General features: G+C 56.7%; 1 protein-coding gene across 5 annotated transcripts; it reads left to right on the forward strand.

The window, feature by feature from the left end:
- Positions 1-23,486: 23,486 nt before the first annotated feature.
- On the forward strand, positions 23,487-60,210 carry LOC139239412 (histone acetyltransferase KAT5). 5 transcript variants are annotated; one of them, XM_070868111.1, is made up of 14 exons: positions 23,487-23,632; positions 25,034-25,102; positions 29,245-29,381; positions 33,325-33,390; positions 38,743-38,847; positions 40,927-41,022; positions 42,905-42,982; positions 45,616-45,864; positions 48,602-48,691; positions 49,629-49,769; positions 51,077-51,170; positions 55,371-55,530; positions 57,150-57,231; positions 59,676-60,210. In XM_070868111.1, the coding sequence occupies exons 1-14, from the start codon at positions 23,566-23,568 to the stop codon at positions 59,808-59,810; spliced, it is 1,569 nt and encodes a 522-aa protein (XP_070724212.1). In that variant the 5' UTR covers positions 23,487-23,565; the 3' UTR covers positions 59,811-60,210. The 5 variants fall into 5 exon arrangements, with proteins under 5 accessions (XP_070724212.1, XP_070724213.1, XP_070724216.1 ...); XM_070868112.1 differs by having other exon boundaries at positions 33,328-33,390; XM_070868115.1 differs by lacking the exon at positions 45,616-45,864.
- The last annotated feature ends 1,122 nt before the right edge of the window (positions 60,211-61,332 follow it).

Consider the following 61,332-nt stretch of genomic DNA (forward strand, 5'->3'; position numbering starts at 1 on the left):
CCCAGTGAGAGTCGGTGTGTGTGAGACTGTACACCAGTGAGAGTCAGTGTGTGTGGGACTGTACCCCAGTGAGAGTCGGTGTGTGTGAGACTGTACACGAGTGAGAGTCAGTGTGTGTGGGACAGTGTCCCAATGAGAGTCAGTGTGTGTGGGACGCGTACCCCGGTGAGAGTCAGTGTGTGTGGGACCCATACCCCAGTGAGAGTCAGTGTGTGTGGGACTGTACTCCAGTGAGAGTCAGTGTGTGTGGGACTGTACCCCAGTGAGAGTCAGTGTGTGTGGGACACATACCCCAGTGAGAGTCAGTGTGTGTGGGACCCGTACCCCAGTGAGGGTCCGTGTGTGTGGAACCGTACCCCAGTGAGAGTCGGTGTGTGAGACTCGTACCCCAGTGAGAGTCAGTGTGTGTGGGACCCGTACCCCAGTGAGAGTCAGTGTGTGTGGGACTGTACACCAGTGAGAGTCAGTGTGTGGGGGACTGTACCCCAGTAAGAGTCAGTGTGTGTGGGACCCATATCCCAGTGAGTGTCAGTGTGTGTGGGACCCGTACCCCAGTTAAAGTCAGTGTGTGTGGGATCCGTACCCCAGTGAGAGTCAGTGTGTGTGGGACCCGTAGCCCAGTGAGAGTCAGTGTGTGTGGGAACCGTACCCCAGTGAGAGTCAGTGTGTGTGGGACCCGTACCCCAGTGAGAGTCAGTGTGTGTGGGACCCGTACCCCAGTGAGAGTCAGTGTGTGTGGGACTGTACCCCAGTGAGAGTCAGTGTGTGTGGGACCCGTACCCCAGTGTGAGTCAGTGTGTGTGGGACTGTACCCCAGTGAGAGTCAGTGTGTGTGGGACTGTACCCCAGTGAGAGTCAGTGTGTGTGGGACCCGTACCCCAGTGAGAGTCAGTGTGTGTGGGACTGTACCCCAGTGAGAGTCAGTGTGTGTGGGACTGTACCCCAGTGACAGTCAGTGTGTGTGGGAATGTACCCCATTGAGAGTCAGTGTGTGTGGGACTGTACCCCAGTGAGAGTCAGTGTGTTTGGGACCCGTACCCCAGTGAGAGTCAGTGTGTGTTGGACTGTACCCCAGTAAGAGTCAGTGTGTGTGGGACCCATATCCCAGTGAGAGTCAGTGTGTGTGGGACCCGTACCCCAGTTAAAGTCAGTGTGTGTGGGATCCGTACCCCAGTGAGAGTCAGTGTGTGTGGGACTGCATCCCAGTGAGAGTCAATGTGTGTGGGACTCGTACCCCAGTGAGAGTCAGTGTGCGTGAGACTGTACCCCAGTGAGAATCAGTGTGCGTGGGACCCGTACCCCAGTGAGAGTCAGTGTGTGTGGGACCCGTACCCCAGTGAGAGTCATTGTGTGTGGGACGGAACCCCAGTGAGAGTCAGTATGTGTGGAATCCGTACCCCAGTGAGAGTCGGTATGTGTGGGACCCGTAGCCCAGTGAGAGTCAGTGTGTGTGGGAACCGTACCCCAGTGAGAGTCAGTGTGTGTGGGACCCGTACCCCAGTGAGAGTCAGTGTGTGTGGGACCCGTACCCCAGTGAGAGTCAGTGTGTGTGGGACTGTACACCAGTGAGAGTCAGTGTGTGTGGGACCCGTACCCCAGTGAGAGTCAGTGTGTGTGGGACTGTACACCAGTGAGAGTCAGTGTGTGTGGGACCCGTACCCCAGTGAGAGTCAGTGTGTGTGGGACCCGTACCCCAGTGAGAGTCAGTGTGTGTGGGACCCGTACCCCAGTGAGAGTCAGTGTGTGTGGGACTGTACCCCAGTGAGAGTCAGTGTGTGTGGGACCCGTACCCCAGTGAGAGTCAGTGTGTGCGGGACCCGTACCCCAGTGAGAGTCAGTGTGTGTGGGACCCGTACCCCAGTGAGAGTCAGTGTGTGTGGGACAGTGTCCCAATGAGAGTCAGTGTATGTGGGACCCATACCCCAGTGAGAGTCAGTGTGTGTGGGACCCGTACCCCAGTGAGAGTCAATATGTGTGGGACCCGTACCCCAGTGAGGGTCCGTGTGTGTGGGACCCGTACCCCAGTGAGGGTCCGTGTGTGTGGGACCCGTACCCCAGTGAGAGTCAATATGTGTGGGACCCGTACCCCAGTGAGGGTCCGTGTGTGTGGGACCCATACCCCAGTGAGAGTCAGTGTGTGTGGGACCCATACCCCAGTGAGAGTCAGTGTGTGTGGGACTGTACTCCAGTGAGAGTCAGTGTGTGTGGGACTGTACCCCAGTGAGAGTCAGTGTGTGTGAGACTGTACCCCGCTGAGAGTCACTGTGTGTGGGACACGTACCCCAGTGAGAGTCAGTGTGTGTGGGACACATACCCCAGTGAGAGTCAGTGTGTGTGGGACCCGTACCCCAGTGAGGGTCCGTGTGTGTGGAACCGTACCCCAGTGAGAGTCGGTGTGTGGGACTGTACCCCAGTGAGAGTCAGTGTGTGTGGGATCCGTACCCCAGTGAGAGTCAGTGTGTGCGGGACTCGTACCCCAGTGAGAGTCAGTGTGTGTGGGACCCGTACCCCAGTGAGAGTCAGTGTGTGTGGGACCCGTACCCCAGTGAGAGTCAGTGTGTGTGGGACTGTACCCCAGTGAGAGTCAATGTGTGTGGGACTGTACCCCAGTGAGAGTCAGTGTGTGTGGGACTCGTACCCCAGTGAGAGTCAGTGTGTGTGGGACTGTACCCCAGTGAGAGTCAATGTGTGTGGGACTGTACCCCAGTGAGAGTCAATGTGTGTGGGACTGTACCCCAGTGAGAGTCAGTGTGTGTGGGACTCGTACCCCAGTGAGAGTCGGTGTGTGTGGGACTGTACCCCAGTGAGAGTCAGTGTGTGTGGGACTGTACCCCAGTGAGAGTGGTGTGTGTGAGACCAGTACCCCAGTGAGAGTCAGTGTGTGTGGGACTGTACACCAGTGAGAGTCAGTGTGTGTGAGACCAGTACCCCAGTGAGAGTCGGTGTGTGTGAGACCAGTACCCCAGTGAGAGTCAGTGTGTGTGGGACTGTACCCCAGTGAGAGTCAATGTGTGTGGGACCCGTACCCGAGTGAGAGTCAGTGTGTGTGGGACAGTGTCCCAATGAGAGTCAGTGTGTGTGGGACGCGTACCCCGGTGAGAGTCAGTGTGTGTGGGACCCATACCCCAGTGAGAGTCAGTGTGTGTGGGACAGTGTCCCAATGAGAGTCAGTGTGTGTGGGACTGTACTCCAGTGAGAGTCAGTGTGTGTGGGACTGTACCCCGCTGAGAGTCACTGTGTGTGGGACACGTACCCCCAGCGACAGTCAGTGTGTGCGGGACCCGTACCCCAGTGAGAGTCAGTGTGTGTGGGACACATACCCCAGTGAGAGTCAGTGTGTGTGGGACCCGTACCCCAGTGAGAGTCAGTGTGTGTGGGACTGTACACCAGTGAGAGTCAATGTGTGTGGGAGCCGTACCCGAGTGAGAGTCATTGTGTGGGGGACTGTACCCCAGTGAGAGTCAGTGTGTGTGGGACAGTGTCCCAATGAGAGTCAGTGTGTGTGGGACGCGTACCCCGGTGAGAGTCAGTGTGTGTGGGACCCGTACCCCAGTGAGAGTCATTGTGTGGGGGACTGTACCCCAGTGAGAGTCAGTGTGTGTGGGACCCGTACCCCAGTTAAAGTCAGTGTGTGTGGGATCCGTACCCCAGTGAGAGTCATTGTGTGGGGGACTGTACCCCAGTGAGAGTCAGTGTGTGTGGGACCCGTACCCCAGTGAGGGTCCGTGTGTGTGGAACCGTACCCCAGTGAGAGTCGGTGTGTGAGACTCGTACCCCAGTGAGAGTCAGTGTGTGTGGGACGCGTACCCCGGTGAGAGTCAGTGTGTGTGGGACCCGAACCCCAGTGTGAGTCGGTGTGTGTCAGACCCGCACCCCAGTGAGAGTCAGTGTGTGTGGGACCCGTACCCCAGTGAGAGTCAGTGTGTGTGGGACTGTACCCCAGTGAGAGTCAATGTGTGTGGGACCCGTACCCGAGTGAGAGTCAGTGTGTGTGGGACCCGTACCCCAGTGAGAGTCAGTGTGTGTGGGACCCGTACCCCAGTGAGAGTCAGTGTGTGTGGGACTGTACACCAGTGAGAGTCAATGTGTGTGGGAGCCGTACCCGAGTGAGAGTCAGTGTGTGTGGGACAGTGTCCCAATGAGAGTCAGTGTGTGTGGGACGCGTACCCCGGTGAGAGTCAGTGTGTGTGGGACCCGTACCCCAGTGAGAGTCATTGTGTGGGGGACTGTACCCCAGTGAGAGTCAGTGTGTGTGGGACCCGTACCCCAGTTAAAGTCAGTGTGTGTGGGACCCGTACCCCAGTGAGAGTCAGTGTGTGTGGGACTGCATCCCAGTGAGAGTCAATGTGTGTGGGACTCGTACCCCAGTGAGAGTCAGTGTGCGTGAGACTGTACCCCAGTGAGAATCAGTGTGTGTGGGACCCGTACCCCAGTGAGAATCAGTGCATGTGGGACCCGTACCCAGTGAGAGTCAGTGTGTGTGGGACTGTACCCCAGTGAGAGTCAGTGTGTGTGGGACCCGTACCCCAGTGAGAGTCATTGTGTGTGGGACGGAACCCCAGTGAGAGTCAGTGTGTGTGGAATCCGTACCCCAGTGAGAGTCAGTGTGTGTGGGACCCGTACCCCAGTGAGAGTCGGTATGTGTGGGACCCGTAGCCCAGTGAGAGTCAGTGTGTGTGGGAACCGTACCCCAGTGAGAGTCAGTGTGTGTGGGACTGTACACCAGTGAGAGTCAGTGTGTGTGGGACCCGTACCCCAGTGAGAGTCAGTGTGTGTGGGACCCGTACCCCAGTGAGAGTCAGTGTGTGTGGGACCCGTACCCCAGTGAGAGTCAGTGTGTGTGGGACTGTACCCCAGTGAGAGTCAGTGTGTGTGGGACCCGTACCCCAGTGTGAGTCAGTGTGTGTGGGACTGTACCCCAGTGAGAGTCAGTGTGTGTGGGACTGTACCCCAGTGAGAGTCAGTGTGTGTGGGACCCGTACCCCAGTGAGAGTCAGTGTGTGTGGGACTGTACCCCAGTGAGAGTCAGTGTGTGTGGGACTGTACCCCAGTGACAGTCAGTGTGTGTGGGACTGTACCCCATTGAGAGTCAGTGTGTGTGGGACTGTACCCCAGTGAGAGTCAGTGTGTTTGGGACCCGTACCCCAGTGAGAGTCAGTGTGTGGGGGACTGTACCCCAGTAAGAGTCAGTGTGTGTGGGACCCATATCCCAGTGAGAGTCAGTGTGTGTGGGACCCGTACCCCAGTTAAAGTCAGTGTGTGTGGGATCCGTACCCCAGTGAGAGTCAGTGTGTGTGGGACTGCATCCCAGTGAGAGTCAATGTGTGTGGGACTCGTACCCCAGTGAGAGTCAGTGTGCGTGAGACTGTACCCCAGTGAGAATCAGTGTGTGTGGGACCCGTACCCCAGTGAGAATCAGTGCATGTGGGACCCGTACCCAGTGGGAGTCAGTGTGTGTGGGACTGTACCCCAGTGAGAGTCAGTGTGTGTGGGACCCGTACCCCAGTGAGAGTCATTGTGTGTGGGACGGAACCCCAGTGAGAGTCAGTGTGTGTGGGACAGTGTCCCAATGAGAGTCAGTGTGTGTGGGACCCGTACCCCAGTGAGAGTCAGTGTGTGTGGGACAGTGTCCCAATGAGAGTCAGTGTGTGTGGGACCCATACCCCAGTGAGAGTCAGTGTTTGTGGGACCCGTACCCCAGTGAGAGTCGGTGTGCGTGAGACCCATACCCCAGTGAGAGTCAATATGTGTGGGACCCGTACCCCAGTGAGTGTCCGTGTGTGTGGGACCCGTACCCCAGTGAGAGTCAATATGTGTGGGACCCGTACCCCAGTGAGGGTCCGTGTGTGTGGGACCCATACCCCAGTGAGAGTCAGTGTGTGTGGGACCCATACCCCAGTGAGAGTCAGTGTGTGTGGGACTGTACTCCAGTGAGAGTCAGTGTGTGTGGGACTGTACCCCAGTGAGAGTCAGTGTGTGTGAGACTGTACCCCGCTGAGAGTCACTGTGTGTGGGACACGTACCCCCAGCGACAGTCAGTGTGTGCGGGACCCATACCCCAGTGAGAGTCAGTGTGTGCGGGACCCGTACCCCAGTGAGAGTCAGTGTGTGTGGGACACATACCCCAGTGAGAGTCAGTGTGTGTGGGACCCGTACCCCAGTGAGGGTCCGTGTGTGTGGAACCGTACCCCAGTGAGAGTCGGTGTGTGAGACTGTACCCCAGTGAGAGTCAGTGTGTGTGGGATCCGTACCCCAGTGAGAGTCAGTGTGTGTGGGACTGTACCCCAGTGAGAGTCAGTGTGTGTGGGACCTGTACCCCAGTGAGAGTCAGTGTGTGTGGGACTGTACCCCAGTGAGAGTCAGTGTGTGTGGGACTGTACCCCAGTGAGAGTCAGTGTGTGTGGGACTGTACCCCAGTGAGAGTCAGTGTGTGTGGGACCCGTACCCCAGTGAGAGTCGGTGTGTGTGAGACCAGTACCCCAGTGAGAGTCAGTGTGTGTGGGACCCGTACACGAGTGAGAGTCAGTGTGTGTGGGACAGTGTCCCAATGAGAGTCAGTGTGTGTGGGACGCGTACCCCGGTGAGAGTCAGTGTGTGTGGGACCCATACCCCAGTGAGAGTCAGTGTGTGTGGGACTGTACTCCAGTGAGAGTCAGTGTGTGTGGGACTGTACCCCAGTGAGAGTCAGTGTGTGTGGGACACATACCCCAGTGAGAGTCAGTGTGTGTGGGACCCGAACCCCAGTGTGAGTCGGTGTGTGTCAGACCCGCACCCCAGTGAGAGTCAGTGTGTGTGGGACCCGTACCCCAGTGAGAGTCAGTGTGTGTGTGGGACTGTACCCCAGTGAGAGTCAGTGTGTGTGGGACTGTACCCCAGTGAGAGTCAATGTGTGTGGGACCCGTACCCGAGTGAGAGTCAGTGTGTGTGGGACCCGTACCCCAGTGAGAGTCAGTGTGTGTGGGACACATACCCCAGTGAGAGTCAGTGTGTGTGGGACCCGTACCCCAGTGAGAGTCAGTGTGTGTGGGACTGTACACCAGTGAGAGTCAATGTGTGTGGGACCCGTACCCGAGTGAGAGTCAGTGTGTGTGGTACTGTACACCAGTGAGAGTCGGTGTGTGTGAGACCAGTACCCCAGTGAGAGTCAGTGTGTGTGGGACAGTGTCCCAATGAGAGTCAGTGTGTGTGGGACCCGTACCCCAGTGAGATTCAGCGTGTGTGGGACCCATACCCCAGTGAGAGTCAGTGTGTGTGGGACCCGTACCCCAGTGAGAGTCAGTGTGTGTGGGACTGTACCCCAGTGAGATTCAGCGTGTGTGGGACCCATACCCCAGTGAGAGTCAGTGTGTGTGGGACCCATACCCCAGTGAGAGTCAGTGTGTGTGGGACCCGTACCCCAGTGAGAGTCGGTGTGTGTGGGACCCGTACCCCAGTGAGAGTCAGTGTGTGTGGGACCCATACCCCAGTGAGAGTCAGTGTGTGTGGGACTGTACCCCAGTGAGGGTCCGTGTGTGTGGAACCGTACCCCAGTGAGAGTCAGTGTGTGTGGGACGCGTACCCCGGTGAGAGTCAGTGTGTGTGGGACCCGAACCCCAGTGTGAGTCGGTGTGTGTCAGACCCGTACCCCAGTGAGAGTCAGTGTGTGTGGGACGCGTACCCCAGTGAGAGTCAGTGTGTGTGGGACCCGTACCCCAGTGAGAGTCAGTGTGTGTGGGACCCGTACCCCAGTGAGAGTCAGTGTGTGTGGGACTGTACCCCAGTGAGAGTCAGTGTGTGTGGGAGCCGTACCCCAATGAGAGTCAGTGTGTGTGGGACCCGTACCCCAGTGAGAGTCAGTGTGTGTGGGACCCGTACCCCAGTGACAGTCAGTGTGTGTGGGACCCGTACCCCAGTGAGAGTCAGTGTGTGTCAGACCCGTACCCCAGTGAGAATCAGTGTGTGTGGGACTGTACCCCAGTGAGAGTCAGTGTGTGTGGGACCCGTACCCCAGTGAGAGTCAGTGTGTGTGGGACCCGTACCCCAGTGAGAGTCAGTGTGTGTGGGACCCGTACCCCAGTGAGAGTCGGTGTGTGTGGGACCCGTACCCCAGTGAGAGTCAGTGTGTGTGGGACCCGTACCCCAGTGAGAGTCAGTGTGTGTGGGACCCGTACCCCAGTGAGAGTCAGTGTGTGTGGGGCACGTACCCCAGTAAGAGTCAGTGTGTGTGGGACCCATATCCCAGTGAGAGTCAGTGTGTGTGGGACCCGTACCCCAGTGAGAGTCAGTGTGTGTGGGACCCGTACCCCAGTGAGAGTCAGTTTGTGTGGGACCCGTACCCCAGTGAGAGTCAGTGTGTGTCAGACCCGTACCCCAGTGAGAGTCGGTGTGTGTGGGACCCGTACCCCAGTGAGAGTCAGTGTGTGTGGGACCAGTACTCCAGTGAGAGTCAGTGTGTGTGGGACCCGTACCCCAGTGAGAGTCAGTGTGCGTGAGACTGTACCCCAGTGTGAGTCAGTGTGTGTGGGACCCGTACCCCAGTGAGAGTCAGTGTGTGTGGGACTGTACCCCAGTGAGAGTCAGTGTGTGTGGGACTGTACCCCAGTGAGAGTCAGTGTGTGTGGGACTGTACCCCAGTGAGAGTCAGTGTGTGTGGGACCCGTACCCCAGTGAGAGTCAGTGTGTGTGGGACTGTACCCCAGTGAGAGTCAGTGTGTGTGGGACTGTACCCCAGTGACAGTCAGTGTGTGTGGGACTGTACCCCATTGAGAGTCAGTGTGTGTGGGACTGTACCCCAGTGAGAGTCAGTGTGTTTGGGACCCGTACCCCAGTGAGAGTCAGTGTGTGGGGGACTGTACCCCAGTAAGAGTCAGTGTGTGTGGGACCCATATCCCAGTGAGAGTCAGTGTGTGTGGGACCCGTACCCCAGTTAAAGTCAGTGTGTGTGGGATCCGTACCCCAGTGATAGTCAGTGTGTGTGGGACTGCATCCCAGTGAGAGTCAATGTGTGTGGGACTCGTACCCCAGTGAGAGTCAGTGTGCGTGAGACTGTACCCCAGTGAGAATCAGTGTGTGTGGGACCCGTACCCCAGTGAGAGTCAGTGTGTGTGGGACCCGTAGCCCAGTGAGAGTCAGTGTGTGTGGGACCCGTACCCCAGTGAGAGTCAGTGTGTGTGGGACGGAACCCCAGTGAGAGTCAGTGTGTGTGGGACCCGTAGCCCAGTGAGAGTCAGTGTGTGTGGGACCCGTACCCCAGTGAGAGTCAGTGTGTGTGGGAGCCGTACCCCAGTGAGAGTCAGTGTGTGTGGGACCCGTACCCCAGTGAGAGTCAGTGTGTGTGGGACCCGTACCCCAGTGACAGTCAGTGTGTGTGGGACCCGTACCCCAGTGAGAGTCAGTGTGTGTGGGACTGTACCCCAGTGAGAGTCGGTGTGTGTGGGACTGTACCCCAGTGAGAGTCAGTGTGTGTGGGACCCGTACCCCAGTGAGAGTCAGTGTGTGTGGGACCCGTACCCCAGTGAGAGTCAGTGTGTGTGGGACCCGTACCCCAGTGAGAGTCAGTGTGTGTGGTACCCGTACCCCAGTGAGAGTCAGTGTGTGTGTGACTGTACCCCAGTGAGAGTCGGTGTGTGTGGGACCCGTACCCCAATGAGAGTCAGTGTGTGTGGGACTGTGTCCCAATGAGAGTCAGTGTGTGTGGGACCCGTACACCAATGAGAGTCAGTGTGTGTGGGACTGTACTCCAGTGAGAGTCAGTGTGTGTGGGACTGTACCCCAGTGAGAGTCAGTGTGTGTGGGACCCGTACACCAATGAGAGTCAGTGTGTGTGGGACTGTACTCCAGTGAGAGTCAATTTGTGTGGGACCTGTAGCCAAGTGAGAGACAGTGTGCGTGGGACCCGTACCCCAGTGAGAGTCAGTGTGCGTGGGACCCGTACCCCAGTGAGAGTCAGTGTGTGTGGGACCCGTACCCCAGTGAGAGTCAGTGTGTGTGGGACCCGTACCCCAGTGAGAGTCAGTGTGTGTGGAACGTGAACGCCAGTGAGAGTCAGTGTTTGTGAGACCCGTACCCCAGTGAGAGTCGGTGTATGTGGGACCCGCACCCCAGTGAGAGTCGGTGTATGTGGGACCCTTACCCCAGTGAGAGTCGGTGTATGTGGGACCCGTACCCCAGTGAGAGTCGGTGTATGTGGGACCCGCACCCCAGTGAGAGTCAGTGTGTGTGGGACCCGTTCCCCAGTGAGAGTCAGTGTGTGTGGGACCCGTACCCCAGTGAGAGTCAGTGTGTGTGGGACCCGTACCCCAGTGAGAGTCAGTGTGTGTGGGACCCGTACCCCAGTGAGAGTTAGTGTGTGTGGGACCCGTACCCCAGTGAGAGTCAGTGTGTGTGGGACTGTACCCCAGTGAGAGTCAGTGTGTGTGGGACAGTGTCCCAATGAGAGTCAGTGTGTGTGGGACCCATACCCCAATGAGAGTCAGTGTGTTCTGGACCCGTACCCCAGTGAGAGTCAGTGTGTGTTGGAACCGTAGCCCAGTGAGAGTCAGTGTGTTCTGGACCCGTACCCAGTGAGAGTCGGTGTGTGTGGGACCCGTACCCCAGTGAGAGTCAATGTGTGTGGGACCCGTACCCCAGTGAGAATCAGTGTGTGTGGGACCCGTACCCCAGTGAGAGTCAGTTTGTGTGGGACTGTACCCCAGTGAGAGTCAGTGTGTGTGGGAAACGTACCCCCAGTGAGAGTCAGTGTGTGTGGGACCCGTACCCCAGTGAGAATCAGTGTGTGTGGGACTGTACCCCAGTGACAGTCAGTGTGTGTGGGACAGTGTCCCAATGAGAGTCAGTGTGTGTGGGACTGTGCTCCAGTGAGAGTCAATTTGTGTGGGACCTGTAGCCTAGTGAGAGACAGTGTGTGTGGGACCCGTAACCCAGTGAGGGTCAGTGTGTGTGGGACCCGTACCCCAATGAGAGTCAGTGTGTGTGGGACTGTACCCCAGTGAGAGTCAGTGTGCGTGGGACCCGTACCCCAGTGAGAGTCAGTGTGTGTGGGACCCGTACCCCAGTGAGAGTCAGCGTGTGTGGGACCCGTACCCCAGTGAGAGTCAGTGTGTGTGAGACTATACCCCAGTGTGAGTCAGTGTGTGTGGGACTGTACCCCAGTGAGAGTCAGTGTGTGTGAGACTATACCCCAGTGTGAGTCAGTGTGTGTGGGACTGTACCCCAGTGAGAGTCAGTGTGTGTGGGACCCGTACCCCAGTGAGAGTCAGTGTGTGTGGGGAGAGGAGCGAGGACAAGGAAGGTGATTGTAACGGTTCAAATCAAACTTGAAAACAAACAGAAATGGCTGAACTGCTGCCATTTCCGTCTGCCCAACCCCTACTTATTGCCGCTCCAATGTAACGTGTCACTCTGCGATCCGTTAATGAATCATTATCTCAGACTGCGGTATTGCACTAACGGTTCACTTTGCCGAGCTGATTACAGTGGAACAAAGGTCGATTTTTATTATACTGTAGTTCAAGGAAAAAAAGTGCCGTTTTCATCGCCTTGGCAACCACAGTAACCCTTTCACAACCAGGAGTTCCTCCAATGTTACTGAGGCCAAGTGGGTCCCAACATACAGCAAAATAGAGTCGCATTTATATAGCACCTTTCCCCACCTCAGGACGTCTCAAAGCACTTCACAGCCAATGAAGTACTATCGGAGTGCGCTCACTGTTGTAATGTGGGAAACGCCAATTAGCGCACAGCAAGCTCCCACACACAGCGATGTGATAATGACCCAGATCATCTGTTTTAGTGATGTTGGTCGAGGGATAAATATTAGCCCCAGGACACCGGGGAGAACTCCCCTGCTCTTCTTCCAATAGTGGCCTCGGGATCTTTTACATCCACCCGAGAGGGCAGACGGGGCCTCGGTTTAACGTCTCATCCGAAAGGCGGCACCTCCGACAGTGCGGCACTCCCTCAGTACTGCCCCTCCGACAGTGCGGCGCTCCCTCAGTCCTGCCCCTCCGACAGTGCGGCGCTCCCTCAGTCCTGCCCCTCCGACAGTGCGGCGCTCCCTCAGTACTACCCCTCCGACAGTACGGTGCTCCCTCAGTACTGCCCCTCCGACAGTGCGGCGCTCCCTCAGTCCTGCCCCTCCGACAGTGCGGTGCTCCCTCTGTCCCGCCCCTCCGACAGCGCGGTGCTCCCTCAGTACCGCCCCTCCGACAGTGCGGCACTCCCTCAGTACTGCCCCTCCGACAGTGCGGTGCTCCCTCTGTCCCGCCCCTCCGACAGCGCGGTGCTCCCTCAGTACCGCCCCTCCGGCAGTGTGGTGCTCCCTCAGTACTGCCCCTCCCTTTCTCTGTAACCTCCTCCAGCCCCTACACCCCTCCCTATCTCTGTAACCTCCGACAACCCCTACACCCCTCCCTATCTCTGTAACCTCCTCCAGCCCCTACACCCCTCCCTATCTCTGTAACCTCCTCCAGCCCCTACACCCCTCCCTATCCCTGTAACCTCCTCTAGCCCCTACACCCCTCCCTATCTCTGTAACCTCCTCCAGCCCCTACACCCCTCCCTATCTCTGTAACCTCCTCTAGCCCCTACACCCCTCCCTATCTCTGTAACCTTCTCCAGTCCCTACACCCCTCCCTATCTCTGTAACCCCCTCCAGCCCCTATACCCCTCCCTATCCCTGTAACCTCCTCTAGCCCCTACACCCCTCCCTATCTCTGTAACCTCCTCCAGCCCTTACACCCCTCCCTATCTCTGTAACCTCCTCCAGCCCCTACACCCCTCCCTATCTCTGTAACCTCCTCTAGCCCCTACACCCCTCCCTATCTCTGTAACCTTCTCCAGTCCCTACACCCCTCCCTATCTCTGTAACCCCCTCCAGCCCCTATACCCCTCCCTATCCCTGTAACCTCCTCTAGCCCCTACACCCCTCCCTATCTCTGTAACCTCCTCCAGCCCCTACACCCTTCCCTATCTCTGTAACCTCCGACAACCCCTACACCCCTCCCTATCTCTGTAACCTCCTCCAGCCCCTACACCCCTCCCTATCTCTGTAACCTCCTCCAGCCCCTACACCCCTCCCTATCCCTGTAACCTCCTCTAGCCCCTACACCCCTCCCTATCTCTGTAACCTCCTCCAGCCCCTACACCCCTCCCTATCTCTGTAACCTCCTCTAGCCCCTACACCCCTCCCTATCTCTGTAAGCTTCTCCAGTCCCTACACCCCTCCCTATCTCTGTAACCCCCTCCAGCCCCTATACCCCTCCCTATCTCTGTAACCTCCTCTAGCCCCTACACCCCTCCCTATCTCTGTAACCTCCTCCAGCCCCTACACCCCTCCCTATCTCTGTAACCTCCTCCAGCCCCTACACCCTCCCTATCTCTATAACTGTTATGTATGCAATAACTGTTAGACTGAGAACTGTTTAACTCCAAGAGGTATAACCTTGGCTCTGTTTTATTCAGGCCCAAAGTGACTAATATACAAAATGGCTGGCCTTTTATTCTTGGGCTGCCCAATGGCCTCCAACAGTGACGCCATCCAGTGGCTAGTGATCCCAAAAGTACATACATGACAATACCCCACTCTGAGATATTAACAAAGTCTTTTACAATTTGAGACGGTCCGTTGTTTTACACTCCCGGGTTGACCGTCTCAGTTCAACTCCAGCCTTGGGTGAGTGTTCAGAGTCTGTTGTGACTGGTGGCTGGGTGGCTGACCTGGTGGGAGTGGCAATGGCCATGTCTGGGATTGAAAGTCCATTTTCATTGAACATGTCAGTGATTGAAAGTCCCGATTCACTGATGACCACTGAGCCCTCTGATGACTGGGGATAGGTTGTTTGGTCGTCAATTGTCCCTTCCTCCGACTGTTCCGGTTCGTCTGCGTGCCGCAACTTTGTCTGATCCATGTGTTTCCTGCATGTTTGCCCATTTTTGAGCTTGACAATAAATACCCTGTTGACCTCCTTGGCCATGACAGTACCAGCGATCCACTTGGGACCCTGACCATAATTCGGAACATATACAGGATCATTTACCGGAATATCGCGTGACACAGCTGCGCGATCGTGATACCCTTGCTGACTTTGTCTTCTATATTCAACATGATTATTCAAGTCAGGGTGTACAAGAGATAGCTTGGTCTTAAGACCTCTCTTCATCATTAGTTCAGCAGGCGAGACCCCCGTAAGCGTGTGTGGTCTTGTCCTGTAACTAAGCAGTATGCATGACTGCAGTGACCCTTGGGTTACTCGCTTCATGGAGTTCAGAAGAATGAGAGGGGATCTCATAGAAACGTTTAAAATTCTGACGGGTTTAGACAGGTTAGATGCAGGAAGAATGTTCCCGATGTTGGGGAAGTCCAGAACCAGGGGTCACAGTCTAAGGATAAGGGGTAAGCCATTTAGGACCGAGATGAGGAGAAACTTCTTCACCCAGAGAGTGGTGAACCTGTGGAATTCTCTACCACAGAAAGTTGTTGAGGCCAATTCACTAAATATATTCAAACAGGAGTTAGATGAAGTCCTTACTACTCGGGGGATCAAGGGGTATGGCAAGAAAGCAGGAATGGGGTACTGAAGTTGCATGTTCAGCCATGAACTCATTGAATGGCGGTGCAGGCTCGAAGGGCCGAATGGCCTACTCCTGCACCTATTTTCTATGTTTCTATGTTTCATACTCTGCTTTATGATTTGGACAGCATATTGTGCTTGCCCATTGGATGCAGGTTTGAACGGTGCTGACCTTACATGTTTGATACCATTGAGTTTCATGAACTCTTGTTATCTTTAGTATCCCACAGCTTGTCGAATGTCCTCTGGCTCATTGTCGATTGACTCGCCCCCGTGTCCAATTCCATCGATACCGGCACCCCATTAAATTTCACGTTGATCATTATCGGTTTGCCTCTTAGTTAGGAACGCGTACAGTCCATACACTTCCTCCTCTGGTGTCTCGGATTGCGTATCCAGATCCGCGCTAGCCTGACTCTCATCCTCCACGTGGTGTGTCGCAGCACGCTTGCTCATCTGCGGACACTTGCGCTGGAGATGCCCCCACTCTCAGACAGCCTTTGCAACTCTCTTGCTTAAATCGACATTGCTGGTGCCGGAGATTTCCCCCACAACGCCAACACGGAGAAATCGGATGCATTCCCGCTGGCGGACTTTGGGCAGCCACAGGTTTCGGGTACGCAGTCGGGTCGGTCCTGCCACGTGCCGCTCTGTCGAACGCTGAATCAGTCGCATTTACAGTACTTGCCCGAGTTGCGATTTTTCACTGATACCTGCTTTAGACTTCTATCCATCGTCAAGCCTGACTGAGCGATGGTGATGGCCAACGTCTCCGCCGCCGGTAGTTTACGCAGGATCACCTCGTGGTCGACGCCGATTACAAAGAGGTCCCGCAGCATGTCTGCCGACACAGCCCCGAACTTACACGGTCCCCGCTAGACGTCTCAGGTCGGCAACGAATTCCGTCGCGTTCTGGCCCTCTGAGCGAAGGTGCGTGTAAAATCTGTATCTCGAGATGATGATGCCTTCATCTGGCTTCAGGCGGTCCTGTACCAGTGCACACAATTCTTCACACGTCTTCTCCGTTGGACTCACAGGCAGGAGTAGATTCTTTATCAGACCATAAATTTTTGGACCGCAAACCGTCGCCAAACTCCTCCATTTTGTTGGCCATGAAGAACTGGCTCAAACGGCTCACAAAGTCTGCCCAATCTTCTCCTTCCACAAATCGCTCCAACAATCCAATTGTGCTCATTTTTGCATGCAAAGGTTGTGTGTGCAATAACTCTTAGACTGAGTACTGTTTAACTCCAAGAGGTAGGACCTTGGCTCTGCTTTATTAAGGCCCAAAGTGACTAATGTACAAAATGGCTGGCCTTTTATACTTGGGCTGCACGTGGCCTCCAACAGTAACGCCATCTAGTGGCTAGGGATCCCAAAAGTACATACATGACAGTAACCCCCTCCAGCCCCTACACCCCTCCCTATCTCTGTAACCTCCCCCAGTCCCCACTCCCTCCCTATCTCTGTAACCCCCTCCAGCCCTACACCCCTCATTATCTCCGTAACCTCCTCCAGCCCCTACTCCCTCCCTATCTCTGTAACCTCCTCCATCCCCTACACCCTTCCCTATCTCTGTAACCACCTCCAGCCCCTACACCCCTCCCTATCTCTGTAATCTCCACCAGTCCCCACTCCCTCCCTATCTCTGTAACCCCCTCCAGCCCTACACCCCTCCCAATCTCTGTAACCTCCTCCATCCCCTACACCCTTCTCTATCTCTGTAACCTCCACCAGTCCCTACACCCCTCCCTATCTCTGTAACCTTCTCCAACCCTGCACCCCTCCCTATCTCTGTAACCTCCACCAGCCCCTACTCCCTCCCTATCTCTGTAACCTCCTCCATCCCCTATACCCCTCCCTATCCCTGTAACCTCCTCCAGCCCCTACACCTCTCCCTATCTCTAACCTCCTCCAGCCCCTACAACCCTCCCTATCTCTGTAACCTCCTCCAGCCCCTACACCCCTCCTATCTGTAACCTCCTCCAGCCCCTACAACCCTCCGAGATCTCTGCGCTCCTCCAATTCTGCCCTCCTGAGCATCCCCCGATTCCCATCGCTCCACAATCGGTGGCCGTGCCTTCAGCTGCCTGGGCCCCAAGCTGCCTGGAACTCCCTCCCTAAACCTCTCCGCCTCTCTCTCCTCCTTTAAGACGTTCCTTAAAACCGACCTCTGTGACCCAGCTTTTGGTCGCCTGCCCTAATTCCTCCTTATGCGGCTCGATGTCAAATTTGTTTAATCTCATAATACTCCTGTGAAGCACCTCGGGACATTTCACTACGTTAAAGGCGCTATATAAATACAAGTAGTTGGTGGTGGTGGTGGTCAGGGTGAATCCGATTAGGGAATTACTTCACATGCAAACACTGAAACTTGAACTGCGTTTCCAAGGGGAGACGTAGACCTTGTTAATGACACTCTATCCATTATCGTAATTACAGAAAATACTTATTGGGGAAGTATTAAGTTGAAAGAATTTCCTGCAGGGAGAATTGGCTCACGATCAAGACCAAAGCTAGCCCAGCGCTCATTGGTGGAAGCTTATGCAAGCCAGCACCAATTTTGAATCCTTGCCCACAACATCACTCTTTACTCCCGTCTCCTTGGGATACGCAGCCTGTGGTTGACTATTCCAACGCTCTCCTGGCCGGCCTCTGAATCGTCCAATTTCCTCTGTGTCAGCCGTGGCTCAGTGGGCAGCAATCTCGCCTCTGATTCAGAAGGTTGTGGGTTCAAGTCCCACTCCAGGGACTTGATCACAAAAATCTAGGCTGACACTCCCAGTGTAGTACTGAGGGAGCGCCGCACTGTCGGAGGGGCAGTACTGAGGGAGCGCCGCACTGTCGGAGGGGCAGTACTGAGGGAGCGCCGCACTGTCGGAGGGGTAGTACTGAGGGAGCGCCGCACTGTCGGAGGGGTAGTACTGAGGGAGCGCCGCACTGTCGGAGGGGGTAGTACTGAGGGAGCGCCGCACTGTCGGAGGGGCAGTACTGAGGGAGCGCCGCACTGTCGGAGGGGCAGTACTGAGGGAGCGCCGCACTGTCGGAGGGGCGGTACTGAGGGAGCGCCGCACTGTCGGAGGGGCAGTACTGAGGGAGCGCCGCACTGTCGGAGGGGCTGTACTGAGGGAGCGCCGCACTGTCGGAGGGGCAGTACTGAGGGAGCGCCGCACTGTCGGAGGGGCAGTACTGAGGGAGCGCCGCACTGTCGGAGGGGCAGTACTGAGGGAGCGCCGCACTGTCGGAGGGGCAGTACTGAGGGAACGCCGCACTGTCGGAGGGGCAGTACTGAGGGAGCGCCGCACTGTCGGAGGGCAGTACTGAGGGAGCGCCGCACTGTCGGAGGGGCAGTACTGAGGGAACGCCGCACTGTCGGAGGGGCAGTACTGAGGGAGCGCCGCACTGTCGGAGGGCAGTACTGAGGGAGCGCCGCACTGTCGGAGGGGCAGTACTGAGGGAGTGCTGCACTGTCGGAGGGGCGGTACTGAGGGAGCCCCGCACTGTCGGAGGGGCAGTACTGAGGGAGTGCCGCACTGTCGGAGGGGCAGTACTGAGGGAGTGCTGCACTGTCGAAGGGGCCGTCTCTCGGATGAGACGTTAAACCGAGGCCCCGTCTGCCCTCTCGGGTGGATGTAAAAGATCCCGGGGCCACTATTGGAAGAAGAGCAGGGGGAGTTCTCCCCGGTGTCCTGGGGCCAATATTTATCCCTCGACCAACATCACTAAAACAGATGATCTGGGTCATTATCACATCGCTGTGTGTGGGAGCTTGCTGTGCGCAAATTGGCGTTTCCCACATTACAACAGTGAGCGCACTCCGATAGTACTTCATTGGCTGTGAGGCGCTGTGGGACGTGCGGTGGTGGGGAAAGGCGCTACGGAAATGCAAACCGCTGCAAAGAAGTATCGCAGACTGCAGAGGTTCCAGCTACCCGACATTGCCTTGGGAGCACCTTCACCACACGGACTGCAGCGACTCAAGAGGGTGGCCCAGGACTGTCGCCAAAGCGCGATCCGGGACGGCCAATAGAAGCTGGACATGCTGGAGCCATCCACAAATAACCACGGAGGTGGGAAGGCAATGTCCCCGCTGCAAGAGAGAGAGAGCGAGAGGGTTTAAGTGATTGGTTAACAGGTCTTTGCAGCCTCCAGCTTTGGCTGTGCTGAGAGAACTGGGCCTTCCACATTCCTGCAGGAGTATGCAAATAAGGCGGCTGTTGACAGCACTAGGAGCTGAGGTGAAGATTGTCTCTCTCTTGGAATGCATGGGTGGCACAGTGCGGGTGACCTGGGTTCCGGCTTTGACCTTGCCCGTTGCCTAGTGCCTGCCCCAAGCGTGCAGTCTCTCTCCCCTCCACCTTGGATTCAGGGGGTTCGTGGGTTGGAGGCTCCACTCCAGAGACGTGAGCAACCAAGTGTCTCGGCTCAGACCCCCGGTGACAGTACTGAGGGAGCGCCGTACTGCGCTGTTGGAGGGGCAGTACTGAGGGAGTGCCGTACTGCGCTGTTGGAGGGGCAGTACTGAGGGAGTGCCGTACTGCGCTGTCGGAGGAGCAGTACTGAGGGAGTGCCGTACTGCGCTGTCGGAGGGGCAGTACTGAGGGAGTGCCGTACTGTCGGAGGGGCGGTACTGAGGGAGCGCTGCACTGTCGGAGGGGCAGTACTGAGGGAGTGCCGCACTGTCGGAGGGGCAGTACTGAGGGAGCGCCGCACTGTCGGAGGGGCAGTACTGAGGGAGCGCCGCACTATCGGAGGGGCAGTACTGAGGGAGTGCGGTACTGCGCTGTCGGAGGGGCAGTACTGAGGGAGTGCCGTACTGTCGGAGGGGCGGTACTGAGGGAGCGCTGCACTGTCGGAGGGGCAGTACTGAGGGAGTGCCGCACTGTCGGAGGGGCAGTACTGAGGGAGCGCCGCACTGTCGGAGGGGCAGTACTGAGGGAGCGCCGCACTATCGGAGGGGCAGTACTGAGGGAGTGCCGTACTGCGCTGTCGGAGGGGCGGTACTGAGGGAGCGCCGCACTGTCGGAGGGGCGGTACTGAGGGAGCGCTGCACTGTGCTGTCGGAGAGGCAGTACTGAGGGAGCGCCGCACTGTCGGAGGGGCAGTACTGAGGGAGCGTCGCACTGTCGGAGGGGCAGTACTGAGGGAGCGCCGCACTGTCGGAGGGGCAGTGCTGAGGGAGCGCCGCACTGTCGGAGGTGTCGTCATTCAGAAAAGGCGTTAAACCGAGGCCGTCTGGACTCGAGGGGAATCAAGGGCGATCGAGATTGGACAGCAGAGTGGAATTGAGGTCAAAGATCAGCCTTGATCTTACTGAATGGCGGAGCAGGCTCAAGGGGCCGTATGGCCGACTCCTGCTCCTAATTTGTTCTCAAGGGAGGGGCGTAAAAGATCTCAAGGCCACTATTTCGAAGAGCAGCTGGCCTGGTGTGCCCAATATCTGTCACTTAACCAACAGATTATCGTGTTGCTGTGTGTGGGAGCTTGCTGTGCGCAAATTGCCTGCCGTGCTTCCTGCATTACAACAGTGACTACACTTCAAAGAACAGTCATTCATTGGCTGTAAATCGTGAGGTCAGGAAAGATATAAATGCAAATTCTGTATATCTTTCTATATGATGTTGCACACCACTGCAAAGCCACATGTCTTAAAATATTTTTTTGCTGTGTGTGTGTGTGTGTGTGTGTGTGGGGGGGAATAAAGGCACTGATCGCTGACAAACCAGAATTCTTCCTGCAGGGCACCACCCTGCTCAAACCCCAGTCGAACGCAACACGCAATGATTCAGAAGAATGAGAGGTGATCTTATCGAAACGTATCAGATTATGAGGGGGGCTCGACAAGGTGGATGCAGAGAGGATATTTCCACTGATGGGGGAGACTAGAACTAGGGGGCATGGTCTTAGAATAAGGGGCCGCCCATTTAAAACTGAGATGAGGAGGAATGTCTTCTCTCAGAGGGTTGTAAATCTGTGGAATTCGCTGCCTCAGAGAGCTGTGGAGGCCGGGTCATTGAATATATTTAAGACAGAGATAGACAGTTTCTTAACCGATAAGGGAATAAGGGGGCGGGCAGGGAAGTGGAGCTGAGTCCATGACCGGATCAGCCATGATCGTATAAAATGGCGGAGCAGGCTCGAGGGGCCGAATGGCCGACTCCTGCTCCGATCTTGTGTTCTTATGCATGACTCAAGCTCCAAAATGATCGAGATAGCCATCACCTGTCATTCCACGCACTGCCATCTCCTGGTGGAAAGCCAATGGGAAGGGCTTTTCAGTTTACACACAATGAACAACACAGAAACAGGCCATTCTTTTTAATTATTTGTTCATTCTCAGGATGTGGGCGTCGCTGGCAAGTCCGGCCTTTGTTGCCCATCCCTAATCGGCCCGGAGAAGGTGGGTGTGATGTATTTGCTTCATGGGTTCTTTGCTTAAGAATTCATAGCGACACATTGGTATTAGGAACTAGTTGGTTTATTAGCAAAAGGTTTAACAATCGCACGACACATTACCAGTTCATCCACCGGGCTCACAACCACCTGCCCCATCATGGATCCCCCGAACCCAACTGGCCGGGGTTTTATTGAGTCTTGTGAACAAGATAAAAGTTCACGGGGTTGGGGGGGTAATATATTAGCATGGATAGAGGATTGGCTAACTAACAGAAAACAGAGAGTCGGGATAAATGGTTCATTCTCGGGTTGGCAACCAGTAACTAGTGGGGTGCCACAGGGATCAGTGCTGGGACCCCAACTATTTACAATCTATATTAACGACTTGGAAGAAGGGACTGAGTGTAACGTAGCCAAGTTTGCTGATGATACAAAGATGGGAGGAAAAGCAATGTGTGAGAAGGACACACAAAGTCTGCAAAAGGACACAGACAGGCTCAGTGAGTGGGCAAAAATTTGGCAGATGGAGTATAATGTTGGAAAGTGTGAGGTCATGCACTTTGGCAGAAAAAAAATCAAAGAGCATGTTATTATTTAAATGGAGAAAGATTGCAAAGTGCTGCAGTACAGCGGGACCTGGGGGTTACTTGTGCATGAAACACAAAAGGATAGTATGCAGGTACAGCAAGTGATCAGGAAGGCCAATGGTATCTTGGCCTTTATTGCAAAGGGGATGGAGTATAAAAGCAGGGAAGTCTTGCTCCAGTTATACAGGGTATTGGTGAGGCCACACCTGGAGTACTGCGTGCAGTTTTGGTCTCCATATTTACGAAAGGATATACTTGCTTTGGAGGCAGTTCAGAGAAGGTTCATTCGGTTGATTCCGGAGATGAGGGGGTTGACTTATGAGGAAAGGTTGAGGAGGTTGGGCCTCTACTCATTGGAATTCAGAAGAATGAGAGGTGATCTTATCGAAACGTATCAGATTATGAGGGGGCTTGACAAGGTGGATGCAGAGAGGATGTTTCCACTGATGGGGGAGACTAGAACTAGGGGACATGGTCTCAGAATAAGGGGCCGCCCATTTAAAACTGAGATGAGGAGGAATTTCTTCTCTCAGAGGGTTGTAAATCTGTGGAATTCGCTGCCTCAGAGAGCTGTGGAAGCTGGGACATTGAATATATTTAAGACAGAGATAGACAGTTTCTTAACCGATGAGGGGATAAGGGGGCGGGCAGGGAAGTGGAGCTGAGTCCATGATCAGATCAGCCATGATCGTATTAAATGGCGGAGCAGGCTCGAGGGGCCGAATGGCCGACTCCTGCTCTTGTTTCTGATGTTCTTATCACGTGACTGGCTAAGCCACTCTCAACTGAACAGCTGCACAAACCGGTGAGCATGTTCAGTGGTCCATCCATTACAGTGCTGGTGAGCCGCCTTATAGAATCATAGGGCTAGACTGCTGCCCGTAAGAATCAGGAGCAGGAGTCCGGCCATTCGGCCCCTCGAGCCTGCTCCGCCATCCAATCAGATCGCGGCTGACCTTCGACCTCAACTCCACTTTCCCCGCCCGATCCCTCGATTCCCTTAATATCCAAAAATCTCTCGATCTCGAAGACTGAGCCTCCCACGGCCCTCTGGGGCAGAGAATCCCAAAGATTCACCACCCCCTCTGAGTGAAGAAATCCCTCCTCATCTCCGTCCTAAATGGCCGCCCCCTTATCCTGAGACTGTGAGCCCTGGTTCTAGATTCTCGGTGTCAAATTTCCTGTCGCGTAACAGTCGTGTGCAGCACCTTGGGACGTTGCACTGCGTGAAAGGCGCTATATCAATACAAGTTGTTGTTGTTGTAATGTATATTTGTTGTCAATTGGGGATTAATTCTTTCATTGCAGGTTGCCTGCTTTCTCTCTGTCCCTCCTTTCTCAAATAGAGGGGGGGGGGGTTATATTTCTGTGTGTGTGTGTGTGTTGGGGGTGACATTAACAACTCTGTCTCTTTTGTTGGATTTAATTTTTGATGTTTATTTGTGAGCAGGCGCCCGGGATGGCCACTCGCCCTCCCTGGGGGTCCTTGCGCCACACACAAGATGGCGGCGACGACGGCCATCTTCTTCTCCCCGCCGAGGAAAAGGTGGGGGGGGGGACACTCAAGATGGAGGCCATCTTCCCTGCATCTCCCCCGCCCGCGGTTGCCCTTCGTGCCACACCCAAGATGGCGGCCGCCTTTCCCCCCCCCACCTCCTCCCCGCCCGCGGTTGCCCTTCGTGCCACACCCAAGATGGCGGCGGCGGCGGCCATCTTCCCTGCATCTCTCTCCCCCCTCCCCCCCCCCCGCCCGCGGTTGCCCTTCGTGCCACACCCAAGATGGCGGCGGCGGCGGCCATCTTCCCTGCATCTCTCTCCCCCCTCCCCCCCCCGCCCGCGGTTGCCCTTCGTGCCACACCCAAGATGGCGGCGAGCGGCTGAGCGGACGGGCGGCGCTTTTGGCGGCTCCACACCCGGGCGGCCCTTCCTTCACCCCCCCGCGCCCCGCCCGCCCCGGCGACCGAACCCCGAGCCCGACCCGCACCCCGCCGCCCCCCCCCCCTCCTCGCAGCGTCTCTCTCGGCGGCCCCCGGATGGAGGTGATCGAGGGCTGCCGCCTGCCCGTGCTGCGCAGGAACCAGGAGAACGAGGACGAGTGGCGTGAGTCTGCAGGGAAAAAAATGGCGGCCGGAGGCTGGTGGGGTGGCGGCGGCGGCGATGGAGGAGAAAGGAGCGGCTGCAGTACTTCCTCCCCGCCGCCTGTGGCGCTGTCGGTCACTTGCAGTACTTCCTCCCCGCCGCCTGTGGCGCTGTCGGTCACTTGCAGTACCTCCTCCCCGCCGCCATGTGGCGCTGTCGGTCACTTGCAGTACTTCCTCCCCGCCGCCTGTGGCGCTGTCGGTCACTTGCAGTACTTCCTCCCCGCCGCCTGTGGCGCTGTCGGTCACTTGCAGTACTTCCTCCACGCCGCCTGTGGCGCTGTCAATCGGTTGAAATGACTCCTCCCCGCCTCCAGGGGCGCTGTTTTTCCTCCCCTATTTTTTTTATCATTGGGGGTTTGGAAACTCACTGTGGCACATTAAATGGATGGGTAACCGGAGAACGTGAATTTATATAGCGCCTTTCACCACCTCCAGGGCACTCGGATTAATATCTTATCCGCCCCTCTGACAGTGCGGCGCTCCCTCAGTACTGCCCCTCCCACAGTGCGGCACTCCCTCAGTACTGCCCCTCCGACAGTGCGGCACTCCCTCAGTACTGCTCCTCCGACAGTGTCAGTACTGCCCCTCCCACAGTGCGGCACTCCCTCAGTACTGCCCCTCCGACAGTGCGGCGCTCCCTCAGTACTGCCCCTCCGACAGTGCGGCGCTCCCTCAGTACTGCCCCTCCGACAGTGCGGCGCTCCCTCAGTACTGCCCCTCCGACAGTGCGGCGCTCCCTCAGTACTGTCCCTCCGACAGTGCGGCGCTCCCTCAGTACTGCCCCTCCGACCTCTTTGACGAAGGTTTTGGTTACCTGCGCTAATGCATTCTTAGGCGGCTCGGTGTCAAATTTCTGTCGCATAATCACTCCTGTAAAGCGCCTTGGGATGTTTCACTAAGTTAAAGGCGCTATACGAATACACGTTATTGTACAAACATTGAGCGATGTAACTAATATGAAACAGACTGGACATGTGCGAATGCTTGAAATCAAAAACTCCAAGGGCCCTACATACCCAGCAGCTCCGTCAGTACCTGTAACGGGAAGGCTGTGGATTTTAATTGCGGGATGGACTGGAGGGGCTGAGCGGCCTCCTCCTGTTCTGAGCATGGCAGCCTGCCTCGTGGCACCCTTGCCCCGGGAGGAGCCAGCAGCTTTGGGGCAGGACAGTAAGCGGTCGGGCAGAGCAAACACGGCGATGGGGAGGGTCCCCTGGATATCAGAGTAAAGAGGCATTGCTCGATCATAGTCGATGGGCGTGGGGAGGTCTGGGTGTTGGAATATGGGAGGCTGGGCCGGAGGGGAAGGGGTGGTTGAAGAGATTATAACTCGCGTCTTATTTGCTCCTTTTCAATCCAGCGCTTGCTGAGATCCTGAGCGTTAAAGACATCAGTGGAAGGAAGGTATTCTACGTCCATTACATCGACTGTAAGTATTTCTCATTAACTCTCTCCTTCCTCCATCCATTTGTGACTATCGTCTTGCCAAAGATTTGCTGCATTGTAAATAAGGGGTGTACTAAAGTGGGTACAGGTCTGTCACTGTATAACACTGGTACAGTACTGGTGGGTACAGGTCTGTCACTGTATAACACTGGGGTACAGTACTGGGGGGTACAGGTCTGTCACTGTATAACACTGGGGTACAGTACTGGTGGGTACAGGTCTGTCACTGTATAACACTGGGGTACAGTACAGGTGGGTACAGGTCTGTCACTATAACACTGGGGTACAGTACTGGTGGGTACAGGTGTGTCACCGTATAACACTGGGGTACAGTACTGGTGTGTACAGGTCTGTCACTATAACACTGGGGTACAGTACTGGTGGGTACAGGTCTGTCACTGTATAACACTGGGGGACAGTACTGGTGGGTACAGGTCTGTCACTGTATAACACTGGGGTACAGTACTGGTGGGTACAGGTCTGTCACTGTATAACACTGGGGTACAGTACTGGTGGGTACAGGTCTGTCACTGTATAACACTGGGGTACAGTACTGGTGGGTACAGGTCTGTCACTGTATAACACTGGGGTACAGTACTGGTGGGTACAGGTCTATCACTGTATAACACTGGTACAGTACTGGTGGGTACAGGTGTGTCACTGTATAACACTGGGGTACAGTACTGATGGGTACAGGTCTGTCACTGTATAACACTGGGGTACAGTACTGGTGGGTACAGGTCTGTCACTATAACACTGGGGTACAGTACTGGTGGGTACAGGTCTGTCACTGTATAACACTGGAGTACAGTACTGGTGGGTACAGGTCTATCACTGTATAACACTGGGGTACAGTACTGGTGGGTACAGGTCTGTCACTGTATAACACTGGGGTACAGTACTGGTGGGTACAGGTCCGTCACTGTATAACACTGGGGTACAGTACTGGTGGGTACAGGTCTGTCACTGTATAACACTGGGATACAGTACTGGTGGGTACAGGTCTGTCACTGTATAACACTGGGGTACAGTACTGGTGGGTACAGGTCTGTCACTGTATAACACTGGGGTACAGTACTGGTGGGTACAGGTCTGTCACTGTATAACACTGGGGTACAGTACTGGTGGGTACAGGTCTGTCACTGTATAACATGGGTACAGTACTGGTGGGTACAGGTCTGTCACTGTATAACACTGGGGTACAGTACTGGTGGGTACAGGTCTGTCACTGTATAACATGGGTACAGTACTGGTGGGTACATGTCTGTCACTGTATAACACTGGGGTACAGTACTGGTGGGTACAGGTCTGTCACTGTATAACACTGGGGTATAGTACTGGTGGGTACAGGTCTGTCACTATATAACACTGGGGTACAGTACTGGTGGGTACAGGTCTGTCACTGTATAACACTGGGGTACAGTACTGGTGGGTACAGGTCTGTCACTGTATAACACTGGGGTACAGTACTGGTGGGTACAGGTCTGTCACTGTATAACACGGGTACAGTACTGGTGTGTACAGGTCTGTTACTGTATAACACTGGGGTACAGTACTGGTGGGTACAGGTCTGTCACTGTATAACACTGGGGTACAGTACTGGTGGGTACAGGTCTGTCACTGTATAACACTGGGGTACAGTACTGGTGGGTACAGGTCTGTCACTGTATAACACTGGGGTACAGTACTGGTGGGTACAGGTCTGTCACTGTATAACACTGGTACAGTACTGGTGGGTACAGGTCTGTCACTGTATAACACTGGGGTACAGTACTGGTGGGTACAGGTCTGTCACTATCAGACTGGGGTACAGTACTGGTGGGTACAGGTGTGTCACTGTATAACACTGGGGTACAGTACTGGTGGGTACAGGTCTGTCACTGTATAACACTGGGGGACAGTACTGGTGGGTACAGGTCTGTCACTGTATAACACTGGGGTACAGTACTGGTGGGTACAGGTCTGTCACTGTATAACACTGGGGTACAGTACTGGTGGGTACAGGTCTATCACTGTATAACACTGGGGTACAGTACTGGTGGGTACAGGTCTATCACTGTATAACACTGGGGTACAGTACTGGTGGGTACAGGTGTGTCACTGTATAACACTGGGGTACAGTACTGGTGGGTACAGGTCTGTCACTGTATAACACTGGGGTACAGTACTGGTGGGTACAGGTCTGTCACTGTATAACACTGGGGTACAGTACTGGTGGGTACAGGTCTGTCACTGTATAACACTGGGGTACAGTACTGGTGGGTACAGGTCTGTCACTGTATAACACTGGGGTACAGTACTGGTGGGTACAGGTCTGTCACTGTACAACACTGGGGTACAGTACTGGTGGGTACAGGTCTGTCACTGTATAACACTGGTACAGTACTGGTGGGTACAGGTCTGTCACTGTATAACACTGGGGTACAGTACTGGTGGGTACAGGTCTGTCACTGTATAACACTGGGGTACAGTACTGGTGGGTACAGGTCTGTCACTGTATAACACTGGGATACAGTACTGGTGGGTACAGGTCTGTCACTGTATAACACTTGGGTACAGTACTGGTGGGTACAGGTCTGTCACTGTATAACACTGGGGTACAGTACTGGTGGGTACAGGTCTGTCACTGTATAACACTGGGGTACAGTACTGGTGGGTACAGGTCTGTCACTGTATAACACTGGGGTACAGTACTGGTTGGTACAGGTCTGTCACTGTATAACATGGGTACAGTACTGGGGGGTACATGTCTGTCACTGTATAACACTGGGGTACAGTACTGGTGGGTACAGGTCTGTCACTGTATAACACTGGGGTACAGTACTGGTGGGTACAGGTCTGTCACTATATAACACTGGGGTACAGTACTGGTGGGTACAGGTCTGTCACTGTATAACACTGGGGTACAGTACTGGTGGGTACAGGTCTGTCACTGTATAACACTGGGGTACAGTACTGGTGGGTACAGGTCTGTCACTGTATAACACTGGGGTACAGTACTGGTGGTTACAGGTCTGTCACTGTATAACACTGGGGTACAGTACTGGTGGGTACAGGTCTGTCACTGTATAACACTGGGGTACAGTACTGGTGGGTACAGGTCTGTCACTGTATAACACTGGGGTACAGTACTGGTGGGTACAGGTCTGTCACTGTATAACACTGGGGTACAGTACTGGTGGGATACAGAGAATCATGTCTCCTTACCTAAGGAAAGATATACTGGCCACAGAGGGAGTGCAGCGAAGGTTCACCAGACTGATTCCTGGGATGGGGGAGATTGTCCTATGAGGAGAGATTGAGCAGACTGGGCCAATATTCTCTGGAGTTTAGAAGAATGAGAGGGGATCCCATTGAAACACACACAATACTTACAGGGCTTGACAGGGTAGATGCAGGGAGGGTGTTTCCCCCCCGGGCTGGGGAGTCTAGAACCAGGGCTCACAGTCTCAGGATAAGGGCTCGGCCATTTAGGACGGAGATGAGGAGGGATTTCTTCACTCAGAGGGGGGGTGAATCTGTGGAATTCTCTGCCCCAGAGGGCCGTGGGAGGCTCAGTCTTCGAGGCCGAGGTCGGGAGATTTTTGGATATTAAGGGAATCGAGGGATCGGGCGGGAAAGTGGAGTTGAGGTTGAAGGTCAGCCGCGATCTGATTGGATGGCGGAGCAGGCTCGAGGGGCCGAATGGCCGACTCCTGCTCCTGATTCTCACGTTCTCAGTGCGTCATCCCAAGTGGACATCCGACAGCGTCATCGTCACTGTCACTCGCCCCCAGCTATTTTATTTGTCGACTTGTATTTGAGGTGAAACTTGCAAACCGCCTGGGGTGGGCTTTGAACTCGGCCGGTAACATAACCAGCAACCCCCCCCCCCCAGCCTGGATTGTGTGCGGGGGGAGGAGGGGGGGGGGCTTGAACCCGCGACCTCCTGACCCCCCCGGAGGGCCAGAGAGGGCGATACTCACCGCGCCAAGGCTGGCCCCCTTTGTACCCGCACAGCTTGCGGCGATGGTGGGCGGGGGTGGAGAGGTGCAGATTGGGAGGGGCGGCCGGAGGGGGAGAGGGGGAGGGGGTTGAAATCATTGCTTTGCGAACACGTCAAGTCTGATCCTGTTCTCTTTGCAGTCAACAAGCGGCTGGACGAGTGGGTGACGCCTGAGAGATTGGACTTGAAGAAAATCCAGTTCCCGAAAAAGGAGGCCAAGACTCCCACCAAAAATGGGCTCCCGGGGTCGAGGCCGAGCTCCCCCGAGAGGGAATTGGTAAAGACCCTTGTGTTGTGTTTCATCGGGGGACCCCCACCCCGTGCGTAGCCGTTAGCGAGAGAGTGTAGAGGAAAAAAAGGGACCTCGGTAAGACCACACCTGGAGTATTGTGCACAGTGTCGGTCTCCTGACCTAAGGAAGGATATACTGGCCATAGAGGGAGTGCAGCGAAGGTTCACCAGACTGATTCCTGGGATGGGGGGGATTGTCCTATGAGGAGAGATTGAGCAGACTGGGCCGATATTCTCTGGAGTTTAGAAGAATGAGAGGGGATCCCATTGAAAGGTATAAAATTCTGACGGGGTTGGACAGACTGGATGCGGGGAGGATGTTTCCCCGAGGCTGGGAAGTCTAGAACAAGGGGTCACACAGTCTCAGGATACGGGGTCGGAAATTTAGGAGCGAGATGAGGAGAAATGTTTTCACTCGGAGGCTGGTGAACCTGTGGAATTCTCTACCACAGAAGGCTGTGGAGGCCAAGTCATTAAAACGTAGAAATATAGAAAATAGGTGCAGGAGTAGGCCATTGGGCCCTTCGAGCCTGCACCGCCATTCAATAAGATCATGGCTGATCATTCCCTCAGTACCCCTTTCCTGCTTTCTCTCCATACCCCTTGATCCCTTTAGCCGTAAGGGCCACATCTAACTCCCTCTTGAATATATCCAATGAATTGGCCTCAACAACTTTCTGTGGTAGAGAATTCCACAGGTTAACACTCTCTGAGTGAAGAAGTTTCTCCTCATCTCAGTCCTAAATGGCTTACCCCTTATCCTTAGACTGTGACCCCTGGTTCTGGACTTCCCCAATATCGGGAACATTCTTCCCGCATCTAACCTGTCTAAACCCATCAGAATTTTATGTTTCTATGAGATCCCCTCTCATTCATTCTTCTAAACTCCAGTGAATACAGGCCCAGTTGATCCAGTCTCTCCTCATATGTCAGTCCTGCCATCCCAGGAATCAGTCTGGTGAACCTTCGCTGCACTCCCTCAATAGCAAGAATGTCCTTCCTCAGATTAGGAGACCAAAACTGAACACAATATTCCAGGTGTGGCCTCACCAAGGCCCTGTACAACTGCAGTAAGACCTCCCTGCTCCTATACTCAAATCCCCTCGCTATGAAGGCCAACATGCCATTTGCCTTCTTCACCGCCTGCTGTACCTGCATGCCAACTTTCAGTGACTGATGAACCATGACACCCAGGTCTCGTTGCACCTCCCCTTTTCCTAATCTGCCGCCATTCAGATAATATTCTGCCTTCGTGTTTTTGCCCCCAAAGCGGATAACCTCACATTTATCCACATTATACTGCATCTGCCATGCATTTGCCCACTCACCTAACCTGTCCAAGTCACCCTGCAGCCTCATAGCATCCTCCTCACAGCTCACACCGCCACCCAGCTTAGTGTCACATGCAAACTTGGAGATATTACACTCAATTCCTTTGTCTAAATCATTAATGTATATTGTAAATAGCTGGGGTCCCAGCACTGAGCCCTGCGGCACCCCACTAGTCACTGCCTGCCATTCTGAAAAGGACCCGTTTATCCCGACTCTCTGCTTCCTGTCTGCCAACCAGTTCTCTATCCACGTCAGTACATTACCCCCAATACCATGTGCTTTAATTTTGCACACCAATCTCTTGTGTGGGACCTTGTCAAAAGCCTTTTGAAAGTCCAAATACACCACATCCACTGGTTCTCCCTTGTCCACTCTGCTAGTTACATGTTCAAAAAATTCCAGAAGATTTGTCAAGCATGATTTCCCTTTCATAAATCCATGCTGACTTGGACCGATCCTGTCACTGCTTTCCAAATGCGCTGCTATTTCATCCTTAATAATTGATTCCAACATTTTCCCCACTACTGATGTCAGGCTAACCGGTCTACAATTACCCGTTTTCTCTCTCCCTCCTTTCTTAAAAAGTGGTGTTACATTAGCTACCCTCCAGTCCATAGGAACTGATCCAGAGTCGATAGACTGTTGGAAAATGATCACCAATGCATCCACTATTTCTAGGGCCACTTCCTTCAGTACTCTGGGATGTAGACTATCAGGCCCCGGGGATTTATCGGCCTTCAATCCCATCAATTTCCCTAACACAATTTCCCGCCTAATAAGGATATCCTTCAGTTCCTCCTTCTCACTAGACCCTCGGTCCCCTAGTACATTCAGAAGGTTATTTGTGTCTTCCTTCGTGAAGACAGAACCAAAGTATTTGTTTAAACTGGTCCGCCATTTCTTTGTACAAACCAACATCACTCCCACCGATTGTCTTCCAGCCCCCGAGATAAAGGCCAACGTTCCATTAACCTTTTGAAATGATGATGTTTTTGTACTGGTCCTCGAACTCTCACTGATTTCTGTGCTGGGACCTCTGGGCTTCCCCACAGTGGTGCGTTGGGTTAGCAAGTTTCAGTCGGGCAGTGAGGGGGCGCACTGGGCTGTGTGGACCCCTGAGCCGAGAGGGGGTGACGCCGGGGGTGGGTGGCGGGGGGGGGGGGGTAGTTTTAGAGAGATCCTGGAACCCCTTGAAGCACACAGTAAGGCAGTTTTCAGGCTATTAAGAGGAACAGATAGTAGAGATTGAGAGAAACGCTCTCCGCTGGCTGGGGAGTCTCGGGCCCGGGGCACAGTTGAAAAATTAGAGCCAGACCTTTCAGGAGTGAAATTAGGAAACACTTCGACACACACAGGGTGGGAGAGGTTTGGGACTCTCTTCCCCAAACGGCAATTGATGCTGGGTCAATTCATTTAACATCGGAGATCGGTCGATTTTTGTTAAGCAAAAGGTATTGAGGGATATGGGCCAGATGCAGGTAGATGGAGTTAGGTCACAGATCAGCCGCGATCTGATTGAATGGCAGAACAGGCTCGAGGGGCTGAACGGCCTCCTCCTGTTCCTAATGTAACAGGCTCGAGGGGCTGAATGGCCTCCTCCTGTTCCTAATGTAACAGGCTCGAGGGGCTGAACGGCCTCCTCCTGTTCCTAATGTAACAGGCTCGAGGGGCTAAACGGCCTCCTCCTGTTCCTAATGTAACAGGCTCGAGGGGCTGAATGGCCCCCTCCTGTTCCTGTGTAACAGGCTCGAGGGGCTGAATGGGCCTCCTCCTGTTCCTAATGTAACAGGCTTGAGGGGCTGAATGGCCTCCTACTGTTTCTAATGTAACAGGCTCGAGGGCTGAATGGCCTCCTCCTGTTCCTGTGTAACAGGCTCGAGGGGCTGAATGGCCTCCTCCTGTTCCTAATGTAACAGGCTCGAGGGGTTGAATGGCCTCCTCCTGTTCCTAATGTAACAGACTCGAGGGGCTGAATGGCCTCCTCCTGTTCCTAATGTAACAGGCTCGAGCGGCTGAATGGCCTCCTCCTGTCCCGAATGTAACAGGCTCGAGGGGCTGAATGGCCTCCTCCTGTTCCTGTGTAACAGGCTCGAGGGGCTGAATGGCCTCCTCCTGTCCCGAATGTAACAGGCTCGAGGGGCTGAATGGCCTCCTCCTGTCCCTAATGTAACAGGCTCGAGGGGCTGAATGGCCTCCTCCTGTTCCTAATGTAACAGGCTCGAGGGGCTGAATGGCCTCCTCCTGTTCCTAATATAACAGGCTCGAGGGGCTGAATGGCCTCCTCCTGTCCCTAATGTAACAGGCTCGAGGGGCTGAATGGCCTCCTCCTGTTCCTGTGTAACAGGCTCGAGGGGCTGAATGGCCTCCTCCTGTTCCTAATGTAACAGGCTCGAGGGGCTGAATGGCCTCCTCCTGTTCCTAATGTAACAGGCTCGAGGGGCTGAATGGCCTCCTCCTGTTCCTGTGTAACAGGCTCGAGGGGCTGAATGGCCTCCTCCTGTTCCTAATGTAATAGGCTCGAGGGGCCGAACGGCCTCCTGACCCTGTGTGTTGTCGGGCCATGCATGGCGAGTAACCTGATCTCTCTTCCTCCTCAGAAGAAGACGCTCGATCTTTCATTGCACTCTTCGACAGTGGGGATCGGCAAAACCATTCCAACACCGGTAAATGATACCTCCCACGGGGCCTTTAACTTGTATATTGTGAATATAATTAATAACGGTTAAAGCGATACTCGTGTTATTCACCCCCCCCCCATCAGGGATGTGTTGGACAGTTGTTCAGTCACTGACTGTTCGCTGAGGGGCCTCTTGCCCCTCCCGGACCCCCACCCCCCCCGACAGTCTGTACCAGCACAGCCGAGGTTCCACGCCCAGCGCCCTCGCCTCATCGATCAACAACAACCCGTATTGATATGGCGCCTTTAATGTCGTGAAACATCCCCGGGGCGCTTCACAGGAGCGTCGCGCGCTAACACTCTGACCCCGAGCCGCACAGGGAGAATATTGGCGCAGGCGACCAAAAGCTGGGTCAGAGAGGGCGGTCTTAAGGAGCGTCTTGAAGGAGGAGAGAGAGGCGGAGAGGTTTTAGGGAGGGAGTTCCAGAGCTTGGGGCCCAGGCAGCTGAAGGCACGGCCACCGATGGTGGAGCGATTATAATCAGGGCTGCTCAGGAGGGCAGAATTAGAGGAGCGCAGACATCTCGAGGGGGTTGTGGGGCTGGAGGAGATTATAGAGATAGGGAGGGGTGTGGGGGCTGGAGGAGGTTACAGAGATAGGGAGGGGTGTGGGGGCTGGAGGAGGTTACAGAGATAGGGAGGGGTGTAGGGGCTGGAGGAGGTTACAGAGATAGGGAGGGGTGTAGGGGCTGGAGGGGGTTACAGAGATAGGGAGGGGTGTGGGGGCTGGAGGAGGTTACAGAGATAGGGAGGGGTGTAGGGGCTGGAGGAGGTTACAGAGATAGGGAGGGGTGTAGGGGCTGGAGGAGGTTACAGAGATAGGGAGGGGTATAGGGGCTGGAGGAGATTACAGAGATAGGGAGGGGTGTAGGGGCTGGAGGAGGTTACAGAGATAGGGAGGGGTGTAGGGGCTGGAGGAGATTACAGAGATAGGGAGGGGGCGAGGGCCATGGAGGGATTTGTAAATAAGGATGAGAATTTTGAAATTGAGACGTTGCTTAACCAGGAGCTAATGTAGGTCAGCGAGCACAGGGGGTGATGGGTGAGTGGGACTCGGTGCGAGTTAGGACACGGGGCAGTGAGCACAGGGGGTGATGGGTGAGCGGGACTGGGTGCGAGTTAGGACACGGGACAGTGAGCACAGGGGGTGATGGGTGAGCGGGACTGGGTGCGAGTTAGGACACGGGGCAGTGAGCACAGGGGGTGATGGGTGAGTGGGACTGGGTGCGAGTTAGGACACGGGGCAGTGAGCACAGTGGGTGATGGGTGAGTGGGACTGGGTGCGAGCACAGGGGGTGATGGGTGAGTGGGACTCGGTGCAAGTTAGGACACGGGGCAGTGAGCACAGGGGGTGATGGGTGAGTGGGACTGGGTGCGAGTTAGGACACGGGGGCAGTGAGCACAGCGGGTGATGGGTGAGTGGGACTGGGTGTGAGTTAGGACACGGGGCAGTGAGCACAGCGGGTGATGGGTGAGTGGGACTGGGTGTGAGTTAGGACACGGGGCAGTGAGCACAGTGGGTGATGGGTGAGCGGGACTGGGTGTGAGTTAGGACACGGGGCAGCTGAGTTTTGGATCACCTCTAGACCCGGAGTTGTGCAAAGTTGCCACTGTTTTGGTCTTTCCTGACTGCTCTTTGGGTTTAAGGTGTAACCAACGGTTTGCTGCTCGCGAGTTACTTTAGCCGCAGATTAAATCCCGAGGGCAGGTCGCACACACAGACTGGGCCTGTGTCCCCTCGAGTGGGGAAGGTTAAGGGGCGATCTCATCGAGGGGTTTGAGAGGGTTAAAGGGTTCGATGGGGGAGATCGAGAGAGAGACTATTCCCTCGGGTGGGTCAGTCCAGAACAAGGGGGCGACACCTTACCATTAGAGCCCGGCCGTTCAGGGTGATGTCAGGGAGCACTTCTTCACACAAAGGGCCCTGGGAATCGGGAACTCTCTCCCCCAAAACACTGTCGAGGTCGGGGGTCAATTAGAAATGTCAAAACTGGGATATAGATTTTTGTTGGGTCAGGGTATTAAGGGTTCCGGAACCAAGGCGGGTAGATGGGATTAAAATACAGATCAGCCACGACCTGATTGAATGGTGGAGCAGGCTAGAGGGGCTGAATCATCATAGCATCAAGAGAAATTTACAGCACGGAAGGAGGCCATTCGGCCCATCGTGTCTGCTCCGGCCGACCAAGAGCTACCCAGCCTAATCCCACTTTCCCGCTCTGGGTCTGTAGCCCTGTAGGTTACGGCACTTCAGGTGCACATCCAAGTACTGTTTAAATGTGGTGAGGGTTTCTGCCTCTACCACCCTTTCAGGCCGTGAGTTCCACCCCAGACCCCCACCATCCTCTGGGTGAAGACATTTCCCTCAAATCCCCTCTAAACCTCCCCCCAATTACTTTAAATCCATGCCCCCTGGTTGTTGACCCCTCTGCCAAGGGAACCAGGTCCGTCCTATCCACTCTATCCAGGCCCCTCATCATTTTATACACCTCAATCAGCTCTCCCCTCAGCCTCCTCGGTTCCAAAGAAAACAACCCCAGCCTATCCAATCTTTCCTCATCGCTAAAATTCCCCAGTCCCGGCAACATCCTGGTAAATCTCCTCTGTACCCTCTCCAGTGCAACATCCTGGTAAATCTCCTCTGTACCCTCTCCAGTGCAACATCCTGGTAAATCTCCTCTGTACCTTCTCCAGTGCAACATCCTGGTAAATCTCCTCTGTACCCTCTCTAGTGCAACATCCTGGTAAATCTCCTCTGTACCCTCTCTAGTGCAACATCCTGGTAAATCTCCTCTGTACCCTCTCTAGTGCAACATCCTGGTAAATCTCCTCTGTACCCTCTCCAGTGCAACATTCTGGTAAATCTCCTCTGTACCCTCTCCAGTGCAACATCCTGGTAAATCTCCTCTGTACCCTCCCCAGTGCAACATCCTGGTAAATCTCCTCTGTACCCTCTCTAGTGCAACATCCTGGTAAATCTCCTCTGTACCCTCTCCAGTGCAACATCCTGGTAAATCTCCTCTGTACCCTCCCTAGTGCAACACCCTGGTAAATCTCCTCTGCACCCTGTCTAGTGCAACATCCTGGTCAATCTCCTCTGTACCCTCTCCAGTGCAACATCCTGGTAAATCTCCTCTGTACCCTCCCCAGTGCAACATCCTGGTAAATGTCCTCTGTACCCTCTCCAGTGCAACATCCTGGTAAATCTCCTCTGTACCCTCTGCAGTGCAACATCCTGGTAAATCTCCTCTGTACCCTCCCCAGTGCAACATCCTGGTAAATCTCCTCTGTACCCTCTCCAGTGCAACATCCTGGTAAATCTCCTCTGTACCCTCTCCAGTGCAACATCCTGGTAAATCTCCTCTGTACCCTCTCCAGTGCAATCATGTCCTGTAATGTGGTGACCAGACCTGCACGCAGTACTCCAGCTGTGGCAATGGCCTCCTCCTGTTCCCAGTGTTACTGAGTGTGTCTGTCCCTTTGCTCGGCTATAGCTGCCCAGGGTGTTTCGGCGACCTGCAACTCAGCGGCCGACCTTTGTTCCGCGAGACTGGAAGCTCAGTGATGTGGGGAGGGGGTGGTGTGCAGCGATTGTTCTGTCTCCACTCAGGCAGGCATGTACGCACATACACACACACAGGCAGGCATGTACGCACATACACACACACAAGGCAGCCATGTACGCACATACACACACACACACACACACTCAGGCACACACTGACTCACTCTCTCACACACTTTCCCACAGGGAACATTGAGAAAGGATCAGGAACTGGAGCCACCACTGACTATTCCTCCCGCTTCTTACCGTAACCCATTAATAACCGCTGCAAGGCGGTGCCCTGGATTGAGATAACAACAGCAATCTGTATTTATATAGCGCCTTTAACGTAGTGAAATGTCCCAAGGTGCTTCCCAGCTATATTATGCGATAAAAATTTGACCCCGAGCCACATAAGGAGAAACTAGGGCAGGTGACCAAAAGCTGGGTCAGAGAGGTCGGTTTTAAGGAGCGTCTTGAAGGAGGAGAGAGAGGCGGAGAGGTTTAGGGAGGGAGTTCCAGAGCTTGAGGCCCAGGCAGCTGAAGGCACGGCCACCGATGGTGGAACGATGGGAATCGGGGGATGGGCGAGGGGCGCAGAGATCTTGGAGGGTTGTAGGAGATTACAGAGATAGGAAGGGGTGTTGGGGCTGGAGGGGGTTTCAGAAATAGGGAGGGTGTAGGGGCTGGAGGAGGTTACAGAGATAGGGAGGGGTGTAGGGGCTGGAGGGGGTTACAGAGATAAGGAGGGGTGTAGGGGCTGGAGGAGGTTACAGAGATAGGAAGGGGTGTTGGGGCTGGAGGGGGTTTCAGAAATAGGGAGGGTGTAGGGGCTGGAGGAGGTTACAGAGATAGGGAGGGGTGTAGGGGCTGGAGGGGGTTACAGAGATAGGGAGGGGTGTTGGGGCTGGAGGGGGTTTCAGAAATAGGGAGGGTGTAGGGGCTGGAGGAGGTTACAGAGATAGGGAGGGGTGTAGGGGCTGGAGGGGGTTACAGAGATAAGGAGGGGTGTAGGGGCTGGAGGAGGTTACAGAGATAGGGAGCGGCGTAGGGGCTGGAGAGGGTTACAGAGATAGGGAGGGGTGTAGGGGCTGGAGGGGGTTACAAAGATAGGGAGGGGTGTAGGGGCTGGAGGAGGTTACAGAGATAGGGAGGGGTGTAGGGGCTGGAGGAGGTTACAGAGATAGGGATGGGGTGTCGGGGCTGGAGGGGGTTACAAAGATAGGGAGGGGTGTAGGGGCTGGAGGAGGTTACAGAGATAGGGAAGGGTGTCGGGGCTGGAGGAGGTTACAGAGATAGGGATGGGGTGTAGGGGCTGGAGGAGATTACAGAGATAGGGAGGGGTGTCGGGGCTGGAGGAGGTTACAGCGATAGGGAGGGGTGTAGGGGCTGGAGGAGGTTACAGAGATAGGGAGGGGTGTAGGGGCTGGAGGAGGTTACAGAGATAGGGAGGGGTGTCGGGGCTGGAGGAGGTTACAGGGATAGGGAGGGGTGTCGGGCTGGAGGAGGTTACAGAGATAGGGAGGGGTGTAGGGCTGGAGGAGGTTACAGAGATAGGGAGGGGTGTAGGGGCTGGAGGAGGTTACAGAGATAGGGAGGGGTGTAGGGCTGGAGGAGGTTGCAGAGATAGGGAGGGGTGTAGGGGCTGGAGGAGGTTACAGAGATAGGGAGGGGAAGAGGAGGCCACGAAGGTGTTTGAAGACGAGGATGAGAGTCACAGTCGGGCTGTGTTTGGTCGCACTGCCGGGATAACCTGTTGTGTCTGTTTCTCCCCCCCATGGCATTGTGGATCAGGGCTTGCCCTACCTATGCACCGGTGCTAGTTTACAAAGGGTCCCTGTCGTGAAGATTCCAGACAGGACCAACAGCATTGAAAACGTCACAAAAAATTTGTTATCCGTGAGTTGCCTTTCTACTTGTTCTGACTGATGTGATGGTGGCGTGAGTGAGTTGTGGTGCAGTTTAACCCCTATCTAGCCCCGCCCCCGCCGTGCCCGAGCTCCTGCAGCCTGGCCTGCCCTGTTCCATCGACTCTGTGTTGCTGGCGGACGGACCAATGAATGCGTACCAGGCCCGTGTATTTACATGTTCGCATGCTTGTTGGGCCGTGGGTCCCTTCCCCTCCCGTACCTTGGCAGCACACAAGTGGCCCAGGAAATGTCGCTGGGTTATCTGGCAGTGCGGGGTATCACATCTCTCCCTCTACCTGACATTGCACGCACACACACACACACACACACACACACACACACACACACACAGGCATACACACACAGGCACACACAGACACACACACAGACACACACACACACGCAGACACACACACACACGCAGACACACGCAGACATACACACACAGGCACACACACACACACACACAGGCACACACACGCACACACACACGCAGACACACACGCAGACACAGACACGCACACACGCACACAGACATACACACACATGCAGACACACGTGCGCAGGCAGACACAGACACACACACGCGTCAGGGGTGGAGAGAAGGATGCTGGGGAAAAAAATAACATAACATAAGAAATAGGAGCAGGAGTCGGACATTCGGCCCCTCGAGCCTGCCCCGCCATTCAATAAGATCATGAGTCCATCTGATCATGGACTCAGCTCCACTTCCCCGCCCGCTCCCCATAACCCTTCACTCCCTTATCGCTCAAAAATCTGTCTATCTCCACCTTAAATATATTCAATGTCCCAGCCTCCACAGCTCTCTGGGGCAGGGAATTCCACAGATTTACAACCCTCTGAGAGAAGGAATTCCTCCTCATCTCAGTTTTAAATGGGCGGCCCCTTATTCTAAGACCATGCCCCCTAGTTCTAGTCTCCCCCATCAGTGGGAACATCCTCTCTGCATCCACCCCGTCCAGCCCCCTCAGTATGTGATACGATTCAATAAGATCGTCTCTCATTCTTCTAAACGCCGATGAGCACAGGTCCCAGCCGCTTGCTGACCTGTTAGCGGGGGCTCAGTGAGGACGCTTTCTCTCCCCCCCTCCCCCCCAGCCGACCTCCCTCCCTCCCAGGGTCTCCCAGATCCAGCCATGTCCTGCAGCCGGCCTGCTCCCCATCCTGGGGGAGAGCCAGAGGTTGGGGGGCGGGGGTGAGAAGGGGAGGCCACCCCGCCCTCGCCCTCCCGCACACCCCCCCAGTGTGGAAGGTGGCTCGATCCCAGCTTCCAGCCTCCCGGGGAGGGGGGGGGGGCGAGCTTCCTGTATCGAGGAAACGCGTCCCGTCCGGTGAGGTAAAGCGGGGCGGGGGAGGGGGGGGGCTATTGAGGGGATGGGGGTCGATGGGGGTGTGTGGAGGGGGGGGGGGGTGTTGGGGGAGGGGCTATTGAGGGGAGGGGTTTAGGGGAGGGGGTCAATTTGGGGGTGGGGCACGGGGGAGGGGCTATTGAGGGGAGGGAGTCGATGGGGGGGTGTTGATGGGGGGGTGTTGGGGGTGGGGCATGGGGGAGAGGCTATTGAGGGGAGGGGTTTGGGGGAGGGGGTCGATGGGGGTTGTTGGGGGTGGGGCACGGGGGAGGGGCTATTGAGGGGAGGGGTTTGGGGGAGGGGGTTGATGGGGTGGTGTTGGGGTGGGGCACAGGGGAGGGGCTATTGAGGGGAGGGGGTCGATGGGGGGGTGTTGGGGGTGGGGCACGGGGGAGGGGCTATTGAGGGGAGGGGTTTGGGGGAGGGGGTTGATGGTGTGTGGAGGGGGGGTGTTGGGGGTGGGGCACGGGGGAGGGGTTTGGGGGAGGGGGTTGATGGGGGTGTGTGGAGGGGGGGTGTTGGGGGAGGGGCTATTGAGTGGAGGGGTTTGAGGGGGGGGTGTTGGGGGTGGGGCACGGTGGAGGGGGTATTGGGGGTCACGGTGGAGGGGGGGCGCGCGGAGGGTGGGGGGGGTCTGATTCGATGCTTGTTAACCCCCTTTGCGTGAGAAATGTTCTGATTTCCCCCACCCCCGGCAGAAGAGGAAGTTGGAGGCAGTTTCACTCGCGACCCAGTGCTCTCCGGCAACACCCGTGGCCCCGACCCCAGAGATCGTGACCCCCGTCTACGCTCAGGTGAGTGACAGACCGCGGGGGGGGGGGGGGGGGGGGGGGGGCGGGGGAGGACAGCTGACCAAAGCAGGCACACACAGCCCAGAAACAGGCCACTGGGCCCCACCGCTCCGTGCCGGGGTTTATGCCCCACCGCTCCGTGCCGGGGTTTATGTCCCACCGCTCCGTGCCGGGGTTTACGCCCCACCGCTCCGTGCCGGGGTTTACGCCCCACCGCTCCGTGCCGGGGTTTATGCCCCACACTCCCCCTCCCACCCCTCTCCATCTCCCCCCATCACCCCATCCTTCTATCCCTCTCTCCCCCCCGTGTGTTTATCCAGCCTCCCCTTAAATACATCGATACTATTCACCTCAACACCTCCCTGTGGCAGCGAGTTCCACATTCTCACCGCTCTCTGGGTAAAGAAGTTTCTCCTGAATTCCCCGTTGGGTTTATCAGTGACGGTCTGATACTGACGGCAATTGTGAAACTGAGCACTCCCTGCAAGGAGCCTGATCCAACATCCCTCTCTCCCAAACAATCCATGGAATAATCTCTGTCTCTCGCTCTGTCTCTCGCTCTGTCTCTCGCTCTGTCTCTCGCTCTGTCTCTCGCTCTGTCTCTCGCTCTCTCTCTCGCTCTCTCTCTCGCTCTCTCTCTCGCTCTCTCTCTCGCTCTGTCTCTCGCTCTGTCTCGCGCTCTGTCTCGCTCTGTCTCTCGCTCTGTCTCTCGCCCTCTCTCTCGCCCTCTCTCTCGCCCCCTCTCTCGCCCCCTCTCTCGCCCCCTCTCTCGCCCCCTCTCTCGCCCCCTCTCTCGCCCCCTCTCTCGCCCCCTCTCTCGCCCCCTCTCTCGCCCCCTCTCTCGCCCCCTCTCTCGCCCCCTCTCTCGCCCCCCTCTCTCGCCCCCTCTCTCGCCCCCTCTCTCGCCCCCTCTCTCGCCCCCTCTCTCGCCCCCTCTCTCGCCCCCTCTCTCTCTCGCCCCCTCTCTCTCTCGCCCCCTCTCTCGCCCCCTCTCTCGCCCCCTCTCTCGCCCCCTCTCTCGCCCCCTCTCTCGCCCCCTCTCTCGCCCCCTCTCTCGCCCTCTCTCTCGCCCCCTCTCGCTCTCCCGCTCGCTCTCCCGCTCTCTCGCTCTCTCTTCCGCTCTCTCGCTCTCTCTCGCGCTCTCGCTCTCTCGCACTCACGCTCTCGCTCTCTCTCTGACTCTCTCTCTCTGACTCTCTCTCTGACTCTCTCTCGCCCCCTCTCTCGCCCCCTCTCTCGCCCCCTCTCTCTCGCCCTCTCGCTCTCGCCCTCTCGCTCTCCCGCTCGCTCTCCCGCTCTCTCGCTCTCTCTCTCGCTCTCTCGCTCTCTCGCTCTCTCTCCCGCTCTCTCGCTCTCTCTCCCGCTCTCTCGCTCTCTCTCGCGCTCTCTCTCGCGCTCTCTCTCGCGCTCTCGCTCTCTCGCACTCACGCTCTCGCTCTCTCTCTGACTCTCTCTCTCTGACTCTCTCTCTGACTCTCTCTCTCTCTCTCTGACTCTCTGTGAAAAATGGAATTGAAACTCTTCAACATTCTGGTGTAAGATTTTATATTTTCCTTTTCTTCACAGTTCATTCTCTTTGCGTTGACTCACCCAGCACAGGAGGTTCCCATTGGGCCCCTCGAGCCCGTGCTGTGCCGGCTCTGTGACAGAGCGATCCAATCAGTCCCACTCCCCCCCTGCTCTCTCCCCACAGCCCCAGCACATTTCTCCCCGTCAAGTGGCCACGATTGCCGAGACAATCACACCGCCTCATTGCATGTGAAGCACTTTGGGATCTGCGAATGAGGCGGAAAACGCAAATCTTCTTCAACCCACAGTTGTGACTTTCAGTCGTTGTAACAGCAAAACTGAAAAACATTCAACATAAACATGTTTTTTCTTCCAGCAAAATGGTTCAGCGAGGAGACCAGTGCCAGCCGTGGCTGGGAGGAAGAGGAAGGCCAACTGCCTGGGGACTGACGAGGTGAGTTAGAAACTGGAGAGGCGGTACTGAGGGAGTGCCGCACTGTCGGAGGGGCAGTACTGAGGGAGTGCCGCACTGTCGGAGGGGCAGTACTGAGGGAGTGCCGCACTGTCGGAGGGGCAGTACTGAGGGAGTGCCGCACTGTCGGAGGGGCAGTACTGAGGGAGCGCCGCACTGTCGGAGGGGCGGTACTGAGGGAGCGCCGCACTGTCGGAGGGGCAGTACTGAGGGAGTGCCGCACTGTCGGAGGGGCGGTACTGAGGGAGTGCCGCACTGTCGGAGGGGCAGTACTGAGGGAGTGCCGCACTGTCGGAGGGGCAGTACTGAGGGAGTGCCGCACTGTCGGAGGGGCAGTACTGAGGGAGCGCCGCACTGTCGGAGGGGCAGTACTGAGGGAGTGCCGCACTGTCGGAGGGGCAGTACTGAGGGAGCGCCGCACTGTCGGAGGGGCAGTACTGAGGGAGCGCCGCACTGTCGGAGGGGCAGTACTGAGGGAGCCCCGCACTGTCGGAGGGGCAGTACTGAGGGAGTGCCGCACTGTCGGAGGGGCGGGACTGAGGGAGCGCTGCACTGTCGGAGGGGCCGTACTGAGGGAGCCCCGCACTGTCGGAGGGGCGGGACTGAGGGAGCGCTGCACTGTCGGAGGGGCCGTACTGAGGGAGCCCCGCACTGTCGGAGGGGCAGTACTGAGGGAGCGCCGCACTGTCGGAGGGGCAGTACTGAGGGAGCGCCGCACTGTCGGAGGGGCAGTACTGAGGGAGCCCCGCACTGTCGGAGGGGCAGTACTGAGGGAGTGCCGCACTGTCGGAGGGGCGGGACTGAGGGAGCGCTGCACTGTCGGAGGGGCCGTACTGAGGGAGCCCCGCACTGTCGGAGGGGCAGTACTGAGGGAGCGCCGCACTGTCGGAGGGGCGGTACTGAGGGAGCACCGCACGGTCGGAGGGGCGGTACTGAGGGAGCGCCGCACTGTCGGAGGGGCGGTACTGAGGGAGCGCCGCACTGTCGGAGGGGCGGTACTGAGGGAGCGCCGTACTGTCGGAGGGGCAGTACTGAGGGAGCGCCGCACTGTCGGAGGGGCAGTACTGAGGGAGTGCCGCACTGTTGGAGGGGCAGTACTGAGGGAGTGCCGCACTGTCGGAGGGGCAGTACTGAGGGAGTGCCGCACTGTCGGAGGGGCAGTACTGAGGGAGCGCCGCACTGTCGGAGGGGCAGTACTGAGGGAGTGCCGCACTGTTGGAGGGGCAGTACTGAGGGAGTGCCGCACTGTTGGAAGTACCGTCTTTCGGATGAGACGTTAAACTGAGGCCCTGTCTGCCCTCTCAGGTGGACGTAAAAGATCCCACGGGCATTATTTTGATATGACCCTTGACTCCCCTATAGTTTAAGAAACTGTCTATCTCTGTCTTAAATATATTCACTGTCCCAGCCTCCACAGCTCTCTGGGGCAGAGAATTCCACAGATTTACAGCCCTCTGAGAGAAGAAATTCCTCCTCATCTCAGTTTTAAATGGGCGGCCCCTTATTCTAAGACCATGCCCCCGAGTTCTAGTCTCCCCCATCAGTGGAAACATCCTCTCTGCATCCACCTTGTCGAGCCCCCTCATAATCTGATACGTTTCGATAAGATCACCTCTCATTCTTCTGAATTCCAATGAGTAGAGGCCCAACCTCCTCAACCTTTCCTCATAAGTCAACTCCCCTCATCCTCGGAATCAACCGAGTGAACCTTCTCTGCATTTCTTAGTCTTTTTTGCAAAGGGGATGGAGTATAAAAGCAGGGAAGTCTTGCTCCAGTTATACAGGGTATTGGTGAGGCCACACCTGGAGTACTGCGTGCAGTTTTGGTTTCCGTATTTACGAAAGGATATACTTGCTTTGGAGGCAGTTCAGAGAAGGTTCACTCGGTTGATTCTGGGGATGAGGGGGTTGACTTATGAGGAAAGGTTGAGGAGGTTGGGCCTCTACTCATTGGAATTCAGAAGAATGAGAGGTGATCTTATCGAAACGTATAAGATTGAGGGGGCTCGACAAGTTGGATGCAGAGAGGATGTTCCCACTGATGGGGGAGACTAGAACTAGGGGGTCTTAGAATAAGGGGCCTCCCATTTAAAACTGAGATGAGGAGGAATTTCTTCTCTCTGAGGGTTGTAAATCTGTGGAATTCGCTGCCTCAGAGAGCTGTGGAGGCTGGGACATTGAATATATTTAAGACAGAGATAGACAGTTTCTGAACCGATAAGGGGGCGGGCAGGGAAGTGGAGCTGAGTCCATGATCGGATCAGCCATGATCGTATTAAATGGCGGAGCAGGCTCGAGGGGCCGAATGGCCGACTCCTGCTCCTATTTCTGATGTTCTTGGGTAAAGTTCGCCGCAGGTTTACTAACCGAGCCACCGTTTTCATATCCGCCGCCCTTTTATGATGTCACAGTGACGACGGGGTCATCGGAAGCCGGCCGATGACCTCACAAAGTCTTTCAACTGCCTCCCGCCTCTTAACTGTCTCGGTAAAATTAAAAGTAACTCTGGCTGCGGGCCGACAACAAGCCTCGCGGGCTGGGCCGTCGCCCGAAAGCAGAGCGCGCCCCTCACCTCTCCCATCACCAACCTTTGACCTTCACCCCCTCCTTCGCAGGACTCCCAGGACAGCTCTGACGGAATCCCCTCGGCCCCGCGGATGACAGGCAGCCTGGTGTCAGACCGGAGCCACGATGACATAGTGACCCGAATGAAGAACATCGAATGCATTGAGCTGGGCCGGCACCGCCTGAAACCCTGGTACTTCTCGCCCTACCCTCAGGAACTGACCTCCCTGCCCGTCCTGTACCTCTGTGAGTTCTGCCTCAAGTATCTGAAGAGCCTCAAATGTCTGCAGAGGCACCTGGTGAGTGCAGTGTCTGACCCTAAACCTGACCCCCCCGACCCTGACCCCCGACCCTGACCCCCCGACCCTGACCCCCGACCCTGACCCCCCCGACCCTGACCCCCCGACCCTGACCCCCCCGACCCTGACCCCCCGACCCTGACCCCCCGACCCTGACCCCCCGACCCTGACCCCCCGACCCTGACCCCCCGACCCTGACCCCCCGACCCTGACCCCCCGACCCTGACCCGCCGACCCTGACCCGCCGACCCTGACCCCCCGACCCTGACCCCCCGACCCTGACCCCCCGACCCTGACCCCCCGACCCTGACCCCCCCGACCCTGACCCCCCGACCCTGACCCCCCCGACCCTGACCCCCCCGACCCTGACCCCCCCGACCCTGACCCCCCGACCCTGACCCCCCGACCCTGACCCCCCGACCCTGACCCCCCGACCCTGACCCCCCGACCCTGACCCCCCGACCCTGACCCCCCGACCCTGACCCCCCGACCCTGACCCCCCGACCCTGACCCCCCGACCCTGACCCCCCGACCCTGACCCCCCGACCCTGACCCCCCGACCCTGACCCCCCGACCCTGACCCCCCGACCCTGACCCCCCGACCCTGACCCCCCGACCCTGACCCCCCGACCCTGACCCCCCGACCCTGACCCCCTGACCGCCCGACCTTGACCCCCCTGGCCCTGACCCCCCCGGCCCTGACCCCCCCCCCCGTCCCTGACACCCTGGCCCTGACACCCCGGCCCTGACACCCCGGCCCTGACACCCTGACACCTGAACATCCTTATGCTAACCCATTACTCTAATCCTAACCCCAACCCCCGATCCTTAACCCCTGATCCTTAACCCCTACTTGACTTTATTAGCCGAGGCATAGAATACCAGAGTGGGGGGTTATGCTTGAACTGTATAAAACACTGGTTAGGCCACAGCTGGAGTACTGCGTGCAGTTCTGGTCACCACATTACAGGAAGGATGTGATTGCACTGGAGAGGGTACAGAGGAGATTTACCAGGATGTTGCACTGGAGAGGGTACAGAGGAGATTTACCAGGATGTTGCACTGGAGAGGGTACAGAGGAGATTTACCAGGATGTTGCACTGGAGAGGGTACAGAGGAGATTTACCAGGATGTTGCACTGGAGAGGGTACAGAGGAGATTTACCAGGATGTTGCACTGGAGAGGGTACAGAGGAGATTGACCAGGATGTTGCACTGGAGAGGGTACAGAGGAGATTTACCAGGATGTTGCACTGGAGAGGGTACAGAGGAGATTTACCAGGATGTTGCACTGGAGAGGGTACAGAGGTGATTTACCAGGATGTTGCACTGGAGAGGGTACAGAGGAGATTTACCAGGATGTTGCACTGGAGAGGGTACAGAGGAGATTTACCAGGATGTTGCACTAGAGAGGGTACAGAGGAGATTTACCAGGGTGTTGCACTGGAGAGGGTACAGAGGAAATTTACCAGGATGTTGCACTGGAGAGAGTACAGAGGAGATTTACCAGGATGTTGCACTGGAGAGGGTACAGAGGAGATTTACCAGGATGTTGTACTGGAGAGGGTACAGAGGAGATTTACCAGGATGTTACACTGGAGAGGGTACAGAGGAGATTTACCAGGATGTTACACTAGGGAGGGTACAGAGGAGATTTACCAGGATGTTGCACTGGAGAGGGTACGGAGGAGATTTACCAGGATGTTGCAGTGGGGAGGGTACAGAGGAGATTTACCAGGATGTTGCACTGGAGAGGGTACAGAGGAGATTTACCAGGATGTTGCACTGGAGAGGGTACAGAGGAGATTTACCAGGATGTTGCACTGGAGAGGGTACTGAGGAGATTTACCAGGATGTTGCACTGGAGAGGGTACAGAGGAGATTTGCCAGGATGTTGCACTGGAGAGGGTACAGAGGAGATTTACCAGGATGTTGCACTGGAGAGGGTACAGAGGAGATTTATCAGGATGTTGCACTGGAGAGGGTACAGAGGAGATTTACCAGGATGTTGCACTGGAGAGGGTACAGAGGAGATTTACCAGGATGTTGCACTGGAGAGGGTACAGAGGAGATTTACCAGGATGTTGCCTGGACTGGAGAGTTTAGCGATGAGGAAAGATTGGATAGGCTGGGGTTGTTTTCTTTGGAACAGAGGAGGCTGAGGGGAGAGCTGATTGAGGTGTATAAAATGATGAGGGGCCTGGATAGAGGGGATAGGACGGACCTGTTTCCCTTGTCAGAGGGGTCAACAACCAGGGGCATAGATTTAAAGTAATTGGGGGGAGGTTTAGAGGGGATTTGAGGGGAAATGTCTTCACCCAGAGGGTGGTGGGGGTCTGGGGTGGAACTCACGGCCTGAAAGGGCGGTAGAGGCAGAAACCCTCACCACATTTAAACAGTACTTGGATGTGCACCTGAAGTGCCGTAACCTACAGGGCTACGGACCCAGAGCGGGAAAGTGGGATTAGGCTGGGTAGCTCTTGGTCGGCCGGAGCGGACACGATGGGCCGAATGGCCTCCTTCCGTGCTGTAAATTTCAGCGATGGTTCCGGGGACCGCAGAGAGGAGAATGTCGCAGGGGCAGGACTGAGGGACATGTCGAGACCGGTTAGTCCGGGGCTGTGCTGGCGGAGGGCGCGAGTTGTTTCAGGATCACTCTTGGAATTGTTGCTAAAACTCTACGCGATCCGAGCTATCGTCCGCTGCTGTCACTCACTCACTCACTCTTTCTCCGATAGACCAAATGTAACTTGCGACACCCGCCAGGAAATGAAATCTACAGGAAAGGAACCATTTCCTTCTTCGAAATCGATGGCAGGAAAAACAAGGTAAAGAGCTTCTGCTTAATATCTGTGCCCGTCTGATATTCCACCAGCCCCCTGCTCCCCACCCCCCCGTGTGCTCCCTCAGTACTGCCCCTCCGACAGTGCGGCGCTCCCTCAGTATTGCCCCTCCGACAGTGCTGCGCTCCCTCAGTACCGCCCCTCCGACAGTGCGGCGCTCCCTCAGTACTGCCCCTCCGACAGTGCTGCGCTCCCTCAGTACTGCCCCTCCGACAGTGCGGCGCTCCCTCAGTACTGCCCCTCCGACAGTGCTGCGCTCCCTCAGTACTGCCCCTCCGACAGTACGGCGCTCCCTCAGTACCGCCCCTCCGACAGTGCGGCACTCCCTCAGTACTGCCCCTCCGACAGTGCAGTACGGCGCTCCCTCAGTACTGCCCCTCCGACAGTACGGCTCTCCCTCAGTACCGCCCCTCCGACAGTGCGGCACTCCCTCAGTACTGCCCCTCCGACAGTGCAGTACGGCGCTCCCTCAGTACTGCCCCTCCGACAGTGCGGCGCTCCCTCAGTACTGCCCCTCCGACAGTACGGTGCTCCCTCAGTACTGCCCCTCCGACAGTGCGGCACTCCCTCAGTACTGCCCCTCCAACAACGCAGTGCGGCGCTCCCTCAGTACCGCCCCTCCGACAGCGCAGTGCGGCGCTCCCTCAGTACCGCCCCTCCGACAGCGCAGTGCGGCACTCCCTCAGTACTGCCCCTCCGACTGTGCGGCACTCCCTCAGTACCGCCCCTCCGACAGCGCAGTGCGGCACTCCCTCAGTACCGCCCCTCCGACAGCGCAGTGCGGCGCTCCCTCAGTACCGCCCCTCTGGGTGAGGCGGAGCGCAGTCAGTAACTTCAGGAGAGCAAGGGGGGGGGGGCGCGAGGGGGGATGCCTTGTCTCTGGTCAGTCCGACCTGATCGCTGCCTCTTTCATTCCGAACAGAACTACTCCCAGAACCTGTGTCTCCTGGCAAAGTGTTTCCTGGACCACAAAACCCTTTACTACGACACGGATCCATTCCTCTTCTACGTGATGACCGAGTACGACTGCAAAGGGTTTCACATCGTCGGCTACTTCTCGAAGGTAGGCCGCCTCTCACCGTCCCCTGGGACCAGGCAACACCGAGATCAGCGCTGCAGCATTGACACAGGCCAGGCGGCCCACTGTAACCCTGCTCCTCTCCAGCCTCCTCCCATCCCTGCTCATCTAACTCTCATCAGCATCTCCCTAATCCTGTCACCAGTCTGATTCTCTACCCTCGAGGGCTGTGGAGACTGGGTCATTGAATATATTTCAGCCGGAGATGGACAGATTTCTGGGCGTCACGGGAATAAAATGTTACGGGGAGCGTGTGGGGAGTCCCTGATCAGATCAGCCACGATCGTAACAAATGGCGGAGCAGGTTCGAGGGGCCGAATGGCCGACTCCTGCTCCTATTTCTTATGTTCTTATGGCGGGGATTGTCCTATGAGGAGAGATTGAGCAGACTGGGCCGGTATTCTCTGGAGTTTAGAAGAATGAGAGGGGATCCCATTGAAACACACACAATACTTACAGGGCTTGACAGGGTAGATGCAGGGAGGGTGTTTCCCCCCCGGGGCTGGGGAGTCTAGAACCAGGGCTCACAGTCTCAGGATAAGGGCTCGGCCATTTAGGACGGAGATGAGGAGGGATTTCTTCACTCAGAGCGGGGTGAATCTTTGGAATTCTCTGCCCCAGAGGGCCGTGGGAGGCTCAGTCTTCGAGGCCGAGATCAGGAGATTTTTGGATATTAAGGGAATCGAGGGATCGGGCGGGAAAGTGGAGTTGAGGTCGAAGGTCAGCCGCGATCTCATTGGATGGCGGAGCAGGCTCGAGGGGCCGAATGGCCGACTCCTGCTCCTGATTCTCGCGTTCTTTCTCCCCCGTGTGTTTATCCAGCCTCCCCTTAAATACATCGATACTATTCACCTCAACCCCTCCCTGTGGCAGCGAGTCCCACATTCTCACCGCTCTCGGGGTAAAGAAGTTTCTCCTGAATTCCCCATTGGGTTTATCAGTGACTGTCTGATAATGGTGGCCCCCAGTTCTGGTCTCCCCCACAAGGGGGAAACATCTTCTCTCTGTCTACCCTCTCGAACCCCCTTCTATCAGCTCACCCCTCACCTTCTCTTTTCGAGAGAAACAACCCTGGCCCGTTTAGTCTCTCCTGATAGTTCTGGCCCCTCAGTTCTGGGACCATCCCAGTAAATCTTTTTTGCACCGTCTCCAGTGCCTCGTTCCCCAGCGCGAACATTCCTCGTCGCCAAAGCTAAAATCCACAGAAGAATATTGTTTAAAACAATGAGAACGAAGGTTTGCAGTCGGGGTGTTGGGCAGCTGGTTTTACACAGCTCTGTTTCCCTGTTTAGGAGAAGGAATCGACGGAGGATTACAATGTCGCCTGTATATTAACGCTGCCCCCTTACCAGCGCAGGGGCTACGGCAAGCTCCTCATCGAGTTCAGTGAGTACCCACGTTTCCTCACCCAGCCTCCGCCTCCGCAATCAGCTGGTCCCGTGGTCCCGTAGCACATCGAGAGAGAGAGAGAGAGAGAGAGAGAGAGAGGAGAGAGACAGAGAGAAGAGAGAGAGAGAGAGAGAGAGAGAGAGAGAGAGAGACGGAGACGGAGAGAGAGAGACAGGGAGAGACAGAGCAAGAGAGAGAGAGACAGGGAGAGAGAGAGACGGAGAGAGAGAGAGAGGAGAGACAGACGGAGAGAGAGAGACGGAGAGAGAGAGACAGGGAGAGACAGAGCGAGAGAGAGACAGAGAGACAGAGAGACAGAGAGACAGAGAGACAGAGAGACAGAGAGACAGAGAGACAGAGAGAGAGGGAGAGAGAGACAGGGAGAGAGAGACAGGGAGAGAGAGACAGGGAGAGAGAGACAGGGAGAGAGAGACAGAGAGAGAGAGAGAGACAGGGAGAGACAGAGAGAGAGACAGACAGGGAGAGAGAGAGACAGGGAGAGAGAGAGAGAGACAGGGAGAGAGAGAGACAGACAGGGAGAGAGAGAGAGAGACAGACAGAGAGAGAGACAGACAGAGAGAGAGACAGACAGACAGAGACAGACAGAGAGAGAGACAGACAGACAGAGAGAGACAGACAGACAGACAGACAGAGAGAGAGACAGAGCGAGAGAGAGAGAAAGAGAGGGAGAGAAAGAGAGAGAGAGAAAGAGAGAGAGAGAGAGACAGCGAGAGAGAGACAGAGCGAGAGACAGAGAGAGAGAGAGCGAGAGACAGAGAGAGCGAGAGAGAGAGACAGAGAGAGCGAGAGAGAGAGACAGAGAGAGAGAGCGACAGAGAGACAGAGAGAGAGAGAGAGAGCGAGATAGAAAGAAACAAACAAACAGAGCGACAGAAAGATAAACATAGAGATAGAGAGAGAGACAGAAAATAAGATAAAGAGAGACAGAGAATAAGATAAAGAGAGAGAGAGAGAGAGAGATAAACAGAGATAGAGAGAGATAAACAGAGATAGACAGAGAGAAAGAGAGAGATAGACAGACAGAGAGGGAGAGTGTGCTTCCTAAACACAGAACGAGAGAGAGCGCGATCGATAAACAGAGAGAGAGATAAACATAGAGATAGAGACAGAGATAGACAGACAGAGAGAGAGAGATAAATAGAAAGAGAGATAGAGATAATGAGACAGGCAGAAAGATAGAGGGAGAGAGATAAGTAGATAGAGTAATAGATAAACACAAATATACAGGGTATATGAGAGAGAGAAATAGATAGAGATAGATAGGGAGAGAGAGGTAGATAGAGAGAGGGATAGATAGAGATAGATAGGGAGAGAGAGATAGATAGATAGAGGGATAGATAGAGATAGAGAGATGGATAGAGAGACACAGATAGTCAGAGAGAGGGGTCAATAGAGAGACACAGAGATAGGCGGATCGGATGGACTCCTGCATGGTTTGACCCTTCCTCATGGTCCCACCACTGCCCTCCATCGCTCCGGTTGCCCTCTCTGGGACCGAGGCACACTGGTCAGGAGGTTCCCTCCCTGGTCTGTGCCATTCTGGGCTGGGACCCCGCTCAGGGCTACAGTCTGGTGCAGAGAGGAGAACAGTATCAGCGCTGGTTGCCTGCTCTTGTACCATCGGTCCATAATGCTGGGACCGGCAGTGACCAGTGAGGGGACAGTGTGGGTCACACTGACCTTTACAGGGTCATTAAAAACTTCATTCTCGGTATGTGGGCGTCGCTGGCAAGGCCCAGCATTTATTGCCCGTCCCTAGTCGCCCCTTGAGAAGGTGCTGGTGAGCCGCCTTCTTGAACCGCTGCAGTCCGTGTGGTGAAGGTGCTCCCACAGTGCTGTTAGGGAGGGAGTTCCAGGATTGTGACCCAGCGACGATGAAGGAACGGCCGATATATTCCCAAGTCGGGATGGTGTGTGACTGGGAGGGGAACGTGGAGGGGGTGGTGTTCCCATGGACCTGCTGCCCTTGTCCTTCTAGGGGGGAGAGGCCGTGGGTTTGGGAGGTGCCGCCGAAGAAGCCTTGGCGAGTTGCTGCAGTGCATCTTGTAGATGGTGCACACTGCAGCCAGGGGGCGCCGGTGGTGGAGGGAGTGAGTGTTGAAGGTGGTGGAGGGAGTGAGTGTTGAAGGTGGTGGAGGGAGGGAGTGTTGAAGGTGGTGGAGGGAGTGAGTGTTGAAGGTGGTGGAGGGAGTGAGTGTTGAAGGTGGGGGAGGGAGTGAGTGTTGAAGGTGGTGGAGGGAGTGAGTGTTGAAGGTGGTGGAGGGAGTGAGTGTTGAAGGCGGTGGAGGGAGTGAGTGTTGAATTTGGTGGAGGGAGTGAGTGTTGAAGGTGGTGGAGGGAGTGAGTGTTGAAGGTGGTGGAGGGAGGGAGTGTTGAAGGTGGTGGAGGGAGTGAGTGTTGAAGGTGGTGGAGGGAGTGAGTGTTGAAGGTGGTGGAGGGAGTGAGTGTTGAAGGTGGTGGAGGGAGTGAGTGTTGAAGGTGGTGGAGGGAGTGAGTGTTGAAGGTGGTGGAGGGAGTGAGTGTTGAAGGTGGTGGAGGGAGTGAGTGTTGAAGGTGGTGGAGGGAGTGAGTGTTGAAGGTGGTGGAGGGAGTGAGTGTTGAAGGTGGTGGAGGGAGTGAGTGTTGAAGGTGGGGGAGGGAGTGAGTGTTGAAGGTGGTGGAGGGAGTGAGTGTTGAAGGCGGTGGAGGGAGTGAGTGTTGAAGGCGGTGGAGGGAGTGAGTGTTGAATTTGGTGGAGGGAGTGAGTGTTGAAGGTGGTGGAGGGAGTGAGTGTTGAAGGTGGTGGAGGGAGTGAGTGTTGAAGGTGGTGGAGGGAGTGAGTGTTGAAGGTGGTGGAGGGAGTGAGTGTTGAAGGTGGTGGAGGGAGTGAGTGTTGAAGGTGGTGGAGGGAGTGAGTGTTGAAGGTGGTGGAGGGAGTGGTTAATACATTGGCTTCCGGTTAAGCAATGCCTCGATTTCAAAATACTCCTCGTTTATAAATCCCTCCATGGCCCTTGCCCCTCCCTATCTCTGTAACCCCCTCCAGCCCCTACACCCTCCCTATCTCTGTAACCCCCTCCAGCCCCTACACCCCTCCCTATCTCTGTAACCTCCTCCAGCCCCTACACCCCTCCCTATCTCTGTAACCTCCTCCAGCCCCTACACCCCTCCCTATCTCTGTAACCTCCTCCAGCCCCTACACCCCTCCCTATCTCTGTAACCCCCTCCAGCCCTTACATCCTTCCCTATCTCTATAACCTCCTCCAGCTCCTACATCCCTCCCTATCTCTGTAACCTCCTCCAGCCCTTACATCCCTCCCTATCTCTGTAACCTCCTCCAGCCCTTACATCCCTCCCTATCTCTGTAACCCCCTCCAGCCCTTACACCCCTCCCTATCTCTGTAACCTCCTCCAGCCCCTACACCCCTCCCTATCTCTGTAACCTCCAGCCCCTACACCTCTCCCTATCTCTGTAACCTCCTCCAGCCCCTACACCCCTCCCTATCTCTGTAACCTCCTCCAGCCCCTACACCCCTCCCTATCTCTGTAACCTCCTCCAGCCCCTACACCCCTCCCTATCTCTGTAACCTCCTCCAGCCCTACACCCCTCCCTATCTCAGTAATCTCCTCCAGCCCTACACCCCTCCGAGATGTCTGCGCTCCTCTAATTCTGCCCTCCTGAGCATCCCTGATTATAATCGCTCCACCATCGGTGGCCGTGCCTTCAGCTGCCTGGGCCCCAAGCTCTGGAACTCCCTCCCTAAACCTCTCCGCCTCTCTCTCCTCCGACAAGATGCTCCTTAAAACCCACCTCTCTGACCCAGCTTTTGGTCACCTGCGCTAGTTTCTACTTAATGCGGCTCGGTGTCAAATTTCTATCGTATTGTACTCCTGTCAAGCGCCTTGGAACGTTTTACTACGTTGAAGGCGCTGTATAAATAAATGCACGTTGTCGGTGAATCGGAGAGTGAGATTTAACCGTCACATTGCGAGCAGCCACGTTAAAGGTGATTGCATTGCCAGTCCGTTCCCGCGAGCGATCCGGACCTGGTCTTGGTACTTCCCCACGTTGGCTGTGTCTCGCTACAGGAGACGTCCGCTAGGTTCCCGTTTGTCCGATTTGCAAGCCTCTGTTGCCGCCGGTAAATTGTGGAGGACCCGTGACACACGCTGCTTCATCCCCTCCCCCGCCCGCAGGTTACGAGCTCTCGAAGGTGGAAGGGAAAACGGGGACTCCGGAGAAGCCACTGTCCGACCTGGGGCTGCTCTCCTACCGCAGTTACTGGTCGCAGACCATCCTGGAGATTCTCATGGAGCTGAAATCGGAGAATGGGGAGAGGCCGCAGATCACCATCAAGTAAGTCCACAGCTCGAGGACAGTACTGAGGGAGTGCCGCACTGTCGGAGGGGCAGTACTGAGGGAGCCCCGCACTGTCGGAGGGGCAGTGCTGAGGAAGAGCCGCACTGTCGGAGGGGCAGTACTGAGGGAGTGCCGCACTGTGGGAGGGGCAGCACTGAGGGAGCACCGCACTGTGGGAGGGGCAGTACTGAGGGAGCCCCGCACTGTCGGAGGGGCGGTACTGAGGGAGTCCCGCACTGTCGGAGGGGCAGTACTGAGGGAGCCCCGCACTGTCGGAGGGGCGGTACTGAGGGAGCGCCACACTGTCGGAGGGGCGGTACTGAGGGAGCCCCGCACTGTCGGAGGGGCGGTACTGAGGGAGTGCCGCACTGTCGGAGGGGCAGTACTGAGGGAGTGCCGCACTGTCGGAGGGGCAGTACTGAGGGAGCGCCGCACTGTCGGAGGGGCAGTACTGAGGGAGCGCCGCACTGTCGGAGGGGCAGTACTGAGGGAGTGCCGTACTGTCGGAGGGGCAGTACTGAGGGAGCCCCGCACTGTCGGAGGGGCGGTACTGAGGGAGCCCCGCACTGTCGGAGGGGCGGTACTGAGGGAGCCCCGCACTGTCGGAGGGGCGGTACTGAGGGAGCCCCGCACTGTCGGAGGGGCGGTACTGAGGGAGTGCCGCACTGTCGGAGGGGCGGTACTGAGGGAGCCCCGCACTGTCGGAGGGGCGGTACTGAGGGAGCGCCGCACTGTCGGAGGGGCAGTTCTGAGGGAGCGCCACACTGTGGGAGGGGCAGTACTGAGGGACTGTCGGAGGGGCAGTACTGAGGGAGCGCCGCACTGTCGGAGGTGCAGTACTGAGGGAGTGCCGCACTGTTGGAGGGGCAGTACTGAGGGAGCGCCGCACTGTCGGAGGGGCGGTATTTTGGATGAGACGTTAAACCGAGGCCCCGTCTGCCCTCTCGGGTGGATGTAAAAGATCCCGGGGCCACTATTGGAAGAAGAGCAGGGGGAGTTCTCCCCGGTGTCCTGGGGCCAATATTTATCCCTCGACCAACATCACTAAAACAGATGATCTGGGTCATTATCACATCGCTGTGTGTGGGAGCTTGCTGTGAACAAATTGGCGTTTCCCACATTACAACAGTGAGTGCACTCCAAACAAAAGAACTGTATTGGCTGCGAAGTGCTTTGGACTGTCCTGAACGGCAGGGCTGTAATGGTCAGATGACGCCCCCTTGTTCTGGACTGACCCACCCGAGGGAATAGTCTCTCTCGATCGCCCCCATCGAATCATTTAAACGCCTCGATGGGATCGCCGCTTAATCTGTCCACTCGAGAGAACACAGGCCCAGACTGTGTGTGACCCGTCCCTCTGATTGAACCTTTTTATCCCCGGGGTATCAGTCTGGTGAATCTGCCCTGTTCCCCCTCCGGGGCCGATATATCCCCCCTGGGGGGGTGGGGAGCGACAGGAGTCAGTGTCTGCGGGACGGCAGGGCAGGGGAAAGAGTTCACGGCAACCTCACGGCGATTGGGGTGGGCCACACGGAGGAGCTGATCAACTCACGCTCACAAACTCTCACTCGCTTTCTCCCTCTCTGTCCCCCCCACCCCCCTCTCTCTCTGCTCAGCGAGATCAGCGAATTAACCAGCATCAAGAAGGAGGACGTGATTTCCACCCTGCAGTACCTCAACCTCATCAACTACTATAAGGTAGGCCCCTCGATTCTGTAACCCCCTCCAGACCCGACACCCCTCCCTACCGCTGTAACCTCCTCCAGCCCCGACACCCCTCCCGATCTCTGTAACCTCCTCCAGCCCCTACACCCCTCCCTATCTCTGTAACCCCCTCCAGCCCCTACACCCCTCCCTATCTCTGTAACCTCCTCCAGCCCCTACACCCCTCCCTATCTCTGTAATCTCCTCCAGCCCCTACACCCCTCCCTATCTCTGTAACCCCCTCCAGCCCCGACACCCCTCCCTATCGCTGTAACCTCCTCCAGCCCCTACACCCCTCCCTATCTCTGTAACCCCCTCCAGCCCCGACACCCCTCCCTATCTCTGTAACCTCCTCCAGCCCCTACACCCCTCGCTATCTCTGTAACCTCCTCCAGCCCCTACACCCCTCCCGATCTCTGTAACCTCCTCCAGCCCCAACACCCCTCCCTATCTCCGTAACCCCCTCCAGCCCCTACACCCCTCCCTATCTCTGTAACCCCCTCCAGCCCCTACACCCCTCCCGATCTCTGTAACCTCCTCCAGCCCCAACACCCCTCCCTATCTCCGTAACCTCCTCCAGCGCCTACACCCCTCCCTATCTCTGTAACCTTCTCCAGCCCCTACACCCCTCCCTATCTCTGTAACCTCCTCCAGCCCCTACACCCCTCCCGATCTCTGTAACCTCCTCCAGCCCCTACACCCCTCCCTATCTCTGTAACCCCCTCCAGCCCCAACATCCCTCCCTATCTCTGTAACCTCCTCCAGCCCCTATACCCCTCCCGATCTCTGTAACCTCCTCCAGCCCCAACACCCCTCCCTATCTCCGTAACCTCCTCCAGCCCCTACACCCCTCCCTATCTCTGTAACCTCCTCCAGCCCCTACACCCCTCCCTATCTCTGTAACCCCCTCCAGTCCCAACATCCCTCCCTATCTCTGTAACCCCCTCCAGCCCCTACACCCCTCCCTATCTCTGTAACCCCCTCCAGCCCCAACACCCCTCCCTATCTCTGTAACCCCCTCCAGCCCCAACACCCCTCCCTATCTCTGTAACCTCCTCCTGCCCCTACACCTCTCCCTATCTCTGGAACCTCCTCCAGCCCCTATACCACTCCTTATCTCTGGAACCTCCTCCAGCCCCTACACCCCTCCCTATCTCTGTAACCTCCTCCAGCCCTTACACCCTCCCTATCTCTGTAACCTCCTCCAGCCCCTACACACCTCCCTATCTCTGTAACCCCCACCAGCCCTACACCCCTCCCTATCTCTGTAACCTCCTCCAGCCCCTACACCCCTCCCTATCTCTGTAATCTCCTCCAGCCCCCACACCCCTCCCTATCTCTGTAATCTCCTCTAGCCCCTACACTCCTCCCTATCCCTGTAACCCCCTCCAAGCCCCTACACCCCTCCCTATCTCTGTAATCTCCTCCAGCCCCACAAGCCTCCCCCCCCCCCGAGATGTCTGCACTCCTCTAATTCTGTCCTCCTAAGCATCCCTGATTATAATCGACCCACCATCGGTGGCCGTGCCTTCCGTTGCCTGGGCCCCAAGCTCTGGAACTCCCTCCCTAAACCTTACCTCCATCAAGGCTCTCCTTAAAAGCTACTTTTTTGACCGAGCTTTTGGTCACCTGCACTGATTTCTACTTATGCGGCTCGGTGTCAAATTTGTTTTCTCATAACCCTGTGATACACCGCACTGTCGGAGGGGCAGTACTGAGGGAGCACCGCACTGTCGGAGGGGCAGTACTGAGGGAGCGCCGCACTGTCGGAGGGGCAGTACTGAGGGAGCGCCGCACTGTCGGAGGGGCAGTACTAAGGGAGCGCCGCACTGTCGGAGGGGCAGTACTGAGGGAGCGCCGCAGTGTCGGAGGGGCAGTACTGAGGGAGTGCCGCACTGTCGGAGGGGCGGTACTGAGGGAGTGCCGCACTGTCGGAGGGGCGGTACTGAGGGAGCGCCGCACTGTCGGAGGGGCAGTACTGAGGGAGCGCCGCACTGTCGGAGGGGCGGTACTGAGGGAGCGCCGCACTGTCGGAGGGGCAGTACTGAGGGAGCGCCGCACTGTCGGAGGTGCCGTCTCTCGGATGAGACATTAAACCGAGACCCCGTCTGCCCTCTCGGGTGGATGTAAAAGATCCCGGGGCCACTATTGGAAGAAGAGCAGGGGGAGTTCTCCCCGGTGTCCTGGGGCCAATATTTATCCCTCGACCAACATCACTAAAACAGATGATCCGGGTCATTATCACATCGCTGTGTGTGGGAGCTTGCTGTGCGCTAATTGGCGTTTCCCACATTACAACAGTGAGCGCACTCCCAAAATAAAAGCGAGTTTATTGTGCTGTTGTTTGGGACGTGTGGAGATGGTGACGTGTGTAAATGAGCGAGTTGTGTCGGTGTTTGTGGCGTGCGCTGGTTAAATCGGGCTGTTGCTATTTGCAGGGTCAGTACATCCTGACACTGTCGGAGGATATCGTCGAGGGCCACGAGAAGGCAATGCTGAAACGACACCTCCGCATTGACTCCAAGTGCCTGCACTTTACACCCAAGGACTGGAGCAAGAGGGGCAAATGGTAACGGGGAGCGAGCGGCGCGTGAGGGAGCGAGCGTGAGGGAGCGAGGGACGGTCCGCGGACCTCTCCCGGCCCTCCCCTCCCCCCTCGTCTCTCGCCAGACTAGCCTCATCGTCTATGCCCCACCCAGCTTCCTGTGAGCGATCGCTCGCCCCGGCCAGTCTCCGACCCCCCCCCCCACCCCCTCTCTCTGTCCGCGAGCTGACATCGGTGGGCACGGGACGCACAGACATCGCCAGCGCAGTCGGCCCGCCTCACGCCTCCCGCCGTGTGCCCCTCCTCCCAGACTCTCGGCCACTCGGGGAGGCAGCCTGCAATATTCAGCCCTCACCCGACAGTCGAAACAAACTAAGTGGGTTTGGACTCTCCCGACGAACTCCGCCTTCACCTCGACACCTCTCTCTCACTTCCCCCCTCCCCCCCTCCCCCCTCCCCCCTCCCCCCCCCCTCCCTCTCTGTCTCTCTCTCTCTCTCTCTTTTCCTACCCCACCCCTCACTTCCCCCTTCTCTCTCGCCCTCTCATTTTCCCCCTCTCCCTCCCTCCCCTCCCCCCTCCCTCCCTCCCCCCCCCCCCCTCCCTCCCTCCCCCCCTCCCTCCACCCCTCTCTCCCTCCCCCCCCCTCCACCCCTCTCTCCACTCCCGCCCCCTCTCTCTCCCTTCCCCCTCTCTCCCCCCCTCTCTCTCCCCCCCCTCTCTCTTCCCCCTCTCTCTCCCTCTCTTCCCCCCCCTCTCTCTCCCCCCCTCTCTCTCCCCCCCTCTCTCTCCCCCTCTCTCTCCCCCCTCTCTCCCTCTCCCCCCCCCTCTCTCCCTCTCCCCCCCCCTCTTCCCCCCTCTCCCCTCCCCCTCTCTCCCTCTCCCCCCCCCCTCTTCCCCCCTCTCCCCTCCCCCTCTTCCCCCCTCTCCCCTCCCCTCTCTCTTCCCCCCCTCTCCCCTCCCCCCTCTCCCTCCCCCCTCTCTCTCTCCCCTCCCCCTCTCTCTCTCCCCTGCCTCTCTCTCCCCTGCCCCCTCTCTCCCCTCCCGCCTCTCTCCCCCCCTCTCTCTCTCTCCCCCCCTCTCTCTCCCCCTCTCTCTCCCCCCTCTCTCTCCCCCCCTCTCTCTCCCCCCCTCTCTCCCTCTCTCTCTCCCCCCCCCCTCTCTCCCTCTCCCTCTCCCCCCCTCTCTCCCTCTCCCCCCCTCTCTTCCCCCCCTCTCTCCCTCTCCCCCCTCTCTCCCTCTCCCCCTCTCTCCCTCTCCCCCCTCTCTCCCTCCTCTCTCCCTCTCCCTCTCCCCCCCTCTCTCCCTCTCCCCCCCCTCTCTCTCCCCCCCTCTCTCTCCCCCCCTCTCTCTCCCCCCCTCTCTCTCTCTCCCCTCTCTCTCTCTCCCCCCTCTCTCTCTCTCCCCCCCTCTCTCCCTCTCCCCCCTCTCTCTCCCCCCCTCTCTCTCTCCCCCCCCTCTCTCTCTCCCCCCCCTCTCTCTCTCTCCCCCCCCTCTCTCCCTCTCCCCCCCTCTTTCTCCCCCCTCTCTCTCCCTCTCCCCCCCCCGGCCC

The sequence above is a fragment of the Pristiophorus japonicus genome, chromosome 27 (genome assembly GCF_044704955.1).
Source record: "Pristiophorus japonicus isolate sPriJap1 chromosome 27, sPriJap1.hap1, whole genome shotgun sequence".
NCBI lineage: Eukaryota > Metazoa > Chordata > Chondrichthyes > Pristiophoridae > Pristiophorus > Pristiophorus japonicus.

Bases quoted from the DNA above. Each gene is read 5' to 3' on its own strand.
- LOC139239412 (XM_070868111.1), top strand. From the start codon at position 23,566: ATGGAGGTGATCGAGGGCTGCCGCCTGCCCGTGCTGCGCAGGAACCAG. The intron at 49,770-51,076 runs GTAGGCCGCCTC...TTCCCTGTTTAG, and splicing joins TCGTCGGCTACTTCTCGAAG to GAGAAGGAATCGACGGAGGA. The intron at 51,171-55,370 runs GTGAGTACCCAC...CCCCGCCCGCAG, and splicing joins CAAGCTCCTCATCGAGTTCA to GTTACGAGCTCTCGAAGGTG.